Here is a 72089-nt window from a genome sequence, read left to right as displayed (position 1 = left end):
TACTCTCGTGGAAGCAGACGGGACAAACGTGTGTAAATGGTGACACGGCCCTAACCCTCTTCCTACCTGGTACTCTCGTGGAAGCAGACGGGACAAACGTGTGTAAATGGTGACACGGCCCTAACCCTCTTCCTACCTGGTACTCTCGTGGAAGCCTCCAAACAGCAGAAGCTGTCTCTTGCTGAGCACCATCCTGTGTCCACTCCTCCCTGAGGGACCCCCTGGCACCCTGGAGGACAGAACAACAACCAGTTGCTTGTATTCACTTAGAAATATGGTTCTTTCTTTCTTTCAACCCTTTTCATATCAAGGTTAAGAGAGTAAAATGTTACGCTCTCATTATGTTATACTATAATATTATTGAAAAATAGCAGATCTACAAGCTCATAGCGTGCCACCGAGTGGCTCGCTACGAGCTTGTAGGTCTGCTATTTTTGAAAAATCATGAAAATGTGGCATAAATCTTTGAATATATATTCTTTCAGAAGACTTTTTATTTATTTCAACGTCAGGCCCAAATGATCGTGACACTAAAAAAAGTTTTTTGTAAGCTCAATTGCACCCCAAAAAACCCAGCTGAACTTTTAACATTCATTAGATATTCTGTGGTCTGTGGTCTGTAATTTTTAAACAACTGAAAATGAATGCCATGAATCATTTAAAGATTTAATAATAGTCCACTTGGTTGCCAACTCTCCATCATTTAGCTGGGGACCATGCACTGGTTGAAAACCACCGATTTAGAAGTACGGTAAAATAAAAGGGTACAGTAAATGTACTAGTTACTTTACACCACTGTCGAGAAGACCATCATCCATCTGTATTACGTACTTGATGTTTTCCCATGTACTCGTAGCCAGGTGCAACACCCACAGGTCTTTGTAGTGGTAGAACTGTTCGCCGTCCGGAGACGCAAACTCTCCCCCGCACACCCACAGCTGACCTCCACCCTGGGGGACCACCACGGCCTGCAGGGCCAAACAAGGAGAGGACTTTTTACCACATTAATAATAATAAAAATAATAAGACTTTATTTGTATAGCACCTTTCATGACATGAAATGCAGCTCAAAGTGCTTTACAGAGCAATGGAGGATAAAGAAAAGAAAAGCAAGGCATAAACATTAAAAAACAAGCAGTAATGAATACAGTGAGGACATGAATAACAAAAAAATAAAAGATCAATTAAAAGCAAGGGTGTAGAAGTGGGTCTTGAGCTGTGCTTTAAAAATGTCTACAGAGGCTTGGAACGCATCTGTGTCACTGTGTCAAAAGAATCATGAAAACGTGTGGAAATCTTTGAATATATATTATTTCACAGCAAATGATTTTTAACTCATATCTTTGCTTCTGGGGGGTGTATTTTCAGATGGGGGTCGTTGGCGGCCAATTACATAAAAGTTTTGGGGTCCGTAACATGAAATTGTTTGACAACCATTGATAGAGACATAGGTTTTTCAGCAAACCATCATGATTTAGATCAAATATGTGTCAATTTAAATTGATTCAATGTGTGGCATCATCAAAATGATTACATTGTGCTTCCTGCAGTGAGCAGCCAATTGCAGCCAAATCCAGGGGTGCACTATGTGCAGCGTATTATCTGCCACATTGTGGTAAAAAAATAAGGATGAATTTTGTAGTGGTTCATATTGATATACAGTATGAATTTCCTTCCATTCATTGTGCAGTAAAGACAAATACAAATGGGCTGTTTGCTGCCAATTGATTCAGAAAATGTAAGAAGCGGTGCATCTTGTATTGTCTATAAACGGTCTGTGTCCGTGGGAGGTTTGTTCACCTGGTGAGCACAGCGTGGTGGAGGAGGGTTGGGGATGTCTGACTTTACCCAGGTGTCCTTCTTGATGTTGTAGAAAAACAGATCGTTGTACAAATACGTCTGTGAAGGATAGACACTTTGTTTTAATCAAAGATTATGTTTTGTTGCATTGTTGTTATTCACGCAGATAGTACAAGAGTGACACATAACATTAAGAAAATATATTATGTGCTGCTGCTGCATGTGTATGGCTAACAGCAGGCCCCAATGACTCACAAAAAACAACTTGTATATTTTGGCCACTATACGGTGATTAGCTAATTTCATGGCAATCCAGCCAGTAGTATTTTTAGTTATCTTATTTTTTTGGGAAGTAAAAAGTGTGCAAGTAGAAATGTTGTTTTAACCCGTTTAGATGGGTTAGTAGAACAGTAGAAGCACAAAATAAAACGCTCGCACACCGACGGCTCCATAGCGACAAATTATTTTGTTACTGCACCAAAATTATCTGTGACGTTTCGCGAGCACACGGCTCTTCTTCAGACAAGAGTTAAAAGATTGACAAACTACAGGTACATAAACATACATGCCGTGACGTAATAATCACATCTTATTAATAATAATATACATTAGTGTCAAGTGCCTACCTTCTTTCCATTGAAAAACTCTCCTCCAAACAGGATGAGTTCATCTTTCTCAGGATGGGGGGAGAGAGAGGCATTCAGCCTGTGTTAGGTACCAAAAGACAGAGACTAACTGAGTTATTTCTTTCTGAACAGAGACAATGGGCTGTATTTTGCGTGTCTTAAATACCAGGTCTTATTACCTAACTTGAGTAAACTAAAGACTCAGAATAGCCAAATGGCATTGATCACGCCTCCAGGTCTTTAGTTTACTCAAGTTAGGGAATAAGACCTGGTACTTAAGACACCCAAAATACAGCCCAATGTGTCATAAAATAAATATATGGCATTGATATGTTTTATTTGTCTGAAAACATGAGAGGGGTGTTTGTTTCACATCAAGCTAAACGGTATAGCACAGTGGTTTTCCCCAAAACTTTTTAGCTGGAGACCCAAAAGAGAAATTTGACGTTTTTCAGGGCCCAAACTAGTTCGGGCATCCTTACTAGATGACGGAACCACCTAAGCTTGCTCCTTTCCAAGCGAAGAAGCCTACTCTGAGTCTCTCGCACGTCACTGAACTTCAGTTTTCACCCTCTCTCTCTAAGGGAGATGCCAGCCACACGTCTGAGAAAACTAATTTTGCCCGCTTGTATCCCGGTCATGACCCACACTTCATGGCCATAGGTGAGAGTAGGAACAACAGTGCGCTACAGCGACTGCAATACCGGTGAACCGACAGCTCAGAATAGTTCAATATTAGCAGAATAATGGAAGCAGGGGTCAAGTCTCTATGTCCGTACAGAGACAAATGTGTCCGTGGCAATGACTTGGCATTGTCCGTGCCGTGGCAAAATCTCTTTCAAAAGATTCATTTTTACACGCCATTTAAGTGTTCTTATTTTTTTTCATAACACCCAATTATTGAATGTGAAGTCTCCAGGATGTCTTCGGAATATGTACTGTAAAGATGTACTGTAAACATGTAACATTACTGATAAACAACAACACTATGGCACATGGGTTCACTAGTACTAGTGTGGTTCTCAAATGTTTTATTTGCCAGGACCCCCTTAAATCTGAGTGTGTGTAGTAGTGTACTCAGAATTACAGACCTGGTCATTCCGGGGTATCTCTTTATGAGTTTCTTGTCATATTATTGTCCAAAGATGTCCACCACAAGCCAACATACTGTAGTGATGACGCCTGAATGGAAGCACTCACGGAAGCGTCCTTCAGGACGGTACTTACATTCAGATAACATAATGCACGGGCATGGAAGCCCAAGTGTGCTTACTGCTTACACCCTACCCTCACTGTACCTTGGGGATGGCGGTGGACAAGCGGTCTCCACCACCTGCGTCTTCTTGGCATCCAGACTCTGGAACTCGGCTATAAGGGCTTCCAAATCCTCCTGGCAAAAGAAAAGCAGGGGCAAAGGTTTGAATTCATTGAAAGGAGGGAACCCGGGAATTAAAACTGGTACAGACTGACTTGACGTTGACAGCGTATTGTATTCTCATAGTCGTTCAACTACACTACACAGTCTGGAGGTGGTTTGTGAGGGGAGGATGAGGAGGAAGATGAAGATGAATGCTATTTTAGAGAACCATTCTCGTTCCCTCTGCGATGAACAGATGAACAGCAACAGACTCGTCCCTCCTTGGCAGTGCACAACTTGGTCAGTCCTTTCTGCCAGTAGCCACTACTCATTGTAGATGGGGGTCGGCGGCCAATTACATATACCTTTTGGGGTCCTTGACATGAAAAGGTTTGAGCACAGGATTTAGAAGACATCTAGAATCTGGTCTCAGGTCAAAATTTGCACTGCCACTGTCTGTACATACTGACTACTATAGTACATTTGTATATATGCTCATTGTTGTCAAGGTATACACACATTAGTATAGTCTTGGTCTTCATTTATAAATGTATTGGGCGTAGATGTACAGTATATAAATTAATATATGCATTATGTGTGCATATTCGATACACTGTACATTTCCCATTTCCTTTCACTGTACAGTACAGTGCAGATATCTTGTGACAGTCTGACAGAATCTATGCATATCCAGTTCTTCTTCATTTTATATTTATTTTAAGTTTTATTTATCTCGGCTTGATTCTTTTTCTGTCATGCGTTTGTTTTATACTGCGATAACACCTGCCAAATGTCCCTCCGGGAATTTAGCTCAATTTCATTTTTAATTTAGTTAAAATGACATTAGCAATAGCAAACTTTATAACTCAGCTTGCTAAAGCGGTGTCCAAAAACTGTCCACGTGTGCAACAATAAAGAAAACATGAACAAGAATGAGTATCAATGGTGTTCTAAAATAAATTAATTCATCGTCAAACCTCTTCACGTTTAGACCTCTTGGAAATCTTTTTCTCCATTTTGCCAGCTGTCTTCTCGGCCCCTTTCATCTTATTCTCTTTCTTACCCTTTTTACCCATGGCTGTGTTGTACTGATAAATGTGTTTAACGAGACTAAAGATTATAAAAGTGCTCTGTTCTTTCTGAGACTAGTCTGAGTGATGCTGAACACGTGAATCTCACCTAAACAAACTCATGTGCAGTTTCCTCTGACGAACACGATTTGCTTCCGGCAACATACATGACGTAGACGACCCTGTTATGTGTGGAGATTCAACTACGCCCTCTAGTGTGTTGGAGTTGGAGGAGAAATGTGAAGGTAGTCTCTCCTCAAGACAGACTGATGGGGCGCTGCTGTGTTTGGGTCCGGTTCTCAGATTGAAGAGAAAAATAAGGTAATATGGCTCCTCTATCAGGAAGAGTATAAATATAGAAGTGTCTATTTGTACGTCTCTAAATGTTTTGTTGAATTGAACAAGGTGGAGCCTCTTGTAAACAAGTGTATAATGCTTTATTGGGTCGTCCACTCACAGTTAACAGTCTTTTGTATTGAGTTGTGCTTGAAATGTACTGTAATTCTGCAAACTGTTAATAAATATTTCAATCAATCAATCAATCAATCAATCAATCAATCAGTAGTAGGGCTAATGGGGATCCGTAATAAACAATAAACAATAAATCACATAGTTACTATGCACATAGCTGGCCTACGCCATTTTGGAAATAACTCTTCCTAAGTAGGCTACTTCCGTGCCTCTTTCACAGGTGTTTAAACTTACACTCTATTCTGTTCACCAGTCTCAAAGTGCCCTAGTATCCAAGTGTCGACGAAAATATGAAATTACCTACCTATAGGTTCCATCCTGGAGGCAAATCTTTCTGGTGATAAAAATGGCCACCAACGTAATCAAAAAAGTCAACCAAAGAACAAGATTCCTATACAGGATCTCCTCACTCGTCAACAAAAACACCTTGAACAGGAGCCCTTGTGCAAGGTTTATTCAACTATGCATGCACCACAGCACCCCAAAGGCCCTTAAAACAAGGCTCCAGACTTTCCAAAACAAACTGGTCAGGCTACTAATTGGCCTCACTCCCCGAACCCACCTCACCCCTGCCCACTTTGATAGGCTGGAATGTCTTAGGGTTGACGACAGAGTACAGTATCTTGCAATGGGTCTAGTCCACAAGATTCGATACACCACCAAGATACCCATGTACCACATAATGAAGAATTGGTGAGTTTATCGACAACACCATTACTCATCATCATCATGACCATATTGAGCATGGGTTGTCGCTAAACAGCTGCCAGTCTGCCTCCTGGTCTCTATATAGTTGAGCGAAAAGTCCTATCTGGAAAAAGTCCTATCTGAAAAAGTCCTATCTGAAAAGTCCTATCTGAAAAAGTCCTATCTGAAAAGTCCTATCTGAAAAGTCCTATCTGGAAAAAGTCCTATCTGAAAAGTCCTATCTGAAAAGTTGCAGATTGCAGTCCCAACTTTAATATTAGTAGTTGGGACTGCAATCAAATAGGTCTTTTCTCGTTTCCTGTTTGGATGTATATCCCATGAGTCAAGGCCAGAAAGTAGTTTTCCCACATGAAAGTATAGGCGTTCCTGCACAACTTCCAGGTATGATAATGATGTCACGCACCCTCTATATCGCACTTGTCCTGTATCCTGTATGAGTTAGCTCTCTCTCGACTGGACAACATTTGTTTCACAACCTTTAAATGCACCTCCTGTGTTTTAAAAAAGCCGGAGAGACAGGGAGGCCCCTTGTTGTTACTGAACACTCGATATATCGATGATATGCTATCACAATACAGAGCTATTCCTCTAGAGCGTGTAGAATGTCACAGATAACAGGACTACTTTTCTTTTAACGGCCCCAGAGACCTGCAGCTGCCATGCTTTGCCGCTAATTAATGAGCCAGTTCTGTTTACTGCCAAAGCCATTCTGACGGGCATGCCACATTCACAAGTATGAACACATGCACACACACTCACATTAATGTGAACTCCGATAATTACACTGTATGTATGCATAGCAGCATATATGCACTTGACACACGCATGCACGCGCACACACACACACACACACACACACACACACACACACACACACACACACACACACACACACACACGCGTATGTATGTATGTATGCATGCTGTCAGGCACACATCTCACACTAAGGTCTAAATGAGGCTATAAATATAATATGCTCATCATTGCTCATACAACAACACAGAAAAACAAGTCACATACTACTGTCTGTAGGCCTACTCAGACATTTGTGTGCACCCCAGACAGTTTTCTTTTTAAGTTCCTTGATTCACTTTTAGATTTTTAGATAGGCCTACTCCATGTTAGACTCATTGAAAAGATATACTGTATCCTTGCTTCTGGTGACTGATAACTACCATAAGTAGTTATTGTGTTATGTTAATATTTTTAGTTAAGATATGTATAGTGTCTTGCTCATGGACACTTTGACAAACCTCGCTCTCACACACACACACACACACACACACACACACACACACACACACACACACACACACACACACACACACACACACACACACACACACGTGTGCATGGAGAGATATGTTATATTATGTAATCCCCATAACCTGTCCCCAATCACCTCCTGTTCAAGTTAATTTGATTTGTGGGTAATTTCCCCTGCCTTATCAAACAGGAAAAGGTATAGCCATGACGAGAAGGAAAGCGGTGCGTGTGTGTGTGTGTGTGTGTGTGTGTGTGTGCGTGGGCAGCTGGGCATGCGAGATGTGAGTGTGGGTGAGGGCGGTCCAGGCATAGAGTGGCGAAGTGGGTGTAGCCTACTGTATGTATCTACTGTAGAATTGATGTGCTATCATGGAACAAGCAACGTTGATCTTGTAATACATAATGTAGCCAGTGGGGGGCAGCTGCAGGTCTTCGGACCACCATAAAGACTGGGACAGTCTAGTCATAGAATTATGGAGCACTGAAAGTTAACATTGGAGCATTGGAGCTAATGATCATTTGGTTCCAGTTTTTCACTGTCAGAGTTAAGGGGCCCCTTCCGAATAAAGCATTTGAGGACCACTACTAGTTGGACTCCTAATATGCATCGTATAGTATCGTAGTAAATACGTGTCATACATATTGTGAAGCAAACCCATGGAGACTTGGCCTCTCAAATTATGAACATTATAATGTTCTTATATATAAAATAAAATAAAAAATGTGCAACATACATTTGTCCGTGTAGCCATATGAACATATTGATGACCCCATGGTTATGAGGAATGGGTTCAGATAACCCATTCCTTTTAGATGCTACACTGCAGGGCATTAAAATTAGGCCTTTTCAATCAGTTTGAATTTCCAGCAAAGTTGCCACTGGAATTCTTTTTGAAATATATGTATGCATGGAAACAGACCAAAATGTAAAAAAAAAAAAAAAGACACTCAAAATATCAAAAGACCTTTGTTGAAGACAAAGGTGGATTGTACACAATATATCTGTTCATGTTCTGTGCCTATATTCATTTGAATGGACGTCTTATCTTTCCCATTTCATTTGCATCAGTTCTAATTCCACTTCGGTTTACACATGGATATGAAATCAAATCCATAAACCTGTAGAGATAACGCATGAAAGATGTCAAATAATATTGTCAACAGATATTCTTTTGCCTGCACCTGTGCAGATATTGTGATAGAGAGAGATAGAGATAGAGATACACATACTGTACACACTCTGAACCGTTTGAACCCTCAGGCATCTCAACAAAGCATTCTGTTTAGAGGCAAAGGTTAGCAGTCAGGAGTCAGTGGTGGGCAGAGGAGCGGAGAGTGAACAGTCATGTGGTGCATGTGTGTGTGCGTGCGTGCGTGTGCATGCATGTGCCCACACACCATGTTAACACTAACTTTGTGGGGACTGCATGGGGACCACGTGATTGTACATCTGGGAGAAAATAAATGTTTTGGTTCCCCTTAAGGAACGATCTTTAGATTTAGTCTTACACTTCTGAAAAGATTCAAGTTGTGTTCGGGAATTATAGGTGTAAGGGTTCATCTTTTGGGGGGTACAGTACAGTATAGTATATATATTTTGAGGTTAAGGTATAGGTTAAGCATTTTTTGTGAAAACGTGATTTTAAAGTAGGCTACCCACAAAGATAGTAAAACAAGTATGTGTGTGTGTGTGTGTGTGTGTGTGTGTGTGTGTGTGTGTGTGTGTGTGTGTGTGTGTGTGTGTGTGTGTGTGTGTGTGTGTGTGTGTGTGTGTGTGTGTGTGTGTGTGTGGGGGGGGGGGGGGGGGGGGGGGGCATTGTATTGAATAATGCTGTTAAATGTGTACATCAGTAAACATGCTTATCAGATGCTGTAGGACCTACAGTATATGTTCAACGTGTGGTTGTCGGAAGTAGTACATTTACTTATAAAGTACTGTACAATTTTGAGGTATTTGTACTTCACTTGAGTAGACAATTGAAAATCACAATGCTCAGCATTGTGAGCTTGTAGATCTGCTATTTTCAAAACACATTGGCTTTAATTAAGTTAATTTTGATGCCTTATACTTCCGTACTTTTATCCAAGTACATTTTGAATTCCGGACTTTTACTTGTAACAGGGTATTTCTACTCCTATACAGAATGTGAGGGAGAGAGGGTGAGGGAGGGGTGAGAGGAGGAAGCGTATGTATGTGGGAGAGGGGAGAGAGGAGAGGGAGAGGGGTGAGGGAGAGGGGAGAGGAGGAAGCGTATGTATGTGGGAGAGGGGAGAGGGAGAGGGGTGAGGGAGAGGGGAGAGGAGGAAGCGTATGTATGTGGGCACATGAGCATTTCTTTTCCTTCGCCTCGGGGGAGCTTGTAGGGCAGTCACACATTTCATCACAAGTTCTCCAATCTGGCCTATAGTATTTATTGAGCACACTTATCCATATTCACATGACAAGAAGAAGGCTCAAATTCCAATTCTATTTATACAGCATGCTTATTCCTGCTTTCCCCCCCCCCCAGCTTATTCCCCCAATCTTTTTTGGGACCCTGCAATGTCCAAGGCAGAGGGAACCCATTGTTTAAGAACCGAAGGTTGCTGGTATAAAGTGCTTCCACACTTATTTGTGCTCACTGCTCACTGCTTAGCCCTAGGGCTAGGCAGACTGGGCTAACATGAGCCCAGGCTAAGGATAGCTTGGTAACTGGCCAAACATGTTTACAGATGAGATGATAATAATGAATTGCATTTTTATATCGCTTTTCCAAGTGCTCAAAGCGCTTTTACACCAGCGTCCTCACGGTCAATGACAATTAGTCTACAGTTAAGCACTGACACACTGAAAGGTCGCTATTAACACTCTTCCAGACCAGGGCTAGCAAGCCCGGGGTTATAAGGATTGAGCTTATAGTCGCACCCTTTGTAATTGGCTTTCCCTTTAAAGCATTAAAAATGTATGAACAAGTTAATGCTCTATATTCAGATATGAAGTATGAACCATTGCTATACAAGGGGTGTTTGTTCAATAACAGGTGTCTCCTGCATATCCCCCAAAATACATTTCACCCATTCAGGAGAAAGTATACTCATTTATCAGCTTAAAGTTCATAGTGTTCCAGTTCCAAGTTAAGCTTGTTTGCAATTCTTTTATCAGTACTTCCAAACTTGTTCATCATGTATCCTGTATTAATTTCCTCTCCTGATTGGATACAAGTGGTATCCCAATGTGAGAATGCATTTCCTGTTTACTAAAGAGCCGGAGAGGCAGGGAGACGCCTCTAGAATGTAGCTAACACTTATTTTAATTTTCTTATTTATTGTCAGTTGTGTTGCATTATTGTATATAACATCACATACTGTACATACATGAACATTTAGTGACAGTAAATATTTTTGAAATCAAAACAAATTAAGTGTCAGTTGATTCCTTTAAAAAGCTGTTAAAAAAAACTCCAAGCTTTATCTTACAAATTACAATCTTTCACCTTCCATGTGGTTTTTATAGTTTTTATCTTATTTCACACTGTTACTTTGTTTAGATTGTTATGATTGTATTGTCGGTACAGCGCGCCTTCACCTTGTAACACTTGTTTTGAAAGGAGCTTTATTATTACCTCATGCGCACACACACACACACACACACACACACACACACACACACATTTGGCTTCCTTTGATTTGATGTAATCGACGTTAGCAACATATGTATTCCAACAGCGTGTCTGCAATTATCTTCACCGTTGTTTACTCTGATGAAGACATCAAAAACAGATGTATCCTGTACATACACACACAGACACACACTGTGACTCACACACACACACACACACACACACACACACTGTGACACACACATACGCAGTACGCACGCACGCTCAAACACTTGACTAGGTGGCATTTATATCAATCTCATCTCAACATCTGTGCTCTCTGCCTGTTAGCTTGAATGGATGCAGAGTCTGGTCGTGACTGAACACAGGGACAGAGAATAAGACGGTGCTTGAATGGATGCAGAGTCTGGTCGTGACTGAACACAGGGACAGAGAATGAGACGGTGACATGGAGAGAGAGCTTGAATGGATGCAGAGTCTGGTCGTGACTGAACACAGGGACAGAGAATAAGACGGTGACATGGAGAGAGATACATTGAATCACAATCAGGAAATTACACACACTCTTGATAGGTTTACGGATATGAATGTTATTAGTATTACTGCTGCACGCAAACACGAGCGCACAGATGTATGTGTACACGACCACACACACACACACACACACACACACACACACACACCAGGTCTGTTTGGAAAATGTGATATCATTCTCATGTTGCCTGGAAACAAAGCCAATGTCCCCCGACTTAACTGATTTAAGCAACACACACGCACACACACACACACACACACACACACACACACACACACACACACACACACACACACACACACACACACACACACACACACACACACACCTGGCTTAAAATACTGGACTCTGTGATAGAACCATTTTGTTGATAGAACCTGGTTGTGAGATCTGGGGACCATTAGCAAACCATGACCTCGAAAAATGGGATAAACACCAAACAAAGACCCTACACACAGAATTCTGCAAATCCATTCTCCGAACTCAGCGAAAAACACCAAATAATGCATGCAGGGCAGAATTAGGACGATATCCACTCATAATCAAAATAAAAAAGAGAGCACTTAAATTCTACAACCACCTAAAAGAAAGTGACTTAGATCCATAACAAGGCACTCACACACACAGTGAAACTCTAGAGAGATGCCCCCTCAGCCAGCTGGCCCTGGAACTCAAACACAAACAGAGCCACCAGATAGAAAGCATATTGGACTAAGCCAAATTATAAAACAGCAAAAGGAAAACTATCTGACACATTGGAAAGAAGCAAGACAAAAAGCAGAGTAAACTAGAATGCTCTCTGGCCCTAAACAGAGAATACACTGTGGCAGAATACCTGAGCACCGTAACCGACCCAAAACAAAGAAAAATCTTAACTAGGTACAGACTCAGTGAGCACAGTTTTGCGATCGAGAAAGACAGACTATGCACCCACTGCACACAAAATGATCGAAGTGGAAACCGAACTACACTTCCTAACCATCTGTCCACTGTACCAAGACATGCAGAGACACTACTTCCCACAGATTACAATCACCCACGGAGATTTTGAAAACATCAACAAACAACAGAAAACTCCCATATCTGCTGGGCGAAGTACAAAAATGTGCAAACACAGCAGCAAGATTTGTGAGCTGCTGTAATAGGAGAAGGATATCAAATGGAACACAACCACCCTAAAGACTAACCATTGTGTGTATTCCTGCATCGAGTGATCTTGGTACAATTGATTTATTGAAGACTCTGACTTTCAAATGTACAGTACATACATTTTGTTTTGACTGTATTGTTGTATTGTGCCTTTTAGCTTTGGCAATGTAAACGTATCTTATCTCATGCCAATAAAGCCCTTTGAATTGAATTGTGTGCGTGTGTGCGTGCGTGCGTGCGTGCGTGTGTGTGCGCGCGTGTGTGCCTGTGCGTGTAGGTGTGCGACTGTGCGTGCACCTGTGTGTGTGCCTGTGCGTGTGTCTGTATATTTACACAAGGAAGTGAAAAATCACAGCCAGTGAATGAAGGGAATGGCTCACACCTGTTAGTGTTCCTCGCTGTGTTGATACAAACTGTTTGTTGTCAGTATGACTGTTCCTCTACTATCTGGTTTCCCCTCACACGGCCTTCAACCCAGGCAGAGGGTGGGAAAGGTGGGGAGGTGAGACACAGAAAGAAAGAGAAAGAAAGAAAGAAAGAAAGAAAGAAGGAAAAAAAGAAAGAAAGAAATATCATGGTTTGCTGGGGGTCTTGTTATTTGCTCTTGTCATTTTGTGCAGGATTGTGGGGGCATCTGCATGTAATACTGTTTTAAGTAACCGCTCTAACCTCAGCATGATCCCTATTCCGGGGAGAACATTATTGCCAAAAATAGCAGACTTACTATGGAATTGTGAGCTTGTAGATGCTCGGCTATTTTGGGTGAAGAGATTTAGAAGTGGAAAAAAGAGCACACAAGTATAGTTGCAACTCAGGTCCGCATTTGACTAAGTATAGACGGTTTTCAGTGGTTAAAACCAGTTGCCGTCGCTAGCTATAATCCTAGTTTGATTGTGTTGACATGGCTTTGCTTTACGCTAGGACTCTCTCCAGGGAAAATGCTCTGGTCTTTAGTGTAATGAATGACATCTGTTTCACTGATGCAGTGGCCCTGCAGATCACAGGGAAAAGCCCTAGTGTTGTACAGTACTTGAGTAAATGTACTGGGAGCGTGAGCTCCCATTATTATAATTCGTTTAAAGGTATTTTTGGGTCTTTTTCTGCCTTTAATTGAACGTGTACAGTAAGCTCACGGGAAATGGGTGGCGAGAGATGGGGAGTGACACGCAGCAAAGGTCGTCGGGATCGGGAGTCGAACCCGCGAAAACACGCTGTGAGGCTGCTGGTGTCCGGACCACTAGGCCGGCCCGGGCCTCCATTAGCCAATTTTAATATAGGATAGAGAGACAACTGTAACAATTTAGTCACATTTGATTTTGTAGATCAAGCAGTTGGTTAGAACTTTCCTTGGCAATGGAGTGCTGATTTAGATTCACTGTAGTCTACAATCACATGGTTGAACTGCTTCTCTGAGCCCCAAGAGGAAAACATGTCACTACTGATCGTCACATTCATTCCAAGAATCTTTCTATAAATAAAAAAAACATTGCCATTTATGGCCCCTATAGACACTGGCTGAATTGTTCAAATGAGATTTCCTTAGGGTTCTCGTACACAAATGTCCTCGCATATGATCACAAAAAGAAAAATACTAAATCTATGGGTGATCATCGCCTTGTCATGGTGATTCATACAAAGGTCACCCAGCATTGTGTTGGCTGTGATTTGTCTGTCCAATTAGCCTGCTGAAGGTTGTTACAAGAGACATTATCCTTTCATCAGGTCATTGTTAGACCGATTTATCGATTTATTTTTAGTGGTCGTAAGATCGAGGTGTCTTGGAGATTTATAGATTCATTTTTAGTGGTCGTAAGATCTGTCACGGTGGCAGAATGACTGAACCCAAATGCAGAGGGAAGTTCAAAAATAAACGTATTTATTGAAGCACAAGGCAGTTGACAAACAAAAGACTGTAACTTCAAGCTCAGGAAAATACAAAATGCATTACAAAGTCCAAAACTAAAACAAAGCACTAGGCAAAATACAAGTCCAGAAAAGTGCAAACCTTACAGACTGAGAACGAGGATTTCCAGGTACAGAGGAACACTGAGATGAGCACCGGACACTGAATTATGTTCTGACAGTTAGTTTGTGCAAGGAGTCCAGTATTTATAGGTGGTGGGTTGATTGTAGCAGAGTTCACAGGTTTGTAAATGGCTGGGCTGATGGGAGTGGAACCAGGTGTGTAACTAGGACTGAGGGCTGCAATGGGAAGTGGGAGTGGCCGAAGTGGAAAGACAGACACAACTGGGCAGAGGGAGAGATACAGAAAGAGGGGAATAAACAGGCAGAGGGCCAAACCATGACAAGATCGAGGTGTCTTGGAGAAAAAATACAAGTTCAAGTTCATCCTGGGACAAATTACTAGCTCTTTGGTTCATTTTCCCACATTTATTTGTGGTAGGAAATGGTACGATAACAACAACAACAACAATAATAATGATATTTGTATAACATCTTTCATACAAAATAAGCTGCTATTTATTTAGCGAATGCAAAGTCCTTAAGCCAAGCGGTTGCCTCCTGGTCTGCTGTATGGAGGGTGATTAATCCTCCTTCCAGTCTTTGGAGAGGACAAACTTCTATGATGTGCTCTATAGTTTGCTCCTCACCACACGCACACAGTGGGCTTGGGCTACTGCCCCATTTGTGGAGGCTGGCCAAGCAGGGGCCATGATGTCCAGTCCTGAATCTATTGAGCGTAGACCACTGTCTCCTTGGGAGGGTGGTGCCAGGGACCTGTTGGTTGGGGTCTGACACGAAGTATGGTGTCAGACCTGATGACACCATGCTGCTAAGCTTAAAGTGCTTTACAATGTGCTGCTCACTATGACAAGAATGAAAAGCCTTTGAGTCACATCATGAGTAAAATGACAAGAAAAAGGCACAGCTTCTTCCTAACTGCTCTTCAAAAGAATTACCCTCTCCTCCCGTTTGGTGAAAACTATCCCTATAGTCTTCAGTCTTTGATTAGCCTACTCCTATTATTATTTTTTTTCAAACTTGAAACATTCTGCATAAGGAGTACTTTTACTGTTGGTACTCCGGACTTTCACTCGTAACAGAGTATTCCTATATAATGCAGTATTGACACTTTTACTTAAGTAAAACATTTGAGTACTAAGTTTTTCCACCTCAGCGGTGCAGGTTAGGAAAGCCCTGGTCAGCTAAGGCCTAACTGTGAAATGTGGCAGCAACCTCCGACCGCCTGCTGCATGTTGTAGACTGAGATTCCATGCTTCCAATTCCCTAAACACCCTTTCGTAGTAAAGCACGCTTATTAATAACACCCGAGTCATTAGTTAGAAACACTCATGTATTTGGACAAGGAGGACTTAATGAACCTTAATGAGTCTGCAGACCATCTGTTCCACCACAGGCTCTTGTGGAGAAAACTAGGACGGTTATGGCAGAATTATTATTTCATTCCATTTAGACCTGAGGGCGATTCTACAAATCTACAGTTTTCTGAAAAACCCATGTTTCTATGTCAGTGATTCTCAAGAACCCCCAAATATACATGTAATTGGCCGCCGACCCCCATCTGAATATATGTTGTTCCAGGGAACCCCCAGAAGCAAAGATTCTCTGAAAGAATATATTCAAAGATTTGCGCCACATTTTCATGATTTTAAAAAAATAGCAGATCTACAAGCTCGTAGCGCGTGCCGTGCTACGACCTTGTGGAGCTGCTATTTTTCAATAGCTAAAGTATAACATAATGCTTAAAACACCAAAAGGGGTTCCCGACCCAAAACGATTCACCTAGTTTTGTTTCGTTTGGGCCCGGACGGCTGGTGTAGCGGTCGGTCCGGCCACCAAGGCTCAATGTAGCCTGACGGCGCGTCACCGGATCGAGTCCCGAGCCTTTGCTGTATGTCACTCTCCCCATTTCTTGTCAGCCCATTTGTCTGTCCTGCTATCATAAAGGTATAGTCTACTTGCCAGCCCATAGCCCCATTGTGAACCCGGACATTTTGAGTACCCTAAAGTTTTATGCTAGAAATGTTGAGTATGGGTCATTTCCTACTGAAATGTCTTGGTGTCAGGAATGCATTCTCCAGCCTTTGTTCCCATGAGGCACTGAGGAGGTGTGTGAAAAGACCATGTGATGATGTGAATGAATGCCTCACAAACACTGCAGAGTTCAAAACGAAGAGGTTTGACATACCATCTTCCTTTTCTTTCTCCTGACCAGGGGCAGCTGAATGAACCAGGGATGGACGCCCCTGTCCATCTCTGGGCCCCCTAGCTGGAAAATGCCAGAGATTTGTATGGTGTCACTTTTAACTAATGTCATTAAGAGGCCCTGGAACCCAGGTGTCAGGGGGCGCACGATTTCTAGCTGTACCCCTGCTGCTGCTTGCTTACACACACAAAATCTAGAGAGCAAAGGGGCCAAGCAAGGCTGCACTGTAGCTGGTACAGAACATTTAAACTATTTCACTGACACTAAAGCATTTTGTGCACTTTGTGTAGTGAACTGACACTCTTTCCTGACATTCTCCTCTGCTAAGCGGTTACTGCAGCAGCATACAGGCACATTATACAGTACAGTAGGTGTGCTTATATCACAGCCATCATAGGCAGCAAAGATGTGCACCGTGTACACTTTTTGGCTTTGTACGCCAGAGCATAAATCAGGTATGTAGCGTTGTTTTTGAAGTGTGCAGCACATATTCTAACATGAATTGATGACATCAATGAATTACCAACTGCTGCCTTATATCCCATGGCTGAGAGGTCGGCTAGAGGCAAAAAGTGTGTGGTTGCCTACAGACGAGGCAGCCAATCAGGACGATAGGTTGTCAGTACAGCCAATGAGAAACATAGGTCTCAACTACAGCAAGCGGGCGTGAAAGCACCACAGAGAGAACGTTGACCAGCTGTGCTTACACACAGCAGCTGGTAACAATGTTCATTCCACACCATAAAGACAGAAAATAAATGCACTGAAATAAAACACCACAGAACATAAAATTGGAAAAAACGTAAGATTTATTTCAAAAGCACTTTTCACAAAATGCCCTGTAAAAAAGGACTAATATTAAAACAACAAGGTGTCCTAAAAAATAAATAAATAAAACTTTCTACATTCCTATTCAAATAAGATTTTCTTCCCTCCGACGATAGGAGTGTTAGCATGGCTCTACCGCTAGCTAGTACATATTCTCGACCACTCTCTCTGTGACCAACGCCGTTGCTATGGCCATCACACTAGCGTCACTATGTTACAATGCCAAATGGTCTCTATGGCAACCGCGATACACCACGTACACGGTGACATGCGGTTTTGGTCCATTTTAGAAGACAGGTCAATGTTAATTAATAAACAAACACTACATCGTTTTTTTTTGTTTTTGTTGTAACCATCCCTCCCTCGGTCTGTCTCAGCGAGGAAAACTACTTCGGAAAGGAACGAAGCGCGCGGTAATACGCTCGGTGTTCGTTCAAATGAAAACCAAGGATGTTTACCGTGAAACCCTAATGACTAAAAGTGTAGCCCTCATCTCAAGTCCTCGTCTACCTGCTCTGCCACTGTTCTCTACCTGTCCTTTGTCCCCGTTTCTCAAGACGTTTAAACTACACAGAGCCCCATAAATCTAAGTGTACAAAAATAAAAACATTTGTACACAATCCCCCCCCCCCCCTCCTCCAAACAAGCATCTATAGATGAATCCACAGAGGGATGCCCAGGGCACCGCCATAGCTGCAGTGTACCATTAAGCACAGCTTTACACCGCAACACTTATTAGCTACACCTGCATGGCCTACAGAGCACTGCTCCATGGACTCTATAGAAGTGGTTCCCAAACGTTTTAGTTCGAGACCCAAAAGAGAAATGTTGACGTTTGCCAAGGACCCAAACTAGTGAAAATAGCATTAGATCCGGAATAGCTTTTCACTACTTATTGAAACATTCTTCTTAATTTATGGATTTCCTTTGATTCTTCGATTATTTCTTCATGTCGTATAATTATATTATTTTTTTATTTACTTTTCACAATTCATTTACACAACTTCATGAAATTACTTAAAAAAAAAATCATGATCATGATTTTGTGGGGAATGTTTTGAAGAAACAATAAAAAAACAAAATGTAGGAAACACAGAATCAAGGGACCCACAAGAATGTGTCTGCAACCCACGAATGGCTCCCGACCCAGTGTTTGGGAACCAGTGATGTCTGGTTATCATCTTGTCTGTCTGTCTGTCTGTCTGTCTCCATGCTGTTCCAAGTGCTCTTCTGATAGCATCTCATACCTCAGCCCATTCCCAGTCTGTCTGACCTTTCCACTCCCTGGCCAAGAAGACCACATCAATGTCAAATCACAAGATAATGAGAAACATGAGGACACAGTGAATCTACAAAAAAATAACATAGAAAGTAACTGCAAAAACAAAACAAAAAACAAACACATAAGGTGAACAGCGATTGTCTTTTCACTGTGATTGTTAGTCCAAGACTAGACAACTAGATTCGATCTCTACGCATCCCTGGCGGACGGTCACAGAATACTCAAGAGTTCATCAGGGCAAGCTGACTGGACAGCAGCGGTGACGACAACCTAACCATGGATTAATTTATAGGTAGCGGAATCATCACCTCGCGATCGCATATATATGGTACATACATATACGTACATGAAAATACTACACCGTGAAAAGAAAAGGGAGAAAAAAAATGTAACCATAATCCACTAGTAAAACATACACTCACAAACAAACACACACGCATGTGTGTGCCACACACAGATCTTTGACCTACAGTAAAATGTTTGTTTTTTTTACCCAAAGGGTGCTGTTCTTCTGTCTTAACATAAAACTGTGTGAGAAACGATCTATTTTTCAGAACATCCTGCAATACATTTCTCTCTCACTATTCTAACGTGTAACATGGAAGGAATCTCAAATGTTCATAGCCATGGGGCAACTTGTTTAAGCTAATCTTTAATCTCACTGTTGCAGCCACACGAGAACTCTTACAACGAAGAGAACAGAGAGAACCACAGCAGAAAACCACCCGACACTCAGTGTGGGTCCCCCAAAGCATCATTTTTGGCCATACTGTATGTATCGGCACCTGCGCAAAACATCAAAGCCTATACAAGGGTATACTGTACTGTGTAGTGACTGTATTATATACTGCATGCAGCAGTTTCTCCTCTGAAATTCGATACAGCTTAAAACTGAAAAGTCAGATCCCCATCATCACCACTGCTCCTCTAAGCCATAATGAGAATGCGGGCCCTGAATTACACAACAAATGAACAGCTATAAAGAATCGCTATACTGAAAGTCTCGTGCACTGCCACACAAACATCCTCCTTGTTAACAAACACCCTCCTCGTTTGGCCAAAGCCAAAGAAGAGCTTGTTTTGAGAACTTCAGAAATTAACTATGATTGGTTCGTCGTCATGTATACGTTTCAATAAGGAGATAAGGGGCGTGACTGGGAAGAGCAATATTTGTTTTATGCTCTACGGTACGATTTCCAGTCATCAGCGTGGGATGCCTTCCAGCTGTTTCAAATGACTGGATCAGTTTACTGAGGTAAGAAGAAGTCATATAGCAAGGCTGCAGGTGATCGGGTATGTTTGAAAGGCTGTCTGACTGACAATTTGCTTATGACGAATGACAACGACGGGGCTCAATCATACGCCAGAGGGACTCGTTTGCTAAAAATACAGTACAAAGATTTCAAAGACATACTATAGTTTCCAAAAATAAAGTAACCGGAAGTCCAGCCCGAAGCAAAACATCATATAGGCAGTCCAGTGTTTGAGAATGCCTGATCAGCGCCTGATCAGGACTAATCTCACCTCCCACCAGGCCTGACTGAGTCGAAGACTCTGTAAGCTGTCAGCTTCAGTTTACGTTTTAGACCCAGTGCGTTGGGTTTACCGGTTTGCAGATATATCAGCAGGACAGAGAGACAGACACACACACTCAGTCACTTTCTCATTTCATCTCTCGCACAAACACGCACGCGCACGCACACACACACACACACACACACACACACGCACACACATACACAGTAAGGTGCTAAATGTTCTATGTTGTAAGGAACTAAAATTAAGGACTAGTGTTCCAAGGTCAAAATAGGATTGTTGGTCTTTGACCAGTTGAGCGGTTGAGTGTGTTTACATGGACACCTCAGAGCCTAAATAGTCTCGCAGTAAATATAACTGGGGATGCTTCAAATGCTGAGATCCCAGATAAATATATTTAAGTTTGTTATTGTTGCCTGGCAACATTAACAGCAGTTGGTAAACAGAATTTGGCATCCAATGAAAGATAAAATAGACACACGCTACGGTATATTGATGAGGTGCTAATCACAGTGTACAACTAAGATGTAAAAAACAATTATTTTTATTTGTGAACATTTAAAATAAATTATGCAATGATGATTGCACAACCAGGGTCAGCTCGGAATCAAATACATTTAAACAAAAAGGAAACGTATGTCATATCAACAACAAAACGCTTAGAAATGATCCACCCTGTCTGATCGTGCAATCATCATCAAGTCCGTTATGAGATGGCACTTTATAAACCATCTGATGGCTTATAAAGTCCGTATACTGTATTGTTTTAATTCAATCCTCCGATCTTGAAAAAGGCTCGACAGCCGAAACGTTGTCAAGTAAAGAGAAATACATACTGTATGCGCCCGGAATATTAAACATATTTTTTTACCCCTTCAAATAGAATTTGGAAATCATTGTTTAGGAGTAATAATGTAGAAGGTCCATGCGGTAAAAAAGTAGATCCTCTGACACTAAAAAAAGGTACTTCGGACAGAAGGCTCGACATATACAGCCGTTTGCTGGTAAAAAACCAAGGTTATCAGACCTTAGACACTACTAAAACAAACTGGAAAGGCTGATAGAAACAACGCTAAGTCCATTGGCCATTGAGCAAATTCCCACAGCAGTCAATTTCCTCTTATATCATAAGAGTATAATGGTCACCATGTAAATATGGTCAATTTAAGGCACACATAACTAAATATGACATGGGAGCCGCGCACACGCACACGCATACGCACACACACACACACACACACACACACACACACACACACACACGCACACGCATACGCACACACACACACACACACACACACACACACACACACACACACACGTCAGTGAACAATCAAAACAACATTCATTATCAACTGGATGCCAAGGCTAGCGACAGTAAAAGTAGTAAACTCGCAACAAGATAAACATCAAAAAAGGAAAATACCAATAAAGATCCAAATCGTTGATGACACTGTAGCTTGTAGCGTCAGATCATGTTGCGCTCTTAAGTGTGTGCGTGCGTGTGTGTGTGTGTGTGTGTGTAAAACAGTCTAGCAGCATGACTCTTGTTCAGGCAATCCCATATATGGTATCAGACTGAGTGTGTTTGTGTCTGTCTGTCTGTCTGTGTGTGTGTGTGTGTGTGTGTGTGTGTGTGAGTGTGCGCGCACTCTCTATGTGCACATGTTTTGAGAATGGGGGGGGGGGGGAGGTCATCAGGCAGCAGTGACTCCAAGGGTACAGTAACTGATGGTGCAATCTGATTGGTCACTGGCAGTGATAAGGGCGTGGCCTTTTTATGACTCCTGAGGCACCACTTCCATCACCTTCTGGAACATCGCCGTGGTTGAAACTATAGAAAGAGAAGGACACACACACACACACACACACACACACACACACACACACACACACACACACACATCAGTTGAAGCCTCTTTACTTAGTAAACTGCACATGAGTTATTCTTTTGGCAGCCCAGAATACGGATGCTGGGGTTCAAGTTGTTACCGGTTAAACGAATAACATTTCAAGTTAAACAGCACAGCACAGCACAGCACAACGCGCACACACACGCACACGCGTATAAGTTTAGTTGTAGGTTTCCCAGAGGTGGCATACTCGCTTCCCGTTCAGTTTTAAATTAGCTTGGCTGGACCTGTGTGCCAGCATTGCAACATAGTTGTTTCTGGCATGGCCATGGGAAAGCAAGGTGGAAAAGGATGTCTGCACACCGTAGGCCAGTGATCCCCAAACCTTTTAGCTTTTTAGCTCAAGAAGAGAAACAAAAAAGGAGTGAAAATGTCAGATCTACAAGCTCACAACAACTGTACGATTGGCAGCGGGTATAAAACTCACATATAAGCTTCAGGAGCCACTTGGGTTTGCTCTTCCACCAGACGCCAAAGAAATAGACTGGAACTCCCGTGGCGATGATCAGGAAGCCGATGGCACACTCCACCGGAGTCTTCCAGATGGACACCACGATGAGGAACATACAGGCCAGCACGAAACTGATCGGCAACAAGATGTTCACCTGGACAGAGGAAATGGCAGGATGATCATGACGCTACGGCGTGCATGCAACCGTCAATCAGACTAATACCCGTTTTGGGCATTAAAAAAAGGTCTTTCATAATGACAAAGTGTTTTTTTTCTTTTGCTTCTAGCCTTCTACCACCCGTTATTAGATATAACAACATCAGATTACGGTAAGAAACCGGTAAATCCGGAATTTACCTTTATTAAGTGTTATATGGAAATGTCACACTGTAGCCTACTGGCATGAACAGTACCCAATGGCTTGCTTGAAACTACTGTAAGCTTTGGATAATGGCCAACAGTAATGTCAAATGTGCCGTGAGTCATATCCAGATGGGATATAAACATGCAAGACCACTGGTAGTGGTCCAGGGCCTCTTTGGGCCCTTGAAACCTGGTCAAGGGCAGAGACGAGTGACTGAGAAAGAGTAACAACGTAAAAGACAGAATCTTACAGTGCTTCCACTGTACACAGACACACAGACACAGACACAGACACACAGACACACACACACACACACACAATTGTAGACTGTCTGGCCAGTAACTGGCCTCTTTCACTTCACTGCCTGGCCATCCCTAATCAACACTCATCGCCATGCCAACAGGAAGAGTGGTCACTGGGTTCTCCTTTGAGTTGGAAGGGGAGGTACGCACAAACCAGTGAACGTAGGATGACACGTTACTGTAGGGCGCACACACATACACGCACGCACGTACACACAAACACAGTTCAAAGTGTCACAAATGCACAATAGCTCTCTGTGTTGTTAGGCAGGCCTGCGGAAACTGGTCTGCCTTTCTACTTGCACGCACGCACACACACACACACACACACACACCCCCCCCGGTACCCTCCAGTCCTCATCACTGCCTGACGACCATCCAGCTTTTCTCCTGTACTTTTATCTCTCCATTCATCTCCACTGAATGGTGCTTTGTTGGTCGTCGCACAAGTTCACAACCTAGCTTCCATTTGACTAGAGCCAGATTCATGCTTCGGTAAGTTCTGTGTGCCATGCTGCACTGCATACCGGTAGTTGACAAGAATAGTCCCATTTTCAAATTAAACTATTGCGTAAGCGACGCACTGATTAACATTCTAATTGCCCAGGGTTATTTAATCCATTAAATTATAGCGCCCAATCGATTTATAGCAACGGAGCACCTTTATGTTTTATCAGGATGTGGCTGTAGCAGCTAAATGTAGCCAAAACACTCTCCATGAGGGAGGTAATATATCACGACTAGCGACTGATTATTAGTTTTAAGATTTTCGTTCTCGTCGGCTAAACAGGGGGGGGGGACATTGATCGATGACATCTCCCTGTTGCACAACATCGAGGATAGCGCAACAGGCGCTTTTAGGCTGTGGAGCGATGCGATCCGTTTTCATATCAATAAACTTCGTAATAGTAATCTACGAGGACGATAGATATTTGGAGCCAATATTAATTTGCGGAAATATTAACTTTTGTTCATTAAATTCACACGACACACAAAATCCACCCCAAAACGTCCTCTGAAAAAAATAAAATAATCTATGCAACCTTTTCTGTCAGGGATTAAGATGACAAAATAAACTTCAAAACATATTACTGACAGACATACTCTCATGATAAGAGACAGTAGTTTCCACCATGTTCCTCTGAAGCACAGACATTTTTTTAAGCTATGGGTTATCCAGAGGAGTGTCTTCTCCCAAAGGCTCCCAAACACCGTTCCACGGACTGGCACCACCAGCGGGTTGGGAACTAGAAGTCTATGGATTGTACAAATCAGCGCAGGCTACGTTGAGTCTTTAACCTTGCATCACCGCCAGGGTTTTACACACAGCGGAGAAGAGGTGAGTCGGTCACATGACAGTGACATCACTGACAAACTCTTGGCATCTTTATCGTAGCACACAAAATTCCCATGCTCATGCTAATAAAACACTAAGCAGGATTATTATGTCATGTCAACATTCAAGTACAACTATCAGAAGTTGTAACGCAGGTAAGGTAAGGTACTCAGGACTGAGTCACTGAGTGCAAGGTTTTCTGAGCAAACAAAGAGGTAGGAGCGCACACCAAGAATAGGGAGGTGCTGCTGACCACAGGAGAAGGTTTTCTACCTGTTCATCTCTGATACAGACGTAACCATTCATAGTCATCCTAACTCCTCACCATCCGTCACGCAAAACGGCGGACTCTCGGCGACAGAGCCTTCTACGTGGCAGCCCCTGCCCTCTGGAACTCTCTCTAGTGTAGATCTATAGATCCTCTCTAGTGTAGATCCATAGATCCTCTCTAGTGTAGATCTATAGAGCCTTCTACGTGGCAGCCCCTGCCCTCTGGAACTCTCTCTCTAGTGTAGATCCATAGATCCTCTCTAGTGTAGATCCATAGATCCTTCTATGTGGCAGCCCCTGCCCTCTGGAACTCTCTCCCCTTGGAGATCCGTCAGACTCCTACATTGAACTCTTTCAAGTCTGCACTGAAGAGACATTTGTTCACTTTGGCTTTTTGGCAACTAGTTTTGTTTTTTGTCTTGTAAAGCGTCCTTGGGTTTTCTTGAAAGGCGCTATATAAATCCCAAGTTATTATAGCACCATATAGGTCAATGATATAACATTATGTAGTGATATATATACAGTAAATATAGCAGTCCTGATGCGCGACTATACCTGCCCCCCCCAATTTAACGAGAGCGCCCGGTGACCTAGTGGTCCAGGGCACCGGTCTGCATGCCACATATAGGCTCTGGCCTGGCAGCGCGCCACGTGTTCGAGTCCCATTCGCGACGGCCTTTGCTGCATGTCTCTCTACCCTTCTCTCTCTCTCTCTCCCTCTTTCCTGTCGGTCTTCACTTGAGGCTATCAATAAGGTAGAAAAGTTAAAAAAAAAGTTAAAGAATTAACAAACTGTCCCCGGTAACAGAAAGGTTGGAAAACCCCCAGGGCCGTTCTATACGATACGATACGATATGGTGAGCATTTAAACACCTGCCTCTTTTCCACACTTTCACGTTATTCAGACAGAATTCATGTTAACCGTCAAATAAACAATACTAGTATACCAGCTTTGAGGGTTTGTGTAAACACAAACATTGAAGACGAAGGTGAGAACGCAAATTCTGATTTGCCCCATTGAGAGGATCCCTGACGACGTACGATGATAAGAGCGCCCCTCACTTCACACGGGTGTGATTTTGTCATGACTAGGAACAGGACCTCAATCATTTTCAATATTTCCACTTTTCCATTATCTCCTCCGATTGGTTGATCTGTGGAGTCCTGTGGCTCACCTTGATTGGCCGCTCCAGCTCAGGCTTCTTGTAGCGCAGCCACATCATACCGACAATGGCCATGGCGATACAGAGCCAGTTGAAGAAGCTGAAGAAGTTGATGACCGAGAAGATGTCATTGGAGAAGGCATAGAGCAGTGTCATAAGGCACTGGAGAGACGGAGAGGGAGAGAGAGATAGGGATAGTAGGGGGAGAGAGAGACAGAGAGGGAGAGAGAGATAGGCATAGTAGGGGGAGAGAGAGCGAGAGATGATGGACATGGTGGATAGAGACAGAAACAGGAGAGGTGGATGGAAGAGATGAAGAGAAAGACATTAGTGATCTAATCGATCTGTGTATCAAATCAATGGCATTCTATTCTATTCCATACACTCAGATACTCTTACAATTCGAATTTAAATATACACCAGCAGTAGTTGACTGTTGTTGTGGCTAGTTGCCACTAGCGCCTCCTACGTCTGGCTTTCAGACATGACGTCATGTGCCAGCCAAGTCTATGGACTTTATATGTTTTCTTTAAAGGGCCACTTCACCCATTATATATATATATATATATTATTATTATTTTTAGTCATGATGCCATGTTCATGACCAAAAAAAACAAAAAGTGGTCTCACTTCCTTCCTGGTCTACAAAGTCACACCTCCACGTGCACTAAAGCATTATGGGCATTGTAGGAATTCAGCAATGCAGTCCAACCCTAACACCAGACTCCATCATTTTTTCAAATTGTGCTACTGTTATCTACTACAAATACTATTAACATTGAGTGACTGCAGTTTCTTCCAGCGGAGAAATGCCCCTTTAAGCTACCTGGAGCCCCTAGACTGTGTGGTGGTGCAGGACAGGTCGTTTTAGTTTACCGGAGCACCCTCAGCAGTCTCCTCCAGCACATACAGATTTGCATAACTTGCTTCCTTTTAACTCACTCATGCACCAGCAAACTGTTGGTGGGAATGTGCTAAAATACAATACTTAAGTTACAACAATGTAATAATAATAATAATCATACTTGTAATAATGGATGCAATGAATAAAAAAATAAGTCAAGACGACAAGACACCAGGAAACAAGAACACATACTGTGAATATGAGTGATGGGAGGGGTGTGCACAGGGTGGGGTGGATCATCGACAGCAGACTGGGCAGGTGACCCTCTCTGGAGCCAACGAAAAACAACCTGACAGAGACAGAGGGATTAAGGCCAGAGAGCATGTACTTGAAGACATGCATGAAGTGTTGTCACAATTATTACATAGTAATAATCGTCTAATTACAATTACTAGAAAATGTACTTGCGTAAAAACAATGAAATCGTTCAATAGCAATTATTTGTGTGACAATTAATCGTTAACTTATTTGTAGTCGTGACAGCCCTACATGCATGCTGCAATGACATTGCAGTGGTGTGTATGTATGTGTGTGTGTGTGTGTGTGTGTGTGTGTGTGTGTGTGTGTGTGTGTGTGTGTGTGTGTGTGTGTGTGTGTGTGTGTGTGTGTGTGTGTGTGTATGCGTGCGTGCGTGCGCTACCTGGAGGAGGTGAACAGAGAACCATTGACAGATCCAAAACAGGACAGCCCTACAAACACTGGGATGATCCATGCCATGGGACCCAGGTGGTAATCCCCAAAGTCCTGCAGGACGGACACACCAAATGTTTCATCATTGACATTAAGGGTTGGGTGATAATGATAAAAGTTAGGGCAAAGTTCTCCTTAAGTGCTGAAAAAGCAGGGTATGAATAATGACGATAATTGGCCTATAAAAGTATACAGGAACGAGCACTTTAAACCAGGTATATTTCCAATGGTCTGGAAGACCCTGGAATGTTCACAGTGAAATTAAATGTATATTGATGAATGTCCCTATATGTTTATTCATGAGGAGCTTGGTTGTGCTAGCCAGGATGGACTTCCTCCACTCCCGACATCACAGCCTCGACAAAACAACATAATTTTCTGGAGCATGGCAAATGTTGGGGCGGGTGGATATATTAGTTCAAACACCAATTTCCAAAATGTATACATATAAATGATTATCTTAGATAATTCCAAATGATAGAGTCATTGCATGGTTGGAATAATCCCTTTTCACCAACACTTGTGCGCTCCCTTTTCCTGTTTGTTTACTAGACTAATCCCTTCAGGGGAGCACTTAGCCTCTCTAGAGGCCATAGTTTGCTACTATCAAGGGAACTGGTGCACTGTGTTTACTTTGTAGTGTGTACTCACCACAGCAACAGCTTTAGAGTTCAGCAATTCCTCCGGTGTGAGGGTGGTGAAATACGCCAGGTTGGTAAGGACATACACTACTGTTACAATGGGGAGGGAGATGATGATGGCACGAGGAAGGTTCCTGAGAGAGGAGGCACACACACACACACACACACACACACACACACACACACACACACACTTTATTTAAGCGTAGTAACCTACACAATGATTATGTTACTGTTCACTTTTACAGCGCTTCAATTACGGGAAACGAATTAATCAAAGCTCTGCTGGAAATGACAGACATTAAAAGGGTCAAATCATGACTTACTTGTAAGGCTCAATCATTTCCTCCGTGACAAAGTTCAGATAGTTCCTGCAATCACAATTTAGATTCAAGATTTAGCACTCGGTACATTAAGAAAAGTAACGAACCTGTATAAACAAACTTTAAAATGTGTATTTTCCCATTATGAATAAATTCACCCCTTTCCTTGACAATAAATTATATGCTAAGAGGCTGTAATTATGCATGTAGAATGGTTCAGTAATTGATGCTGAAAAGGTATAAGACATTATTAGAAACCTCTTCCAACATCAAGAGCATCTTATCTTATCTCTCCCTCAGTGCATTCCCGACATTTATACGGTTCATTGATTGATCAAAAGGTTGATCAATCAACCAATCAGTGTCTGCTGAAGTGTCAGAATTAAGGGACAGGGTTAATCTAAATGCCCTGATGCATGTATATTGTATAAATAATCGGAATCCTGATCAGCTCATCTCAGCAGATCGAAAAGGCCAGACATTTAAGGCTTCCTTTGATGAATGTGAACTACACTGAAGTGTAGCATGCTGTATGTATGGTGGGCTGATGCCATCAGAACATGAACTACATGCTGTATGTATGGTGGGCTGATGCCATCAGAACATGAACTACATGCTGTATGTATGGTGGGCTGATGCCATCAGAACATGCGTTTATTGAGTGTCCCTCACCAGCCACCGTAGGCAAAGAGACCGCTGTAGAGGGCCAGACCAATGTTGCCAAAATCATAGTTGGAACCCTTGAAGGAGTTCTCTGGAAGGAGATCCGGTGTATCACCTATTAGGAGAGAGAGAGAGAGAGAGAGAGAGAGAGAGAGAGAGAGAGAGAGAGAGAGAGAGAGAGAGATGACACAAAGGAGTGAGTCAAGTCTCCATCGGCTTGTCAGCATGCATTGAACAAAGTGTAAAATCAGCCATCAAGGTCAGCCAAATTACAGTTTTGAAATCTTATGTTTAGTTAAAATATGACAGAAACTAAATTATTAGTAAAACTACATTTCCCGGCAAAATCAACACTGGTCTCAACCTGTTCAGGATCAATGTAGAAAATTGAACAATCACACAATGGTGTGTACGACTACGCTCACACACAAACACATTGGGGGGGTAAACAAACAGATTAAATCCGTCCCAGGACGTGCCCCTGTAAGAAGCTGTTATATTAAAAATGAGCTAGACAGAGAGGGCCAGTCAATAACTAACCCAGACGGTAGAAATACCATGGAAATGTGCCTGAGCCCTGGATCAACCAGTCCAGTACACAGACAGCCCTGGATCAACCAGTCAGTCCAGCACACAGACGCACAGATAAAGGCTGGACTGTGGAGGAGCAGAGTGACATGGAAATAACAATTTAAAAGAACCAACAATGTTTCCGACTTTACGCTTTATGCCCGACCGACTTTAAAACATCGTCAAGGAGTCCGAGGACCCAAGCAGGGCATCATGTATGTGCCAAGGGGGGAGTCGGTCTGATCAGCGGATCCGCAAATCTCCATTATATCAAGTGCGAGGATGTCATCAATAGGACGTCCCTGAACTACTCCATATTGTTGACAGGCTGAGAGTACCAGAAAAACCTGTCCCCCTTTTGCAGGTTCAAGTTCGGTCGGCCACTCCTTCTGTCCGTTAGTACGGTGAAGTTGAGTTGAGTTGAATTGTCGAGGTCCCCCTCCACCATTACAGTGGAAGTTCCAGGTATATTTTATGGTGAAGTCAGATCCCAGGGCAATACTGCGGCTCGCATGTAAGGCCTGGGAAAAGTACTGTACTGCTGGGTCAGAGAGCATAACAGACAGAAGGAGTGACCGACCGAACTTGAACCTGCAAAAGGGGGACAGGTTTTTTCTGGTACACTCAGCCTGTCGACACATAATACAGCATGGGCCACGTTGCGTTGGTCATGTGGAAGCCACGTCTATGGAGTTTTTGATAGTGGAACAGTGGACTGACAGGAAACGGGGAGAGAGAGAGATGCGGCGTTACACGCAGCAAAGGTCGTCTGGATCGGGAGTCGAACCCGTGGCACGCTGTCGCATTAGCGGACGATGTGCCCGGGCCGGCACACCGTTGCACTAGCCGCCCGGTCCGGGCCTACAAACCCGTTCTGAGCTTAAAGCCTGCAGCTTGGCTATTCTAACTATCTTTGATACAGGGCTTTATAGTGTATTTATGTATGTTTGGATCCCGGGGGTGACCCCACATTTATTTGAGTCTCAAGTTGAAAGGTTTTTGGGAAACGCTGTTGGAGATGGCTGACCCCTCTCTGAGAGTTGACCCCTGCTGTGTCCATCTGCCTGATCTGAGGTTCTGCTCAGGCAACAGGAAGGGGAAGGTCCTTAGATATGGACCTGTGATTGAGTGGGGGGGGAGGGGGGGTTAGGGGGGTCCACTGGGGATGTGTGCTACATTCCTGACGTAGCTGCTCCCACACAACACACACACACACACATATACACACGCGTACGCACACACCCTTGCATTCTCAGACACAGCGACGGTTGCTAAATCAACAGTTCTGGGATGTGTACTTGGTACTGCATGGGAGGGTCACCGTTGAGCCACAAGGCACCCCTACCCTGAAGCGTGGGAAATGCCCGGATCAACACCGCCACTTCTCTGACCCGTCTGTCTCTCACACCACGCAGTGACCCGTCTGTCTCTCACACCACGCAGTGACCCGTCTGTCTCTCACAGAGGGTGTGCGAGGACATTTTGGGCGGGAATTAACCCCTTTTGGTACTGTTAGCATTATGCTATGCTTTAGCTATTGAAAAATCGAAGAACCACTGACATAGAAACATAGCTTTTTCAGAAAACTGTCAGGATGTAGAAGACATTTTTAGAATCTGATCTCAGGTCAGAATGTGCTAGGCTAGCTCCTCCACAACACACCACTTAGTTGATCCTCTGTGTTACTGAACGTCTCTGTGAAAATGCTCTCCTAACCTAAACAGAGACGGGCGAGGCAGAAGACCAACCAACCACATTACCTCCTCAGTACATCTTTCATTTACCGACTACTCTGGCCTACATACCAGCGTACTAGGGGAGCTGCACTAGGGGAGCTGCACTGGGGGTCTGTAGTATGTCTCCTTTACCGTGGCTCCAGAACAAGGTGGGACCAAGGCCCAGACAACAAATTTCCTTTGACATTCCTTACTTTTTAGGGGCTTTAGTTTTAGAGCTAGAAAACTGTTGAGAACCCTTGCACGCACCGGCACTCATGTGACCGGCACCCCTCCACACACACACACACACACACACACCCAGCCGAAATGACTCCTCTCCACGCATAAATACATCCCTACCTCCCACATCTCTTCTTCTTCCCCTCCCCAGCACCATATTTGGCCCCCTAGTGCCTCTCGGTGCAGTCCTTCTCAGACAGTAGTTGTACTCAGCAGGTGGATTGCTTCCACCAGTGGCTACCATATCCACACAGTGAGGCGTCAGGGGCACAAGCCGCACAACAGCAGACATACCGTTGGATCATTTGGAAATTGCTTAGTGCTTTGTAAGCCAAATGATATAATAAGATCAATGGAATCAGTGGCCGACTGTGACTAATCTTCACAGATGACAAAACAAAGATAAAGTGAACACATGGGAGATTAAAGGCCTTGAATATTTTCAGTTGGAAACCTCCAGCCTCCAGAACTACAGCCCCACCGGTGTTGTGTATATTTCTCTTTTTCTTTTAGTCGACTTGTAGATCTCATTGATGAAACTGTGTGAGTTTAAGCGTTAGACTCATATGACTTCTGCTTAAACTTCAACTAATGCACTCTGAAACTATATCTGTGGCCCCCAGCGGTACGGACCACCCATGAGAATAGTTGCTTAGTTTTGCTTAGGCAAAAGAAACCCTGTTTCCAACGACAGAGGCGGACTTGAGCAACGAGAGCCACCGCCGAGTGAGCGAGGTGCCGTGCCAAACGTTGTGAAAAGTCTTTAATATTCATAACACATTAAAATAAATAAAAACAAGTTAAGGGGGGACCACAGGGAATCATATAATATTGCACTTGCCCAATAGTCCATATTGCAAATGTCATCATAGGGACAAATTTGTAATTGACCCCCCCCCCTCCCGGCAATGCCAGCGCTGATCCATGGAGGAAAAGCTGTACAGGGTGCAGTGCTGTCCTCCTGGAGGAAAGCTGTACAGGGTACAGTGCTGTCCTCCTGGAGGAAAGCTGTACAGGGTACAGTGCTGTCCTCCTGGAGGAAAGCTGTACAGGGTACAGTGCTGTCCTCCTGGAGGAAAGCTGTACAGGGTGCAGTGCTGTCCTCCTGTGAATGTGAAGCATGACTATAGCCGTGAATCAGTTCCGCGTGTGTCACAGAAGGGGGGCGTAACACAGAAGTTACTGAGGTCAGGTGAGAAAAAAGCCTGATCGTGTCGGAAAGTCGAGGGTGGCGATTGAACGACAGGAGGCTTTGGACTGGAATCTTGTATATCCTGTTCTGTCAACGGAATGTGTTTATCTTTTGTCCCCCCTCACATTGGTTAATTTGGCAATTCTTAAGTGCTTTGTAGGCCAACTTATATCGTGATGAGTACAAAAGTACCAATGGCTGAATACAGTATGTAAATCAAATCTTAAACTTGTACTATTTGCACTCCGGTTCCATTAGTATGTAAATAAAGATTAAACTAGTATGTAAATAAAGATTAAACAAGTACAGCTGACTGGTGTCAAAGTCTTGTTAGGTGACGAGGAGGAGATATATTTAGCTTTTATTTCCACCCTCGCAATTCAGAATCAGATTCAGAAGACTTTATTGCCATGACATGTAAACATGTTAGGAATTTGGTTTGGTGGACAGCAGAGTGCAGTTACAACATTGGGAGTGCAAAACAGGACAAGACAGTGCAAAAACAACATAGTGCAGTGAATAGTGAATACCAGTAAATATAAAGTGCAGAGAGTTCAAGTGTTCAGGTCAGACAGCACAAGTCAGTCCATATTCACTCTGAGTGGGGATGGAGGGATGATAGGAGGGGGTCAGGCCAGGCCAGGGGACACACACCAGCAGCATTGAGGAGCCGGATAGCCGTGGGGAAAAAGCGGTTTGAATGCCGGGCCTTCATAGTCTTTAGGGAACACAACCTCCTGCCTGAGGGAAGCGGGGCAAAAAGACTGTGGCCTTTACCTTTACCTCCCACCCAAAGTTATATGCCTTTCTTTTCTACGCATTAAACTGCCCTAGGCAAGTCTAGTCTATACTTAGATCAACTGATCGTGACAACAGTGCCAGGTAGGTGAAAGCACTACACAAATACCTCTGGGGTACATTTTGTTCACACCCTCGGGTGATTACATATTTTGAATGTTGATACACTCACAGTATAAGTTCCTTCTACTACCCACTCTCACTGTATATCGTTTGTTTTCATGCGAACAGAGATGGCTGCCACAGCCAATGAGATGAGATCAAATGCCACCTAGACGAGTTAGATGACAGACTGTGTGTGCCGCGTGGCGGTGGTGTTCTACTAAGCCACAGTAATCTGGAGTATCACATATAAACAACCATTAGACTCACCCAACTTCCACTCCAAGAGGACTGCTTTTAAGGACTTAAGCACAACCCCAAACTAAACACGAAGAACACAGGGTCTCCCCTGTTGTCGTTATCACTCGCCGTTGCGCTGCTCGAGAGCTAAACAAACACCAGATTCACTGTGCATTGTATTCACCTAAGACTCTGGCTTTGTGTGCATTACAGCAGAGTACATGAAAGGCAGATGGGAGATTTGCTCTAGTAGTTGACAACATTTACGCTTCGCTAACGGAAATTAGGCAAACTGACAGAAGTGAGATGAGGGGGTTTAAAGACTACAGATCATACGAGTAAGCTAAAAAAATAAACTAGAGAAGTTATCAAGTAATTACTGATCCAATTTGTTCCAACCGATTCCAAGGCCATTTTAGACATGCGCATTTAACCTGTTTTTGTTTAGAGACAGCAATTAGATAGTGGCTGTGTGAAAGGATAAGCACTTGTTTGTGTGTTAGTTGGTTGCACCTTGCCTTTAAATAAATCATTGGGATATTCTGTTACAACCAAAGAGGTGGGTGGCACGTTTGCATGAATGACAGAGCACCTCATGGAGAGAGAGAGAGAGAGAGAGAGAGAGAGAGAGAGAGAGAGAGAGAGAGAGAGAGAGAGACTCAAAGATGATTGGATCTACATAGGGTTCAGGGCGATGGAGGCCGAGGGCCTATTGTGATCAGTCCCTGTCAGCTTCTCAGCCTCCAGACGGCATCGGCAGCCAGGGCTTCAGATTGAGAAAGCAGGATTATTGTTGGTGCTAATCCGATTACACTGGCCTCTAATCCCAGCTAGCCGCTAACACAGCCAACAGCTCACCCAATTGTACTGGATGTCAACAGACCTAATGTATAGTACAACACACACAGTCAGTGGTTCACAAGCCATTTCTTTATCAGGTCCCACTTGAGTTGAGAATAGGGCTGAGTTAGCTCTGGTCCATAGCTCTAAATGAAACGCATTAGAACTATGGACCAGAGCTATAGGGCTGGGTATAGACTGGGTATGCGCGTGACATCATCATCATCAAACCAGGAAGTTATGCGGGAATGCCTACTACTGAGTGGCAAAAAACTACTTTCTGGCCTTGACAGCACAGACATCCAAACAGAAAAGTATTTTCTGATTGCATTAAACAACATTAAACAATGTTAAACTCACTTTGCATGTTGCTTTGCCACTCGATGTGCCATTCACTTTAAGCAAGCTCTATTGACTACAAACTCACCATCGATACGTATCACCATACAGAGGCCACGATACGATATGCATCGCGATATAATTGAATAATAATCGAATAATGCCAATGTTTTCACAAATATATAAATATAAATTTCAATTTATAAAAAGCAAGTAAATAAACAAAAAATAAAATAAATATGTTTTGATGGATAAATGCAAAAGCTTGAACCATATAACTGTTGGGTAGAAACTGATGCTTGTAGTTTTTAAAAGGCACAAAGTCACACACAGCATTTCCTGCCGTATCGTTATGGTAGCCACTGTATAGATCTACAATTATCGGTAAGGAATACGATACGATTATTGCCGTATCGATTAATTGAACCCATCCCTAGTTGAGAATACTGAAAGTGTTTACAACCCACCCATATGATATTTAATTTTATATCGATAAAATCTTAAGTGTTTTGCCAATCATTTGGGTTTTGCCAATCATTTGGGGCCCGCTTGCATGGCCCACAGGTTGAGAAACCGTGTGTTAAGTGAACCACTCGCTTTAGGACACGGAACAGCTGAGAGATGCAGAGGGTGTGAGCACATGGCCATTATCTCTGTAGGCCACATGAAGCTAGGAGGGACGTTTGGCCCAGAGCTACAGGACTCACTGCCAGGACTCACTGTTCTGCATAGCGATTTACATGAACACTTAAAATAGCACACAGCAATCTTTTTAAGTGGTGTAGTGTTAGCTGGGTGGCGTCGGACAGTGGTTCTCTACCCCAGGGGGGTCCCTATTGTATATGTATATATTGTTTTTTATGTATTTATTTATTTAGTCACAGATGACAGTGAAGGGAGAATTTAAGGCATTTTTGAGTGGTTCAACCACTCCAAGGAACAGCAATGTCCGTGTTCACCTATGTGTCCGCCAATGTGACGTTAATGAGCACCAGTATGACTATTAGTACCAGTAGGGGCGCTGTTGTGCCAGAAACAGAGAGAGAGAGAGAGAGAGAGAGAGAGAGAGAGAGAGAGAGAGAGAGAGATATGAGGGAGGGGGGAGATGGGAGTTGCACCACTCGGTTCACACGGAAAGAAAGACAGACCATTGCTGCATCAACAAACTATACTGGAGCGATGTAGATCTGCTATTTTCACGATATTTATCTGTGGAGCCGAGTCAAACTAAACGTAGTGCCTCAACTCCTACATTCCAAGAATACCGGACTACTCGCCTTTGGTGCTTGCCCGTTTTTCCTCCCGGAATTGTCACCAGTGAGGGGGATGACTTTGTAATATGCTATTGGCTGTTTGTATTCTTTTTGGAAAAATATAAAAAGATACTCCTGTAGAAAGGCTAAATTATTTTACTTATATTGCACACTCAAATGGTACCTCGTCAGATAATCCCCACATAGCCTACAACAACTTCTGTGAACAGACTTCAATGTAGTAGCTTTTCATAAATTATATTTGTACTTAGGCTGTTCTGCTGTCATGAAAGTTTATAGTTAGAGAAATTCAAAGTCCAGCCATCTGCTGTCCAGCCTCTCCCAAATTCTGGGAGGAAAACAGAAACGGGGCGAGTGGTCTTGCTACCCATTCCAAGAGCTTATCAGGGTGGGGAGTCCCCAGTTCAACTATGTTTTATTTATTTATTTTCTCTTTTTCTAAAGGTTGAGAAAAAGGTTGAAAACCACTAGCTTGAGGAGCTGGAACCAAAGCCACCATAGCATACACTACAAACCTGGCTATACCACTGTAGAGTCTGTACCAAACCACACCAGACCAGTTACAGTAAAACTACACAGTTGTGTCAAATTACAGGCAAACAGGAAGCAGTCTGCTAGGACGGACCACACTTTAAGTCACGTGCTCACAGGATAATTGGTCTGCCACCCACCACCACACACAAGTTCACAACCTCCCAGAACTTAACAATCGCACACATTGCAACCTCAGTGGAACAGGACATCAACCTAGGGATGCAACATTTAATCAAACTGATACATTTATTTGAATATTAAAAAAATATTTTATATATATATATATATATATATATACACACACACACACACACACACACACACACACACACACACACACACACAGGTATATATACCATATATATATATTTCTTTTTTATTTTATTTTATTTTTCTAATATTTTAAAACCAAAAGCTAGAATAGCTTAATTATATCTGGCATGACAGCATTGTACAACCAAGCATAAAATATGGCTTCAGCCGTTAATCAGACTAATTGTTCTAGTGACGAATCGACGCAAAACAAATCCTCCCATCAATTTTCTTTTTACTCTCCAGTCTTAGCCTTGGAAGGCTTGGAGATCGTAATCAGTCTCTGGTTGAGCTAACCCTTTGGAGACTGACATGAGAGTCCATTCATTGATTTCATTCCTCTACCTCTCCTACTGGAGTCCTCCTCCAGCTCCAAACAATCCCAGTCAGTGTTGTGGTGACTGGTGGGTCTCGTCACCCACCGGTAAGACCCTGACCTTTGACCTTGACACAAACACTGAGTCGGTGCTTACTGCCTACACAACTTTGCACCACTCGGGGTGGTCACATGATTATTGGTAATCTCTTTGGTCTTTTGTGACTTACAGTTATAACTTTGGTCAAACATAAATGCAGAAAAGAAGAAATAGAAAATCATTTCACATTTCTACCTTATATTTGAACCGAAACGTTCAGGCAGGGACATGCACAATGGGAAGGGATACTTTGTCAACTGTCCATTTTTACCTATCATAGCACTTTGCCGAGCACCAGCACCATTATGAGTTGTTAAAAAGAAATTGCAGATGTTCAAGCATCAGGCTAGAAAGAAATATATATAATTCAAAGAAATTATAATAATAATATTTAAAAAAAACAGCTTCCCATCATGTACCTGTAACCCAAGATGCATTGTACTGCGTCACGTGATCGGCTGACCGTGTTGCCCTCCGGAGCGGTCGTGTGTGACTGTGTTGGCTGCACACGCTAAATGGGTCAAAGACGTGACTGATGGCCAGAATGTTGATGTTGACCATCAAAGCAATGGGTCGAAGGTCAAGAGTTAAAGGGCCAAAGATAGGGTCAGAGCTCCAGACAGAGACGACACATAGACGTGAGTGTCAGACAGGTTGCTAGTCTGGTCACCAGCCTGACCTAGTTTGGCGCATCATGTACGGCACCAAAAAATAGCAGACCTACAAGCTCGCAATGCATCTCCATGCGGCCGGGGACTGCCCTTATAAGTCAGACCTCCCGTTAGTCCGACCTGTGCTGCAGGTTACAAATCACCCGTGCTGCAGGTCAGACATTTTCTTGACAACATAAAACAATTATTCACTAATAATACCCTAACTAGAGCTAGAGTAAGGCTACAAAGGGAATTTGGTGATATTTTATCCAGCCATCCATATTCATTATTCAACCACTCATCCGTAGTCAGGTCGCGGGACTAACAGCTCCATTAGAGAGCCCCAGACTTCCCTCTCCAGACTAATATTAGTAACTTCATTCTGGGGGATCCTGAGGCGTTCCCAGGTAAATTTGGAGATATGATCCCTCCATTGCATCCTTCGTCTGCCCCCGGGTCTCCTTCTAGTGGGACGTGCATCGAGGACCTCCCTAGGGAGACGCTAGACATTCGAGAGGCATCCTTACCAGATGCCCGGACCACCTAAGCTGGCTCCTTTCCAAGTGAAGAAGCAGCGGTTCTACTCCAAGTCTGCGTGACTGAACTTCTCACCCCATCTCTAAGAGAGATGCCAGCCACCCGTCTGAGAAAACTCATTCCGGGCCCCTTGTATCGGCGACATGAAGTGTGGGGCCATGAGATTTCTATATAAAGTATAAATACAGCTTTAGCCTTTTAGCCTGCATGTTTCTCACAGGTCCATGCAATTCAGTACACACACCTTATTGTTTTTCTCTGAAACCACATCATAGAGTAAAAATGTTTTTATCTCTCCTCTACCTCTCATATACCTTCTTATTATTACCTCTCTCAAGCGTTCTCTACCACTTTCTTCTTCCTCTCTCACTCTGAAAAATATGTCAACTGACAACCTCTGTGCAGACAGGAAGGAACAGCCATAGGAACGCAGCAGGTCTTGGCACACAGACAGGCGCACACGCGCACGTGCACACAACACAACGCACGCAGGCACGCACGCGCACATCAGGGGGGGAATATAAGCCTTTGAGGACCCAGTGTTATCTGGTTTGTTAACAGAGTTTTGTTTCCTGTAGTTTTCTTTCTCTCTCTCTACGGAGCAGAAGGTCACTGTGTCACCTAACTGCAGATCCCAGCTGTTACAAGCATCCGTTTAATTTCTGTGACATAAACCCGTTCAACCCATGCAGCGTTCCGGGCCGAGACAACCTTGGCAGAAGTGGACGAGTGAACCAACGTGCTGCCGACACAGACAGGACTTCCTTTCCCTCAATCCGGAAGAACAACAATAAAAGCGCAACTTGTTTTCTCGTAGCCTGCGGCTTTTTTGGGGAAAGAAATCGGTTTGAGGGAAAGGAAGTTCCAGATTGAGGGTTCAGGCCTGATGACTACAAAACAATGACTACAACATGACATAACGTTATCATCCGCTCCGAACTGGATCATAAACCCGAAAAGGAATGCTGCCCAGGCTAGTACCCAACTACCAGGCCACGGACCCCTAAAGGTCTGGTCCGCACAGAAAGGATTTGTTGCGTTTGTGGGGAAGTTGCGCATGTGGACATTCAAGTTACACGAGGTCAAGTTCAAGTGAGGTCAGGCAAGTGCCACGCAGCGGTTTTCCCAGTACCACTGGAACTAACACCAAGGATTGTATATCATTTTGGCATTACTTTTCAAATGACTGAAATCATTACTTTAGAATCTAAAATAATGATTTCAGTCATTTCAGTCACTTTGTTCATCTAAAGTTTAGATGAACAAAGTGTTGAAAACACCAACGTACTACTGTAGCTGTAATCTGAATGCTTGAGAATGAGAATGATAATGATGCAAGGATGTTAAATTGTTGGACTGTATGGAAAAGCAAAGCACTGAAATGTAAACACATGTAATTCAAAATCCCAGATAAAAATGTGAATTACAAAACAAACAAACAAAATCTGAATGGGAATGAAAAGCAAAAATTAAAATAATAAGAAGAGGATCTCTGTATTAGTAACTGGTGTTTTCCTTTTTGGCCATTGGCGTTTATCTCTCTCTATTTGACTGTCCGTCGGACGAAAATGGACCAACACTGTCCAACATTGTCCAATATTACATACAGAGTTTATCTTTGCTCTTCCTTCTGCTTCCCAGTAACCTTTTAAGGCATGAGCCAAAAGAGAACTTAGACGTTTGCTCGGGACCAAAACTAGTGAAAACAGCGTTGTGAGCTTGTAGATCAGCTATTTTCAAATGTATAGAATTTACTTTGAAAATTTTGTTTTTAAAGAATATTCATTCAAATAAATGGAGGAAACGAAAAATAAAGAGACCCATAAAAGATGTATCCACGACCGACAAATGGGTCCCAACCCACCCTTTGGGAACCAGTGGGGTACAGTACCTTTGTTGATTCTTTGCACATGTACCATTTCATTCACCATCTCTTGGAGCTAATGAATGGATTTACCAAAGAATAGAACCTTTCATTTGGGTCCTTGTTGTTGTCTAATTTCACTGTCCCGCCTTCCCGTCTCTGGCTAAACTTTAATGATGGCTAGGCTGGATTCCATGCGCTGCTAACCAAGGTAATCCACCTCAATTCGATTCTCTGAATCAATAAAGAAAAGAGACTTGGTTGTGATAAGGTTGAGCCAGGGTGAGCTTACAGTGCAAGAATTTGATTGGATTTGTTCCACTTAGGCCGTGAACCCTAATTTAAGGTGACTCAGGTTAGGCTCCTTTTCATTATTTGTCTGAGAAACGAAACCTTCTTTCAATGCCAGGAATTAGAAATGATTTAGAATGTTTCAAAGAAAATGTCCCAGATAAAAATGTTTGGTTTGTGTTTTGCTACCGTTTTGCATAATTATGTAAATGGATATTATATAAGAATGTTCTCATTCTCAGTCAATCACTTCATCAGATGTGTCACTCAATGAAAAAACAAACAAACAAAAATAAAATATCCAGCCCCCATGCCAGCTGTACGCGTGTGTGTGTGTGTGTGTGTGTGCGCGTGTGTGTGTGCGCGTGTGTACGATCAACTGTTAGTAGCAGTGTGTTTACATGTGCCCAGGAAGTGATTTTGTGCATTTTTACGGCAGGCTTAACTTTCAGGGCTTTAAATGAATATATCCAATTCTGCTACTGTAGGATTGTTTAAATACCTTTGGAGCATACGCCAAAGTATTTGTGGCTTTGACCCATGAAAGTCCGCTTGAAAACACTCCGATGATTTGTTATTGAGCCGACAAAAAAGCCACTTCCTTGATCCGGGTCTTACTCGAAGAGCAAAGCTAGGTAAGATTGTCCCCTAAGATTGTCCCCGTTCACTTTGCATTGGACTCAGTTTCCCAGAAGCCCTTGCAAGCCGGCGGTTGGTTGATTTCCGCTTACGTCATCATAACGCGCCCACCTCATCACCAGGTCCGCGACAAATACGCTATTTCTATTAAATTATTACAGAATGGCGAACACGTACAACAAATAGCGGGTTTAGCGTATTATTAAGCAGCAGCAAAACATGGATTAAATAGCATGGAAAACGGGTTATGCATTTAGAACTGTTAAAGCAAAACACAAATCCTTCTAAATAAACCGTATACATTTTGAGGCGTTGACCGATTGACTGAGTTTGTGTACACAATGTATGTGTGTGTGTGTGTGTGTGTGTGTGTGTGTGTGTGTGTGTGTGTGTGTGTGTATTACCTTTGCCAATCTGGACAAAACCAATGATGATGATGAGTCCAAGAGCCAGGAGCTTGCCAGCAGCAAAAAGGTCCTGAACTCGTGTGGCCGCCTTCACACTGTAGCAGTTTATGAAGGTCAACACCACTGCAGACAGATGGAGAAGGAGAGAGAACACAGATCAGAGAAAAAACACGGCAAGTCGGCAAACAGAAAACACTGCAGCAACAGGCCCGGGCCGGCCTAGCGGTCTGAGCACCTATAGGCTCCTAATGCAGCTCGACAGCGCATCACGGGTTACCGTCCCGTTCCTATGTCCAACGTTGCTGTATGTGACTGTCGGGGGTCCCCTGTGCTCTTGTTTCCTGTCTGTCTCTGTCCTCTTCTTTCCTGTCTGTCTCCACTTTCCACTCCCCCCAAAATAACCTATATCCCATTTTGACCTGAGTCAGATTCAAAAAATGGCTTCTACATCCTGACAGTTTTCTGAAAAAGCTAAGTTTCTATGTCAGTCGTTCTTTGATTTTTCAAAGAAACCTTTGCAGGTGTACGTACGGTTGGTAACTCTGCTGGGGGGGGGTTACCACACACACACACACACACACCACACATTATGCAATAGCCTTTTCACAAATATCTCTTTAGACTCATTTGGTTACACCTTGATTGTACTGCAACTACCCTTTCATGATTGGCCTCGAGTTTACACAGGAAATATGAGGAGAGAGACGCCCTTAAACACATCCTACTCTACTGTATACTGTGCCAGTAATTGTTTTGGTTTTTCCAAAATATTATTTCTGCTAGGTATCACGGGGGTCCACATTTCTCCGAGTACCCTTTGCCCCCATGATTTCAACGAAGTGTTCCGTTGCCCAGAGGAGGAGTTGTTCTTTTTTGTGTGTGTGCATGTTGTTTTGGAACCGATAGGTGGTTCTCAGGACACAGGGACAGGAGGAGAGCTCACCGAAACATAAACCCATTCTTGAGGGAATAATAGGTCTCCCTGCCACCCTACATTTCTTTCTCTCTCAAGCACACACACACATGCATGCACGCACGCACACAATCTGTCAAGCTGGCTCCTATCCCAGGCCCCCATTAAAAGTGATTAACTAAAGCAGCAGGTCCCTTTAAAGCTCCTAAATCAGGCTGGGGCCACAATAGAGAGACGAAACACAACACAATGAGACTCTGTGTAAAGCGACAGAGAGAGAGAGACGGTACAGTAGAGGCCTCATCTGGGCTGAGAAGTTGAGAACACACACAGGCATGCCAACAACACAAGACCACGGGTACACTCAAGTTCACATGCACACATTTCACGCACAAACATGTTAACTCAAGAACATGCACGTGCTGAGAACACAGTACACACACTTACACGCATGCATGCACGCTCGCTCAGACGCACGCACGCACACCTAATTAAAACAAGTTCACAGAAGTGGGTCAATGTGGAACAATAAGGTGGACTGAACTGAATATTTTAAAAATCACAGAAATAGATAAATAGAAATAGATGCTAAAAGCCAGCCATGTGCACACATACGTTGACACATAATAACCCTTTTAGCTGTGTAACTACATTCAGACAGTCGGGCTGACCTCGATGGCTGACCTCAATGGCCCTGATAAAAGATGAATGGACTGGGGAAGAGTGTGTGTGTGTGTGTGTGTGTGTGTGTGTGTGTGTGTGTGTGTGTGTGTGTGTGTGTGTGTGTGTGTGTGTGTGTGTGTGTGTGTGTGTGCGTGTGTGTGTGTGTGTAGAACTGACTCTTTGCCATCTTAGCCCTATTGACCCCGATCAACAGGCTACACCACAATACACTTTATCATGCGATCATGCATGGAGGCACACGGAAGCATACAAAAAAACCCACACAGGGCTGGAAACCTTCATTACAATGCATAGACATACATACAGTACTGTAACTGTACACACGACACGACAGCACACACAGAGATCTGGGTGGTCATGTCATGTGTTCTCAGTCCTTCTGAGGATTAGGGAGTAATAGTGAGCTGCTATTTTCAAAGGATTTTTAGACATTTTGGAAAGTAAACGGGACATTCTACATGAGTACTTTCTAATTTTGATATTTCAAGTGCATGTTGAATAAAATACTTTTGTACTTTTACTCAAGTACATTTAGAATGTAGGACTTCTACTTGTTAACAGTAGTTCTAAATGATAGCAGTATTGATACTTTTACTTAAGTAGAAAATGTGAGTACTTTTTCCACTACTACACTGAGCATGCACCACCACAACACACACATTCTGGCTCTGTCCCTGAAAAGCATTTCTGCAGTAGTGGGACTGGGCCATATAGGCCTACGCCACTGTTGTACAACTAAGCATAATGCAGGTTAAGTGGTTGGTCAGTCAGTCAGTCAATTACTTTTTCAATTAACCAAATAATCAAAAAGGAGATTTTTGTATAAAGAATATAGCCTATTTCTTTATTCTGAATTTATTTGATGATATTATATTGTCTATATCAACTATCTGAAGATAATCCGCTTAGAATGAATTAATGATAAAACTGTACAGAAATCCTCCGATTGTTTATGGAATTCCGGTCCCACAATGCTTAAAGATGCATTGCAGTAAGTGGTATTTGTTTGTTACAACTTACAATAACTAGCTCTATTATTCTAATAGAAATCATTGCGTGTTGGTTTACTAACAGTGGTCCCCCTGTTTTGTTTAGTTTTAGTTTTTTTCCCGGGTCGGTGGTGGTAGCACCATTATATTCAACCAGGAGGAGAGAGAACGCAGGAATCAGGATACAGGATATCGGGGATAAAGAGGTTAAATTGGAACTAAGTGATGACACAAAGAAGTGAGCAGACAAATTTCACATTGAAGCTTATAAATGGGTTCTCTCTCATCCTGATTGGATGAAATTGGCAACCCCTCAATGGATGGATGCAGGACAGTTAATTAATGACTCAACAATTAACTAAACAATGGTTGTGTTTATATGAGAAGCTTACACTTCATATCACACACATTCACACACCAGCAAAATACAATTAAAATTAAAAAAAAGAATCCCAAACATTGCAGTTGCAGACCTTCAACTAAGCAGGCAAATTCTAAGGACACTAAATAATTATACTGCCGTATGATATAATAATCTATAATAGTATTCATTGGCTCAATCAATGTTTTTGTTCACTGTATGACTGTTCTCAATCTCTCCAGTCTAGTAGTGGATAGTCAGTTTCATCATGGCACGTGGGTGTGATCAGATCTACTGTAGCCTCACTGAGAGGAGGGAGGTGGTGATGAAATAATACTGCATCTTTTCACCACTGCTTAGCCTATGCCATGTGTGAGTCAGAGTGAGTCACAAAACCATTCCTCTTTCTTTGAGAGAGCACATGTGCTCATTGTGTTATTTTACTGCAGTAGTAAAGAGTATAATAGTAGTATAGTTGGTTTGTGTATGTTTGTGGGCCCCCCTCTCATTATCAAATATCTATTACTAACCTTAACTCGGGCAATTTGTGTGCTCGTTTCCCAGAACAAGAGTATGTGAAGTGAGGATGACTGGTGGCTAGTAGTGGCTATAGTAGCCTGGCCCTACTGTTCTGTAGTGTAGTGTCTGTCTGTCTACAACTGTACCGGTTCAGCCACTCACTCAAACATTGCATCAGCTTTAAAGTTAAAATAAACTCGGCCCCTTATTTCGGGATTCGGGACCCCTTGGTTTCCTTGTCTGGATTTGGGACGTCCCAAATACAGAAAAGGTAACCACGGGTGCCAAAAGGGGCTATAGGAGGCATGCATGATGATGCATCATGCATGCATGCATCTGCACGGTCTATTATGAGTAACTGTTGGTGACCCGAACTCAACTTACGGATGCAGAGGCAGGCGACCAGCTTGACGGCGCTCTCCGGCGTCGTGCACTCGCCGAAGATGGGCTTGAGGAGGTATGTGGCGAACACGTAGGCCACGATGTACTGCGACGACGGCCGGATGATCAGCAGCTCGATCCACAGCTTGAGGAACGCCGGCAGCTGGCCGTACACCTCCAGGATGTAGGCGTAGTCGCCGCCCGACTTGGTGATGGTGGTGCCCAGCTCCGCGTAGCACAGCGCGCCCACCGTGGAGAACACGCCGCACACGGCCCACACGATCAGCGACAGGCCCACGGAGCCGGCTTCCTTCACCACGCCGGTCGGCGTCACGAAGATGCCCGAGCCGATGATGGTGCCCACGATGAGGGCGATGCCGTTGGTCAGCGTGATGGTCCTCTTGAGCGTCACCCCGTCTCCCGCCCCGTCTCCCGCCCCGGGTTCGCCGGGGGGTCCCCCCGCCGACGCCGCACTGTCCGGGCTCTTCTGCCCGTTCTCCCCTAGCATCCTCTCGGTGACCTGCCTGTCTTCCTCCCGCTGGTCCACAGACGTGTTGGAGCCGGAGCTCCGTTTCTTTAAATTCGACATGGTTTCTTTCCCCTAATATGTCTCTCTCGCCCTTTCCTGTCCTGTCCCCTCTCCTGTCCTGTCCCCTCGGCGGATGACAAACAAAGCTTTCCGCCCTTATTGCTACGATTTCGGTCACTTGGGTTTCTTTCTTTCTGTTCTGTCCGCCTGAGTGATGATGAATGATGCCGCCGGTTAGGCTGACTCACTAAAAGACGCGTGGCCGTGGCGTGTTCTCTTCTGGTTCTACTCTGCTGTAGTGTGTGTACAAAGGAATTGAGGAAAAGGCGTGCTGATGAAACCTCCTCTCCTGCTTCGGCGTCACAACATTATAATCCGCCCCACATGGCGATGCTTCTCTCTCTTCCATCACTGGGTGGAGTCTAGAGCTTAGAGTCTAGACTAGAGGAGACCCCTACTCCAGTGTCTGGAGGACGCAATGCACCGTGACCGGCTGGTTTGGTGGTTAACGTTGAACTTGAAATTATATTAGTGGTTTTCAACCCTTTTTCATATTATCAAGGCCCATTATTTATTCAGCATTGAGCCACCACGGACCACCGTTTGAGATTTATTTAGCCTCTCTCTCAGACCCAAAATGAAAGAATATTTTGTTGTCGTTTCACTCGTTTGATAATATTTTATCCACAATTCCATGTATTGATGTTGGTAGGCTAGGAGAGATAACAGGCAAACGTTGATCAAAATATCAATTCTTTGTAGACTAGTAATGTAATGTCACTCTTGAGAGAGTGTAAAATGGACCCGTAATGGACCATTTCGATTCATTAATTTTACACACTCTCAAGAGTACAAAAAATGTATAAGGGTCCATTAATTGACAGTCGCTATTCAATGGGGGACCCTAGCTGGTCCACCTTTTCACAGCTGTTGGTCCTACCCCGCCCTCTAGCGGTCCACTGCGCCGGTCGAGGGTACATGAGGGCGAGGGCTGATTTCGGGTACATTGACTTGTAACTTGGCCGAGCTGTCAAACAAGCCTTACAAGTTTGATGGCATTCTACTGTACCAATTCACTCTCCACACATCCATTGTGAGAAATAGTGAAGATGAAGACCGGTACGGTCAATTTACAGTAGGCTATACGATAGAGCATGGTAATGATTAATTACATCATGATCTTTTTTGCTGAATACATATACTATTTATTTAATGTAACCCCCCCCCCCCCCCCCATATCTTTTAACCATATCTGTGGCAAGATGGCCCCCATATATTCCGTTTTGTTAATGGAATAGGCATAGTTCTTTGATGAACAGCACAGGAATTATCATGCTGCTTTGAGACAAGTGTTAATTGGCGTCCCCTCCCTCAGCAACACACACACACAGTTACACACACACACACACACACACACACACACTGACTGACTGACTGACTGACTGACTGACTGACTAGCGTATGCAATTTCCTGTGCCCTGCTACATAGTCAAAGTGTTTAATTGCTAAAGCCTACAGAAGCATTCACATATTGGCTCTGCCTGTCTGCCTTAAGCCATGATAATGGGCAGGGTCGTGTCCCAGGAAGAGACAGAGATAAAGAAATACATAATCCTCGTCCTTCGACGACCCTGTCTGTCTGTCTGGTCCCCTCAGGGGGGGGGGGCTCTCAGACCCCTAGGACTCCAGGAGTCAAGGGAATAAGTTCCATATCCCTGCAGTCCTTGAGTCCAGCCAACCTTTTGTATTGGGTAAACAATATTTTGTTTTGGGTTGGGTTTTTTTTTTCGGTCTTTCAGAATTATGTTTTAGTGAATCTTTGTACAAATTTAAGGTATGGTTGGGTGCCTACAGTATTATGACTTAGAAACACCACCATTAGACAAGGCATACTATATTGTCCTAAAACCCAAAACTCAACACAAGTAAACTTTATGTCTATTGCCTTTAATAACCACTTAAACCCTATATAGTTACTGTAGTTGACCAGGGCCCTCCAGAGGTCTGTACTTGGCCCTGTGGTGGCGAAAATGCATATAAACACTATGGTATTGATTAATTTAATGTAGCCTACTAGTAGATGATACTTAACATACCACCTGTTCTTCACTGACAAACTCATTAGAGACTGCCGACTCATGGAAACCTATTTCAAACTGTGTGAGTTAACTATAGAATAGCCTATAGTCCATTTAAGGAAGGGCCATCTCTTGTTACTCCTGAAACTCTGCACACTGCTGAAAGTATAAAATATGTGTGGGATGTGTGTGGGGAGTGCTGGGGGAAGCTCTGGAGGGAGACACTATAGTCTCTCTCCGGTGTGATGACATCATGACATATAACAATAAAATAAGTTAGAATCCTGATGGTTGACTCCTGCTTCTTCCTGATGTTGTTTACTTACTAATAGTAATATCAAAAGCTGCCAGAACAGTCCCTTGCATTTTGTTCCTCAGTCTACAGTTTACTTGCACTTTTAAGTGTTTTTAAACACTTTTCCGCAATTTCCGCAATTCCACAATTTCCAATTTCCGCAATTTCAAAATTTCCGCAATTTCGAATTTCCGTAATTTCGCATTTCCGCAATTTCCGCAATTTCCACAATTTTCCACAATGGTAAACACTTAAAAGTGCAAGTAAAAGTACATTTCTTATTTTTCATATCAATGAATTGCTGTTATTTTCTCACAATTAATTTATAGGACCTTGTAACTCTTGTTTCAGACATAACTCTGAAACCACCTGCTGCGCTGCATGCACTGATGTGCTTGCTTATAGAACCACTACAACGTTATACAAAGCCTGCAGTGCAGAAATGACTGAGGAACCCAAACTAAATATTTTTTGTATTGTTACATACAAGATGTAACAATACAGAAACCTTGAACTATTATGATAGCTGTATTAATAACATCATGCATATTTATTTTGCATAATAAGAAGTGTAAAGGAAACCTTAACAAGGGGGTGGTTGAGTGCTTCACCTCTCGTCATCGAAAATAGTCGATCTACAAGCTCACAACACATCACTTCTGCTACAGATTGTGAGCCTGTATTATGTCAGACATTTCCAGCATGCGTGGATACGTCCAGCTTAACCACCCCAGAGCTGCATTTCCCCTCGGATCTGGTCCTACTGTATTTTAACAGCATTTCTCAGCCTACATACACATTGTATACTTCAAAATGTATGTACATTTGCATGTTGCTGAAGCACAAGGTGACAACTAAGCCCAACTCTCAACTTTCATCTCTTGTAGCTCACTATAAGAGACGTCATCTCTATGTGGCAGACTTGTGCCAGCAGGGAAGCTGGGTGGAGACCCGACCCCATCAGCAGGGATCTACACAGAAACACATGCCTGAGTTTGTGTTAGTAAAGGTTACATATCTGGTGCCATATAATAATACACAAAGACTATATTGACAGGGATAGCAGTTAGATTGCTATGATAATAGATAATCTGGAATATAATACACTGTAGATGATGTTTTGATTATGACTTTTGTCAAGAAACAATTGTGACATATTTCAATTGCCTGAGGTATACACAGTTATATTGCGGTATGTGCCAAAGGCCTACTATTAATGAATTATGGTTAACTTTAGCACAAGCATAATGTTAAGAGTCTGGGCACCTAGGCTGCCGAGCCAGCCAGCCGGACGGCGTGCCGCAGGTTCGACTCTCGAGCCCGACGGCCTTTGCCGCGTGTCACTCCCCATCTCTCTCCCCCTTTCCTGTCTGTCTACTGTTTCCTATCAAAGGCAAAACTCCAAAAACTAATCTTAAAAAAAAGATTTTTTATCTGACTATAGAATAAAAACAAAGCCTACATTTGTGGAAAAATATAGACTTTGCATTTCCCCTGGTTGCATTCTTGTCTATGTTTGATGTACCAGATCCTATTACAATACTAAAACAAAGCCAGATGATGGACTATAAATCAATGAAAACGTCAGATATTTCAGATACTTTCCATAGTTTCATAATATCAAAAATTCAAAATCATAGCCAAAATGAAATAGATTTCTAAAGCTCGTACAGATGACTATTTGACCCGCTCTGGTGTGTGGTGAAGGATTTGTGCTGTTGAAGAAGGTTATAACTTGCAGATCTGAGACAGAATGCTGTGTTAATCATGAAGTAACCAGCAACAATCTAACGTGGGTGTGGGGGAGACATCAGCCCTTTGAAACTCTGGGGAGCATCCGTTCTGTTGTCAGCCTCGATCTCTCCCATCTGGATACAACAAACACATATTCACACACATGCGCACGCACACGCACACTTACCGTGTTTTATGTGTTAACTTTTCATGTCACATCCAATTTATCCAAACCCTCAATGCTACACCGCCATGTTAAAAAAAGAATTTGGGTCATACATAACATGTGGGAAAGACCACCTGTGTTTGCACACACTGGAATTATTCCTCGGGCCCTTTCACCAGAGACCCAGCAATTATACACATGGGAAAACACTAAACAAAAACGAAGGGGAAAACATGGAGAGGGGAAAGAAGAGAGGGATGGAAGGAGACAAAATGACTCATGGAAGTTCAGATGAGAATGGCCTCTGTGTTCCTGTTTGTATCTTTGCCTGTATGGAGGGGGTTCTTTATTACTTCTTGTCTTTTCATCATCCCTGTCCTCATTTGAAGGTCAGAGAATGAATTCAGGTCAGTGTGGTGCTAAGACAGATAAAAAAGAACCAATTTTTTCCGTTGTTTAGATTTCGCTGACAGATAGCTGTCTATAAGCACCAGAAAGCTCTCTTATAATGTTAATGTGAATGGGCTCCTCATAATATGGGTATAATAAATTGATTTCATTGCATTGTAGTGACTCATAACTCGAATGGACTTGGTGAAGGAAGAGTCCCGAGTCCCTTGGTCCGAGACAGAGTCAAGTCCAAGTCAAATTAAGGGCGAGAAGGGGACGAGACAGAGTAATGAAAATGTGGATTCAAGACCGTACTCGAGACGAGTCAAGGAATCGAGTAATACAACACTAGTCTTAATAGAAGAGCAGGGAGACCATCTCCAACCCGCCTGGAGAACAAGAATGTCACTACACGTTGCTACCAGACCAGCTTGAGACGGACATGCATGCACAAACGCACGCACACACACATATCTCAAAGCAGATGGTCTTCATTCAGATTGTCCAGACCTGACACAATCAGGGGAAACGCTAGACTGAATGGTTTGTCCATCCCAGGCCCAGACGTTTCTCCCCTACAGCCAAGGACAACAAACAGCATCTAGAAATCTGTTTGAAACTACCGTCCTTTGGTTTGAATCAATTGGAGATCCAACTCAAACCAGGCCTGAGCAACAGTGAGTAAAATAGTGTAAACACTCCACCCACGGGCCCCCAGGAACTTTGGTGGGGCCCCCAAACATCCCCTCAAGAGGCTTCAAAGGTCTCAGTGCATGGGGGGAGGGAGGGATGCACAGAGATCAGTGAGCAAGGGGGCTTTATTCTCAACTCTGTTCCGTCCTGGATTTGGGTCTGGTGGGTCAACTCAACAATGGGGACCTATGTATTCCCAAGATCTGGGACATTTTGTACAACTCCACCTTTTTTAACCACTTCCCTAGCGCTGCTATTCTGGGGGCGAACATTCCGCCAAGATAGCCAACCTACAGGTTCGCTACGGGTCACGTTGCAACTCATTGTGAGCTTGAGATTTGGTGGAGGGAAAAAGGAGGGGGGCTCGAGTCGTATATAGAGCCCTGACACTATAAAGGGTATAACTGGCTACGAAGATATTTTAGTGTTACATGCAGTGTAACTCACTTTGATTTTAATTTCCATTTACCCATAACCCTAACAAATACTGTACCTAACTCAGTCTAACCCTAAACTTATGAAACTGCAGTAAAATGTAATTGGGGATGGTAATTCTGTCTTCAATTTGCATAATGTTCATAGCGTTCATCCCCAAATGTGGCCTGTCAGGAACACACACAGTCACACACTCACGTACGCAAGACAGACAGACAGACAGACAGACAGCACAAGCATAATGATAAGAGTCTGGGCACCTAGGCTGCCGAGCCAGCCGGACGGCCCGACGTCCTTTGCCGTGTGTCACTCCCCATCTCTCTCCCCCTTTCGTGTCTGTCTACACACACACACACACACACACACACACACACACACACACACACACACACACACACACACACACACACACACACACACACACACCTCTTTGTGTGCTGAAAATCTTATCTTGGTAGCTTTGTATTACATACTGTATCCACCACTCACAACACAGCTAGTTTTCCAAACAGTTGCTTCTGACTTTGCCTATCATGGTTGCAAAGAAACTATAGCATCATGAGCTAAGCTTCATGCTCTCCTAATGATCGCCTTGTACACAACAAGAATTGTATTGTATTTCTGACAGCCTGATTGGACCTTTAATCATTCTCATGTCCACAATGTTTAATGAAAATTGAATTATTGTCACCAGCACCATGTCCTTATCTCATGCTAGCTTCCTTTTGTATCACTTGAACTAAGTACAATTCCTTTGTCCATATGGGAAACATAACTCGTTAAGCAAAAGCATTCAGATCACAAATCATGTTACTTTTTATTATACAATATTTTAATATATCTCATAAAGAATTTGTTAAAATATACCGTATCTACTATTTTTTCTGTACATCCACGTTGCCTGGTCAATGTGCACATTGGTTGTAGTTTATAGAGTTCCCCCAGAGAGCTAGGATCTGAGGGAGCAAAACACTTCCTAGACACACAGCTGGACTGGTCCAATGAGAAGTCACCCGGGTGGAGCAATGAAGGCATGTTGGGATGAGAACGGGCCTCAATAAGCCCCATAGGGCAGGAATGTTAGCTGCCCGTTGAGCAAATAAACAGTAAGAGTATGCTCTACATACAACAATAGTGTACAGCAGAATACACAGCTACACATTTCACAAGTGTGGAGCACACCTGCTAAAACATAACTGAGAATGAGAGTAAGGGGAGGAGAAGGTTTCGAAAATGGGTGTTTGACTGTGAGTGAGATTACAAAGGAACACTTATGGTATGCAACACAACATCACATACTCCAAAATAGGCTCCCACCAAAGATGCAACACGACAGGGGGATTTTAAGCCAGCACCAGGGGGGGTGCTGGTGCATAGAGATTATGTTCTATAACAAGAGATTTTTCAGTGTCAGCATTTCATTCTTGTGTATACATCTCTGGAGGAAGTCAATTGAATGTCACCTGTAATGTCATTATCCGTTGCTCTAAGTGCTCATGGCAGAGAAAAATGAAAATATATCACAGCGGCATCGATAGCCTTGATGGACTGCATTATATGATAAAACAATACAATGTATTGAATGAAAGGAAACATAATTATAATAAGCTGTAATACATGATAAAAAGATAATAGTGCATACATGTGTAATAAATCAATGAAATACTCCTGTACAATGGGAAGGCAATATTGGGTCCCTTGCCACCAAGTTTCTACGACACACAAAACACCAAAATCCAGCAAAAACAGCAAACTACCAACATCCCCACTGAGGTTACTGGTGAACCGTATCAAAATGTATATGATGAACATTCCCCAAATCAAAGGCTTAAAATGCACAAAGTGAAGAAAATGCAAATATTAAATGTTTCATACATCATGAACAACTGTTCTCAAACTTCCCGCACTTTTCCCTCTGGCCCCCTCATTGTTTATCTAGTGTGTCTAAGTAAGGCTTCAGATCGAATCATCGTCACGCCAGCAAAACCAACGTTAGCATCTACAGCAACCTTTCATATACATGTTCAGTTAGCATAGTGTTTTCAATGCATGGCCTCACACACTAGCCCTCGGCTAAAGGCTTGAATGCCTGCTAGGGGAGGAACCCTAGTATAGGCATTTCTAGGAACCACTGAAGAGAGCTGCACGGGGGTTGGCAGAGGGTGCGAGTATGTGTGTGCGTGTGTGACAGGGGCCGCAGGGCTTCTGTGTGTATAAAGTCTTTGTTTCATGTTTTCTGTAAGGTTTATGAGCAACTAGAGAAGGTTTACATAAAGGAGACACCAGTGAGGGGCTACTATGTGCATGTGTACAATCATGTGAGTATAGGGGTAATAGTGAACTAAAAGATAAGTGGCTCTTTTCATTTGGAGTTCAAATTGAGATTTGAACAGAGCCAGTGTCACGGACAACGACGACAACACTGACAGACGACAACCGTAACCTTCCTTCCTCTTTTGACTCCGCAGATCACAAACCTAACTGACCGCCACATTTTTACGGAAGTGATTCGTCTGTCTTTCCCGCCGTATACTCAAACTCAGCCAACCCCTGTTAACATCAAAGGCTCCTCTCTAGTAGTTCACTCCACCTCTCTTCTACCCGTCACTCTCTCTCTCTCTCTCTCTCTCTCTCTCTCTGTGTGTGTCTACTTCATGAGCTCTCTCTGCGCGTTTCTCTTTCTCTGCAAGGTTGTTGTGTTGAATAAGGCACACCCAGGTAACAACTTGTGGTTGTTGTGGTTGTGATATACAGTAGGTCAAATAGGTTACATTACAAGGTTTCAGAGTATTGCATGATGCAAGGTAGCATATTATTGCATTAGATCATCTAGTGAAATACCACAGCTACGTTGAGAAAACTATTCCATTTACAGTATATACAATACATCTATGACAAAGAAATTAAACATGATTGATTTTTCATAATTTATGAGGTCCAGTTTTTAATTTGAAGGCTATGGAAGCATAGCTAAAGTAGCTGAAAAAGTGGAAACCAATATTACCATTTCACTTGTACAGGTGTGCTTTGAGTTGACAGATAACAAGCGAGTTGTTGATTGGTCCCAGTACTGTATACAGCCCGTTTTATCTAGTTCCATCCCTCATATGGATCGCAATTTGGACAGAAATCTGTTGTGCGTTTTGACATTATTAAAAAAAAAAAAAAAATGCAGGAAACAGCAGTTCATGACAATACACGGTATCTAAAAAATATTGCTTTTTTAAAATCAATTCACACAGTACCAGTAGAGATTTTGATTTGTCCTGTGATTTCTGGCCAGCTCACTCTTTTTCTACCAAAATAATAATACAAATTCCAGTACATAAACCCCACGACTAATGCCCAGAGTGACTTCTTCTAGTAGTAGCACCGCCAGATTCTAGTCATCCAAGTGGAATTGTACTGGAAATTCAATAGGGACAAACATGGCAATGCTTACCAATATCATGGTAGCATCGTTCTAGTGGTCGAGACTCACATCATAGTGGAACACGGATGCTTTCCATGTTAATTTACATTTTGGAAACTTGGCCCAGGGCAGTGAGTCATGAAACAGAAAGAACATTAAAGGCACTGTGGTTATGGTTCCTAATTATACTCTGCTGTAAGACCATTGCGTTAACATTAAATGACCTCTATGAAATCCTCAGGACTGAAATCCGTCCCCAGGACTGAGAGCTTTAAGCCCTGCGTTCACACGAGGCATATGCAAAGATGCAAACACCACAGCATATTTGTTGTTTTGCATCTGGAAACTGAACCCAGCTCAGCTTCAATTTGTAGCTTTGTAGGTTTGTAGCTTTTGCAGCAGCTACAAACTTCGGATGCATCTTTGCATCTTCACGTCGCTGGCTTCCATTGACAATGAATGGTAGACTGTATCTTTGCATCTGCCCATGTGAACGCATGGAAGAAGAGAACTGATTAATTAATTAAACATTGCTAAAAAAATAAAGGTGCAGGGCTACTGTAACCTTGCAAAGAAACCAGGGTTTAGACAGTTATATACTGTACATTAGTCTGCTATTAGTCTGCTACTTGTATAATAGCAAACAACTACACTGAAGTACCTTTAAATCTTCAGAGTAGCCCAAGCATGCGGATGTTTAAATCCTGTAAAAACTGTAAAGTAGCCTACCAGGCTACGTGGTGTGGTCAATATCTGATTATCTCCACAGTGGCAGACAAGGTATTAAACCACTCAACTGCACAGTACGTTCTATTCCCCTTAGTAAACTATGAAAACAAGTTATCGGTAACACGTACACGTACAATCTATTTACCTCGTAGATTATTGATAAAAGCAATGATAAAAAGTACGCCTATATATTATATATTCACTCTATCAGAGATGCACACGGCTAAATCAGTCCACTTAAAATCTCATGGGCGATGATTAGGAGTAAACGTGTGAGAGTTCTCTAACCCCCACCTCCTTATGTATATCACAGCCACAGTTGTAATAGTGACTATGGCCAGTAGAAGGCGCTTTTTATCCTGAAACAAGAGGATAAAGAGTTGGTGATGTTTGGAACACCTGTACATCATACATTACAGTAGCCGTGTACTGTAACTATATGAGCATAATAAATATTGTCAGATTGACAAAATGCATAAAAGATATTACTGTCCCATCTCCCTCCCACAGCAGCAGCAACCACCACCACCACAATCGTCATCATGCCTTGTTGGTTAAATGATCTTAGTACCGATGTTTAAAGCTCAAGCTACTGTACACAAATGGGTCGCCATGCAACTCCTTGCAACCAAACGGTTGCAAGTAGATGCATGGCGATTGGTGTGGTTTGAATAGAACCAGGTGAATCACGAGGGTCGACGTGCAACAGGACATACGGTATCACACACACCGAAACGCTAAAACCGTCTCATCCCGTCTTGTAATGTTCCTAATGCCACAAACACATAGTTCCCACAGCAACAGTGACCAAAGCCAGCCGGCCGGGCAGATGGACAAAGTGTCAAAAAATTAAATAAAAATTAAGACTTTGTTCACCCCCGAGTGCTGGGATCTCTCCAGGGGTGTGTACAGTATATTCTTAAGGAGTGTGTGTGTGTGTGTGTGTGTGTGTGTGTGTGTGTGTGTGTGTGTGTGTGTGTGTGTGTGTGTGTGTGTGTGTGTGTGTGCATGTGTTTGTTTGTGTCTGGGTACACCCAGACATACGCGCCAGGAGGCGGCAAGATAGCGTCTAGAGCAGGCGTCTTTTCCTGGTTTTTAAACAGCTGGTGGATGGACATGACGTTTGCACGCGGCTGCAAACTTTATTTTTGCCGACGCGTCAAGTTTCAGCTGTGCGCGAGCGTCATTTCCATCCACCAGCTGTTGGAAAACCAGGAAGAGACGCCTGCTCTAGGCGCTTTCTTGGCGCCTCTTGGCTGCGTATGTCTGGGTACACTATCAGTCTGTCCACCCGCCTCAGTGGGTGTGAGGGTCCTCCCCCCCCTGAAGGAAGGGGGTGAAGGAGGAGCGGACGGGGCGTCCACACAGGGGCTGCTGCACGCGGAAGTTGTTGACCATGCTCCTCTGCACCTCCTCCTCCGCCGAGGTGAACAGGAGGCTCCGGAACACCGCCAGCTTAATGAGGACAACAGAACGGACATGTTGGCAAAGTTTGTGGTGTTAGAATTTAAAAAATATATTCAGACATTTTTCAAAGAATGTCAAGATGTTTTGAAAATAACTATAGGGCCCTGCATTAGACCACGGATCACAATAACTCTGAGTGTACAAAATTACTTGTGGAACCAAATTTGGTTCCATTTGTACACTCTCAGAGTTACAACCACATATAAGGGTCCATGTGGTTTCCGACTATCCAACATTGATCTGGGGACCATCTGGATACCCTCCAGGTGAGAACCAATGAGCCAAGTTATATTCAAATTTAAAAATGAGTCAAACAGTACAAGTCCCTTTACTCTGTCAATCTAGGCATCTAGCACAGTGGTTCTAAACCTTCGGGTCTGGACCCCCAGGGGGGTCCGCAGACGATTTTGAAGGGAGGTCCCCAGATGACAGAGAAGTGACAATTTAAGGACTTAAAAAAAACAACCTGAAAACATTGAGCCACCGATCTAGCAGCAGATGCTCGTCTTACGCAGAGAGACTTACAAAGTGACACAAGCTCTAGTCAACCAACAACAGGGTCAGAGGTCAAGTAAATAAAAAAATGAAATGCTGCGAAGTAACAGTTAGCACACCTGGTCATGGCTGACTTCTATGTGCTGCTTCATAACGATCCAGGTGACAGCCTCCGTCAGAGGGGGCGTGGTCAGAGAGCCGTGATACGTCCAGTAGTCATCGATGTTGGCGGGCAACAGGCAGGCAGGGTCAAACGTCTCGAATTCCACAACACTGTCCTATTGGTGGATACAAACAAAACAAATGTTTTCCAGTGATCATCAACGTTGGTACAGGCAACAGGGGAACAGGTACAACGCTTTTGATAACAGGCAAGGCTCTTCGGGAGCATGCCTTGCTCAAGAATGCTTTTGACATGAAGGCACTTTTAACACTGAGCAGGGGAATCGAACCGGGACCCTTAACCCATTTTGGGAGGGAACCCCTTTTGGTGTTTTAACTAAGCATTATGTTATACTTTAGCTACTGAAAAATAGCAGATCTACAAGCTACGAGCTTGTAGATCTGCTATTTTTTTTTTAATTGTGAAAATGTGGCACAAATCTTTGAATATAATATTCTTTCAGAAGACTTTTTATTTATTTCGACGTCAGGCCTAAATGGGTTAAAGTTCCCATACGGCCATTCTACCCCCTGAGCCACTGCTGCCAGCCAGGGTGTACGTGGTGAGGTGGCATAGGGAAAAACAACATCACCACACTTCAAGTCTTTACTAGGAAAACACTCCTTGCCAACATAAATACTTATCTTGGTTAGTAATTAATATACAGAAGACAAACGTTATCAGGTGTGCTTAGAGATAAGCTTATGAGGACAGAAAGATAAGATTTCGGTTTCCAGGAATTAAGGGCAGCCAGACTCTTTAACTTGAACTCAATGAACTCAATCTTAATGGTATTTCACAATAAATGTTTTGCTCTTCATCCCCCTATTTTTTCTCTTTTAGGGTTTTACTAAGATCATTTGCTAGCTTAGCACAGTTCAGAGTGTTCGTCAGTGTGTGTGCATGGTGTTCTGACCTTGTGTCTAACTGCAGGCAGGGCATCCACTAACTTTTGAAGTCCCTCGTGTCTCTTTCCCACCTAAAAAAAGGAATACAAAACAGATATTAGCGTAATGTAAGTTGTGCATAGTACATATTCATTCATCATACAAACTATAATGTGCCACAGTTAAGGTCCCTGTAAACTACTTCGTTTTTAATCTTATTCAAGATGACATCCAGACAGTGTATTACTCGTTTTAACTTCATCAGCATGCTAAAATATGTATCTGAAAACATTATAGCTTAGAAATAAGCCACGTAGTAGCAAAACAAGCTTTGCTGGTTGTCTGCCTGTCTTGTAAACAGACAAATAAACTGCACCTTAACCCATTTAGGCATAAAGCCGATTCTAAAAACGCCTCTAAATCCTGACCTAAGGTTTCTGAAAAACTTCAAATATTTATATAGCAGCATCAAAAAAATTACATTTTTGAATACTGTACATACTGTACAGAACCCAAATATGGGTGCCCGGCCTGAGGGGGTAAGATAGTCTCAGCATCTGCTTCCCTGTGTATGTAAAGTGTGCACCTGTGTGTATGTGTGTATGTGATTGTGTGCACCTGTGCTTACCTTGAGGAAAACCCCTAGAACAGCCAGACCGTTGTGCTCCATCACTGCTTCCTCAAACAGACTGTACTTGTCTGAGTTCCAATGGACCAGATGGAGCTGGGAACACAGTCAATCAATACAAACAATCCATGAATATAAGATGAGAGACTAAACAGGTTAATGTGTGTGCATGTCTTATGGATTGTTTCCCGTGAATGTGGTAGACAAATCCAATCGTGTCGATCTCGGTATCCGCATGGGAACCGATGTGGATCTTGGACTTAATTTGGCCAGCATGTGACTCCAATTTGGTAAATGATTCAGCCTTATAAACTTTATCCCACGATTTTGCAACCCAGTTTTTTTCACCCAGTGCCAATTATTTAATGTAATCCTGGGCGCTACACTTCCTCTGCCAACCTGGGGGGGGGGCAGCGGACTGACCTCATGCCTCCTTCTATGCATGAGGAGTCCAAGCTGCTTCTTTTCCCCTGACAGGGGGGAATTTCCCTGGCCGGACGTAGCGCGTGGAAGGAACACATTATTCCGACCAGTTCCTTTCCCCTCCATCAGGCGCCCCGGCTGAAAAAAATGATTCAGCCTGATCAGTGCCCATTTACTGTGAAAATAGTTACTGGAGCTAAGCTTACTGGCAGTGTACACATGCAATTTGGCAATGACCGATGCAATGGTTTGCCAGATTAGCTTCGAACAAACAGACACACTGTTCTAGATGGCACGCCTCTGTGGAGCCATGCCGTAAAAACAACAGCCAACAAACTACTACAGACAATAATGTCTCGAGTCAAACATCAAGTGTTTATGTATTATGGATCTACTGCCAAACAAATTAATAAATAAAAAAAAATCCCTATTCCCTTCCTTTCTTCATTACAGTCTGAAAACATCCAACGTTCCAATCCAGACTCCCACCAACAACAGACCCTAAACAAAACGCATGCATGCCTATTAGCACTCACACCAACAGACAGACAGACAGACAGACAGACAGACAGACAGACAGACAGACAGACAGACAGACAGACAGACAGACAGACAGACAGACAGACAGACAGACAGACAGACAGATCTATAGGTCCACCCAAGGAGGAGATAGGGACTCACATAACCCTGGAAATGGAGACGAGCTGATTGCATGCTTGCTGACTGCTATCATTTTACAGTCAGAGGCCTACTTAGAAGACAGCTACACAAACCAAGAGAAGTATAAGCTCTTAAACACAAAGGAATTGCTAAACTGTCGTGTTCGTTGTTAGGAGATCGCTCGATTTGTACCATAGCAACATCGAAGCATCCCATTCTGCCTTTCCAAAGTTCACGGGTTTCCAGCATTCACTGTAACTCGCACGCACGCACACTCTACCTAACTCTTAAATTTGAAATCATCATGGCATCAGGCGCAATTTGAACACAAGTTTTAAGTTAAAAAAAATCATCTCCTGGGTGGTCCGCGATCGTCCCGCGATCCCAGATTGCTTATCCGTGAGCTACCTTCTAGTTATGGCCCGGGGTCATTTTTGCCCCTTGAATAAAGCACCTCACTTTAACATTCCCGTGGCACATGAATGGACAGAGACCCAGCCATAAATGTACTGTACTATCTATCCCAGAACTAGGTCAGGCACAGTCAGTCTGGCTATGATGACTGTGACTCCTCTAAGGGCAATGAGTTCTACATCATATCATTGTTATATCATTGATGACTGCGGATCAGTGCTCACCACTACACAAAAGGACACGTACACACACACGTACACACACACACACACACACACACACACACACACACGTACACACACACGGAACAATGTCACCAGCCAGTTGGACTGTAATGTGATCCTCTTTCCACAATACTCGACACCCGAGTTGTGTTGAGGGATGTGAACCATGACATGGGTACATTCCCATCACCTGAACCAATATAGGCCTGTGTCAGGAACTCACACATGGCCACACACTGTAACAAGTGGCTGTTATGCAATGGAGTGAATGGAAACAACACGTGAAAATAGTGTTTCCTTCTTCCAAGAACGAGGAAGGTAGGTGGGACCTACGGCACAGAAGAGACGGTGACGTTTGTGTAAACTCACCGGACGGGTAGAGGAGAAAAGGCAATGTCACGTTATGTCATATTTAGGGGTTTGATTCATACTTGGTGTAAAAAACTCCAGCCCCCTGTCTGTGGACGTATGAAACTATATAATAGAACACAAAAAGAAGAAAATAATATAGATGTGGAGTTGAGACTGATATGTATTAAAACAAATGGCCTTTGGTAGAGTGTGGTTTACTCACAAGCAAGCACATTCTGTCTCTGCCTATCTGTCTGTCTGTCTATATTGCCTATCTGTCTGTCTGTCTATATTGCCTGTCTGTCTGTCTGTCTGTCTGTCTGTCTGTCTGTCTGTCTGTCTGTCTGTCTGCATTGCCTGTCCTCTGATGTGCTGAACTTTCCATTAACATGCCTGACAGAGACGAGTGCATATCTTTGGTCCGACGTCCTAATAGTCCGACACACTACCCCGGCCCAAACCCTAACATAACTCTAACTGCACGCGGAAGCCATGGGTGAGTCTTTACCTACCATGTATGTCGGAGCCACGGGCGAGTCTATGTCGGACTAACGTATGCCCCCCGACAGGGACACGTGTAACAAACCACCATGTGCACTTATCCATGTGTCTACCACATCACTGCATAGCGTGCTACAGTGGTCCAATGATCCATGCCACCTCTACGTATGTAGCTCATATTGTGTAATGCCTTGCTTATATGCCTTATGCAAGGTTCAGCAGAGTGGAGACTCCTCTGTATGCTGTTGTTGCAAACTAAGCATCATGTCTTTTGGTTATTAGTTATTACACATGAGACATGTCCATCGTAATCAAGCTGTGTTCTGACAGAAATCTGTCCGTTTCTTAGATGCAAGAACTCTGTTGCTAATAAAACACAAATAGCCCAACCCATCCCATGTAAGGACAACCTAAGCGTTTGCTCTGCTACTTAAAATAGGAAAAAAAAGGAAAACCAACCTCTGCAGGGAAGAGCTTCCTGTCCACAGTGTGCTCTGACCCCCAGGCATTACTTTCACCCCAGTGGAAGTGGAACTGACACAGCCTGTATTTGTCCTCCAGGGGGCCCCCTCTCAGTGCTGCACCAGGAAGGAGGAAGAAAACAGAATGGAAAAACTGTCATGAATCATATGAAAGGAGTGACTGTTTCACATTCTGTTAAATGGAAAGATTAATGCCACAATTCCTGTAAGCATATATTTATATAAGTAGGTTAGAGAGATGGCTGCATTGGATCTTGTGTTGTGTATTATTTTACTAATTAACCAAAAGGCAGAACAAATTCAGTAAAACGGTTCTGCTGTGTAAAACAATTCATATGACCTGATGAACCCTGATGTTCTTAATGGCACCGGTAAAATGCTCAGATAGTTATCAGTGCTCAATAAAACTAACAAAATAAAGAGATGTTTCAGGGTAGGGTGTTGTCTGTTCTGTAAAGTTTTAAACCTTAATCTGAATGTCCAGCAGACCTATGTCGAGTCAAAATCCCCTCACTGCTGAACAATATAAATTCATTAAAGAAAACTATAATTTGATTCATGACAAGTCATGTCAAGTGAGGAAACTCCAGTCCAATGACTATGCCTTCCCTGCATAGCCTACTCTAGACATTGACTGACTGTTACTGTTCAGATAAAGCAGGCAAGTCACATGACAGTCACCACTTCCATGTGGCACGAGGCAGCTGGTTTTTTTTCCAACCTTAGAGCCCGACCGATGCCAGTTTTGGGTCTGATGCCAATCTCAATATTGTCCAAGACCACTGATTACCATGCTTTGACCTATATTTACCACTTGAGCGCTATCCAAACATTTTCAAAAATAGCTGGTCTACAAGCTTGTGAGCTGCTATTGTTGAAAACTTTTCAAGAATTTCCTCTACCAAAAATTAGGACACCAGGTTGAAAATGGATAAAACTTGTGACACAGTGGCAATATAATTTACCAATAGCGGTGTAGTCAAAAAAGTTAAATAATGGCAAATATATCAGACACTTGCCAAAATGTGTGTCTGACAGTGTGCGGGACCTTTTCTTTGTTTTTCAAAGATACCCTTTTTAATGTATGCTCTATTGCCCTACGCACCTGTCACTAGCCTTCTGAGGTGTGCATCGGCCTTTTGCTAAAAAAGGGCTTGGTAATGCAACATATGAAATGAATTATGTCAGTACTTAGGGTTAGGCTATTCATGTGAAAATCATTTAAACTTTTAAGCTTCAGCTCAAAGTGTAAGGGAATTAAATACTTTATTGTTCAGCCCTTCCCTTGTTAACTCAGTCCAAGTTGCCGCAGCTACATATCTACAATTTCTTATTTTCTAAAGAGGCATTTAGAAAGTAATGTTGCTTCACTAGGCTATAGGTCAAGCTACAGAGAAAGCTGGCTTACACTTTTCAGTGCTCCAATGATGCAGTGAAGCACCATGCAATCATATGTTTTTGTTTCACAATTTCCACGACCCATCTCTCTTCCTGCTCTGCTCTGTAAAAGGAACTCACTCTTCTTGGTAACCAGTTCCTTGTGTTATTTGAGTCTACTCTTTTCGTTTTACACAGTGTGGCGACTTGAACAACACTTCGACAGCAACTCGGCAGCAGTGTAGCAGAAATGCGACACTTGAGCTGTCATAGGGTGAGGTATGGCATTCATTTACAAAATAATTTACAGTGACGATAATATAAACATCCTTACAAATTTGCTTTAAAAATGAGCTTGCTCAACAATATCCTCTTGCTTAATATCCCTTTGAAAAAGCTGACCCACCAGGCCACCACCCCAGGGGGAGTTTAATTCAACATGGAAACTCACAGTGCCACAGCACAGCACAGTACCACAACACACAACTTACTGGATTTGTCCGTGGTGTCATGGTACTCCACCAGGAACGAATAGCCGTTGTTCCAGATCTGCTGGCAGGTCTTCGGGTCATAGTCGGCAACGAGAGGTTTCAGTGCCGGGTCGAAGACGCTCTTCCGCACCACGATGTCAATGGGAGACTGACGCTCACCTCCCGGCACTTCCAAAGGCTCCTGCCACATCGGATGCACTGGAAGAGAGATGAAAAGAGAGAATAAAGAAGATGAAAAGAGAGAGGGCAAAGCGATAAGACACAGAGCAGAACAGATGAAGAGAAGATTAAAACCAGCAGCTGAGTCAGTGTTGTCTATTTTTCAACACAACACAAGAAAAATGCTGACAGTGATACCTACTCTTCATGCTGTTCTCAGCTGCCTCCTGCATTTGTAAACAACAGTCCATTTTTGAAAATAAAACAAAGCAAAACGAGAAAGTGACCCTCTGTAGATGACGTCTAAGTCTCAAAAACCTTGACTGCTAACAGAAGCCCAGAGACACACACACTCCTTCCCTGAGCCCGATTGAAAGGAAATGAAAGAAAAGCTGAAAAGCTGAGTAATAACATTTCCTCCTGTCCTTTTTTTCCTTTCCAAAAGGAAATGGCAAAATAAGAAATATGTGGGCTGGCTTTACAGAAAGTGACACGTGGAATGTCCTGGCACAAACAAAAGGGGGTCAGAAATCGTTCCTGGTCATCAACTGACACAGGCCAAGTTGTCTTTAGGCCTGGCCTGCTTTCTAATTACTTTGTCTCGTTCTTTCTTATTTGGATCTTGTAAAATGCACCCACAATCTAAAAAAACAGAGTCTTCATGGGGAAGTCTCTACCCATGATTTTCTTTAAAGTGCAGTGACGCATTATAATGCATTGTTTTTCCACTCTATCCATCAAGTAGACTAGACTATAGTGAACAGGTCTGACTGGGGTCTGATCTTCATCAGATTTCACACTGACTCCTCCACAGGGAGTTGTCTGACTGGCTCTCTGTTCCTAGGGGCCAGCACACAATAAGTGCTTAGAAACCTATACACAATAACTCACTGGATAAATGTCATCACCAAGACCACAAGATTGGTGTTTACCTTCTCCTTCTTTTCTACCTTTTGAAATTCACAAGAAATTCACAACAGTGTAATCACAACTACGGGGCTCTGTTCCTTGTGGACTTTTTTTCTTCCCAGATGTTTATTATTATTTTTAGACAGGACAGTTACTTTGGAGAGACAGGAAATTGAGAAAGGCCAACACTTGTCCCCAGGCAGAATTGAACGGGCCGCAGGGACAATACGGTTATATGGCCAACAACAGATTATGGGTGTGACCCGGAAAAATAAATGTACGACTGAAAAAGATTTACGAAAATAAAATTCATAAAACATCTGCAGCCAAAAAATGAACGCTGTGTGTTGTGACGGACGATCATCTTGTGGCCGTTTAATAAAACGTATTTAGACCAAAAACGCAATCTGGGAAAAGAATCTGAGATAAATGCATTTTTGTAAATCTAATCTGATAACGTGGAGGCGAATGGCAGGCGAAATGTTCACTTCTGGTTCATTTACGGTTGAATCCGTTGCTTAAGCAACTTAGAACCATTCATACGTTGGCCAAGAGCGCAACCTATCAAAAGACCTGATGACGGAGATCATGACGGAGATCTCCATCATCATCATCAGTGAAGCGTTGGATTAGACTTGACGGAGATCTCCGTCAACGGCAGGGAATGTAGTGAATGAACGGCAGGGAAGGTAGGCTCCTCCTAATCTGCTGAACATATACTGTATGTAATAGTGTGTGCGAAAGAGCTTTACAATGTGCATTATATTCAGATTCACACACCGGTGGAGGAGGAAACCAAGGCATACCAAACGCTCGCCCCAAAACACAGTCCTTAGACGTAACCTCAGTAAAACGGTGCCAAAACCTAACCTTATTCCTAAACTTAACCTCAATAAAACTTTGCCAAAACCTAACCTTATCCTCAGTAAAACAAAAACAAGAGTTTTCTGCGGAAAAAAATGGGGGCGAGCATGTTTTGGGGAGAGCCTTCCAGTTACCCATCATCAACCTGCTCATTGGGAGCAGTTATAGGGGTTCATTATCTTGAGATAAATTTGCAAACTAAATTGGAAGTGGAAAATTAAGATGGTGGTTGATTAATCTAATGGGTACCATGGCATAGCCTACTGGCTGAAATGTTGTCACCTACCTGACAATGTATTTTCTGTTCATTAAAGAGCTGGAGAGCTGGTAACCTCTGTTACTAAACCAACACTCTAGCAATGATTACTATCAGAATATAGTTTTAACCTTTTAATAAAAACTGTTTTAACCAAAAAATATCATTTACCCTACCTTTATTGTAAAAGATTCACTGAAAAAAACTAAAGATGGGCCTGCGACTCCAAAATGGTTCTGACAAACACTGGTGTGTACAGTAGATTGTAGACAGATCATAAACCAGGCATGTGGACAGACAGGTCTATTCAAGAGTCAAGACATAGGTTTGTATCATCTGTCTTGTCTGTCCATGAATACGTACTCTGATGTTGTTGTTTGTGTTTGTATTTTAAGTTCTCTGTTTTATGTGTTTGTAAAAAATCTAAAATAAAGTACTGATCATAAAAATAAAAAATAAAGACATAGGTTTGTATGAGCAAAAAAACAAAACAAAAAAAGCCCTTCTTAAATAGCACTTTAAAAGTCTTGTTAAAGTTAAATATGAACTCAAGTTAGTTTGTCTTGGTTGAACTTGAAAGTGCTGTGGTCCTTAACTGTTTCTCCACTTAAAAATAGCCCCCGTGTGTGCCTTGAGCTGGCAGAAGATGAGGAACAAGACAAAATCTTTATGCGGTGTGTGTTAACTTTGTACATAATGTGTTGGGGTGCGGCATAAAAGTCGTGCCGTGCCAGACAATCTAGTATTGGATGTATCCAACATTCTGTGGGCGCTCCGATCGGAATGTTCGGTCAAAACAATGTACGGTCAAGGACAAAGAGTGTGGGAGTGTGTGTGTGCGTGCATCTTAAATGTTCAGGCCTAGGACCCCATAGCTGAGAGAGAGATGAAGCAGCACATGTGATGCAGGCTCACATGGAGACAAACTATATAGGTTGTCTCCATGTGAGCCTGCCTCTAGGCTCTGGAATGACCTTCCCCTTCACATTCATTAACTCTGCCCAGTCCATCAAGGTGTTTACTGAATTAAGGCCCACTTTTTCGACTTTCGACTCACAGAAACAATACAATTATGCAGTATGCATGGCATTATTATATTGTTTTGTTGTATTGTTTGACCTGTGCAGTGTGCACCACTTTGGTCGACTGCGGTAGTAAAGATTTACAAGCTTTAGAAGTTTTTCATGTTTATGAGGCGACAGTACTTCATTAGACCCCTTGGTGTGGTGTTATGTGCAATGATGTCTTCCCTTTGTATTTATGGTTTCTTCCTGGATGAAAAAAACATCATCTCCTCCCCTAACCCCTCCCCCTTTATCATACAACTGTAGCACCCTGTCCTGTAGTACCCCTGAGGACCCTCTAGGAGTCTCAGAGTCTAGACTAGTATAATAATCATGATGTAGATATCCAACAACCATCTTGGAAATGTGTAGCAATTTAGCAAATCATATGTATGTAGCTACAAGCCTACAAACTACATAGGATGTTGCTTTCTCCATGCAGCGCTGATTAATCAAACAGGATCATCTCGACTCAATCTGTTAACTATGTCTCGGGGATCAGATTAGGGACCCAAAAGAACAACATTTTCAGAGAATAGAAACTGTCCAATTGCATTTTCTGTGCAACATCGAAGGATCTATTGATCACGCACGTCATCTTGTCTATACGTCTAGAATAGATTAAGCTATTCGATGATTGTTTTATATTTATAACATCGTCGTGGTTATAAATATAAACACGACTCGTGGCCGACAATCCCGACAGGAGGTGGGCGATAAAGACAAAGTTAAAAACGCATGACCTGACAGCCAAGCAGTGATATGCAAAAAGTAAATAAAACAAATCCAGTCCTGGGCTTTCCTGGAAGCGCTCTTCAGGCATGCTTTGATATGATAAAAAGTAGAAGGAAAAAAGACTGTACCGAGCAATTAAACGAAACCAATGACATACATTTAACATTTATATATAATAGACATAGACAGGTATGTGACATCGAATGTGATGTATGTGAAGCAGCCAGGGTGGTGGAAAGATGAGCATACTATCATCATTCAGCACATGATCCATGGCTGTCAGTGTCACAATAACAGCATAATAATGGCTATCACCAGCTATATTTAAACAACCCATGTGTCTGTTTGTGGCTCCAATAATAGCTACCGGGTATACTTACTCTGTGACAGCACATATTTGCTGGAACACGCCGTGAGGTTGCAGTATTGTCTAACGGGGATGAAGCGCTGCTGAACTCTCCTGCATGCTTCATGTTTGACGAGCCGCCGGTGAAGCTGGCGAGCTAGAGGTCTGGCGAGAGATGACACTAATGTCACCATGTTGTTGTTGATCCAGCTGTAGCTACTGTAGGATGGGGAATGCAACCAGAAGACAAAGAAAGAAATGGGTAAAGATCAAGCAGTCGTGGCAGATCGATCGGCGGTGGGTGGGTTTTCTCTGTCTTTTCCTTTTTTTACGAGCAGCAACACGTCGATTTCACAACAACAACTCGCTTCCAGGCCAGTTGTTTGTTGTCGAAGGAGGTGGAGAAAATATTCGACTCTTTTCTTCTCTTCTTGGCAGTTGGCGATGATGCGTTAAGGTAGCGGTTAAACATTCAAAGGCATTATCTTGGCACGACCCGTTCAACCGGTTCCGCGTTTGGCTAAAGTTATTATTAAGACGTGCCCTTCAAAAGGCAAGGCATCAATTCAAATATATACGGTAGTAGACAGATCAGACGGGCCGCCATACGGCAGTAACGGCATGATGGCCGGAGAGGAGTGGGACGAAGGGGGTGGTCGCCACATGGAAAACCGACCAATAGGCGTAGGGGCGTTTGTGATGATGCACGCACAACGCACATGCTCTCATCCTTATCTACTTTATAGTAGCCTTCAGTGTAGTCACTACAGTACACCATAACAACAATTCACTGAATTCAGTCATGAAATCAAATGACGTGATCACTGATGACACACTAACACTAATAGCTAACCGTTGTTAGTGAAAAGTGTTGTTATGTGTGTATTATTATTAACTAATGTTCCACTTGACCACTTCCGTCTGGGAGTCTGGGACATATAACCACGAATGTATGGAACCTGAAGTCCTGAACTGATTTCATTTATGGGCCAGTGGTTTTCCATGATTTATTCTACATTTGAGCTATGGAGCACAATTTAATTAGATTTAGCCTTGCAGACCCAAAACTAAATTATATGTCCAGATTTCCATGCTGTCTGTATTAATAACAATTCTTCTACATTCTCTAATTGTGTAGACGTCTTGTAAATTAAAATGTTTTAAAAATAATTAACTCTTGAGTGTAAAATTAAGTTTGGTTTCATTTTACACTAGTTAAAGGTCTATAAGGGTCCAGGACCATTTGGTGACCATGCAATTACCAACTCTCCATCATTTAGCTGGGGACCACATGGAAACCCCCCCTCAAGGACCACTCACCACTGAGTCAGGGCATGAACACATGTTAAAAACAATGTACGGTCAAGGACAACGAGTGTGGGAGTGTGTGTGTGTGCATGCATCTAATCTCTCTTTACCTCATAAACATGAGGACAATGTGTGCAGTGTGCATGCAGTGTGCATGTTAGTTAATTACCCAGACCCAGTACAGGAATGTCTCAACAACATGCATGGTGCAAACTTTAATCCCTAACACAAACGAACAGAGAAAAATATTTGCATGCGTCATAAGCAAACAAACATGTACTAACATGATCTGAACCTGATTTGCCGGTGGAAACCTCTTAAAATGAGAATAAATAAAAGGTTATTCAGATGTGTGTGTATATGTGACATCCTGTACATTTAGATAAACTAAACTACACATTTCTCAAGGGCTAAAACTGTTATAATACTCTGTCCGGATTTAACTAATAGTAAGTAGGCTATCATAAACAAAATGGCGATAATGGAAGAATGGCAACAAAATCAGAGTTCTTTTAAATACGTAATGCTGATGATTGTCCTAATCTGGTGATATTGGGTAAAAAAAACCCATCCAAATAGACTGCATGTCTATATCTGTAGTTTTTTAACCCTTAAAGATATCTATTGGGGCCTGGCCATAGGGGCCTGGCATGCCAAATTGCTGATGCATCCTGTTAATTAAATCTCACATTCCATGCATGTATCACAAACGGTGCATGGTGTTCCAAAGTTAAGAGACAAATAATTTATAAACAAGATAAAAAATAAATTAGAAGCTTTCACGTATTTATTCTGCCTTCACTGTATTGGTCCAAAGGGATGTTAAGGCCTTTCAATGATACGTCAGATTACAATGAAACATGACATTTACAAACACCGGCAGTTATTAAACTGGCGTCTGGGAGGAAGCCAGCACTCAAACCAATAACAAAAATAAATGTCAAAACTTCCTTACAAATCAAGTGCAGATCTCACCATTACATTTTCAAGTTCAACTACTAGTCAGAACTAGAAGGATAATCGGTTCAGGTCATAACCCTACCACCAACCAGCAACAGTTTTAAATTCCCTATATCAAACGCATTGATGGAAAACGCTAAGCTACTGCAATTTCAGTGTTCCTTTGCATCTCACTGCAAAGGAATTTGTGACAAAGAACCCATCGAACTGTTATT

At 42.9% G+C, this 72089-nt stretch overlaps 3 protein-coding genes across 5 annotated transcripts in view; all 3 read right to left on the bottom strand.

Annotated features, from left to right (window-relative positions):
• Window positions 1–4949, bottom strand: part of klhdc4 (kelch domain containing 4) — an 11032-nt gene extending 6083 nt beyond the window's left edge. For both annotated transcript variants that reach the window (XM_080761428.1, XM_080761429.1), the window contains exons 1-6: window positions 4761–4949; window positions 3725–3816; window positions 2427–2505; window positions 1801–1899; window positions 832–968; window positions 137–229 (exon numbers count right to left, since the gene is read on the bottom strand). In XM_080761428.1, the coding sequence (XP_080617554.1) occupies window positions 137–229; window positions 832–968; window positions 1801–1899; window positions 2427–2505; window positions 3725–3816; window positions 4761–4859 (599 nt within the window). In that variant the 5' untranslated portion in view covers window positions 4860–4949. The remainder of the gene's footprint in view (window positions 1–136; window positions 230–831; window positions 969–1800; window positions 1900–2426; window positions 2506–3724; window positions 3817–4760) is intronic.
• A 12620-nt stretch (window positions 4950–17569) lies between these two features.
• slc7a5 (solute carrier family 7 member 5) lies at window positions 17570–47071 on the bottom strand. Its single transcript, XM_080761471.1, has 10 exons — window positions 46253–47071; window positions 42400–42525; window positions 29446–29551; window positions 28777–28821; window positions 28461–28584; window positions 27760–27863; window positions 27312–27408; window positions 26228–26377; window positions 22757–22934; window positions 17570–22250 (listed from the first exon to the last, which is right to left on the bottom strand). Exons 1-10 carry the CDS (start codon window positions 46836–46838, stop codon window positions 22195–22197), a joined length of 1572 nt encoding a protein of 523 aa, XP_080617597.1. The 5' UTR covers window positions 46839–47071; the 3' UTR covers window positions 17570–22194.
• A 7270-nt stretch (window positions 47072–54341) lies between these two features.
• Window positions 54342–70221, bottom strand: ca5a (carbonic anhydrase Va). 2 transcript variants are annotated; one of them, XM_080762408.1, is made up of 7 exons: window positions 69641–70221; window positions 65274–65471; window positions 63383–63501; window positions 60351–60446; window positions 59752–59814; window positions 58792–58950; window positions 54342–58165 (listed from the first exon to the last, which is right to left on the bottom strand). In XM_080762408.1, exons 1-7 carry the CDS (start codon window positions 69798–69800, stop codon window positions 58007–58009), a joined length of 954 nt encoding a protein of 317 aa, XP_080618534.1. In that variant the 5' UTR covers window positions 69801–70221; the 3' UTR covers window positions 54342–58006. The 2 variants fall into 2 exon arrangements, with proteins under 2 accessions (XP_080618534.1, XP_080618535.1); XM_080762409.1 differs by lacking the exon at window positions 69641–70221 and adding an exon at window positions 65635–65820.
• Between the last annotated feature and the right edge of the window lie 1868 nt (window positions 70222–72089).

The sequence above is a fragment of the Protomyctophum bolini genome (assembly GCF_963924005.1).
Source record: "Protomyctophum bolini genome assembly, chromosome: 4".
Classification (NCBI taxonomy): Eukaryota; Metazoa; Chordata; class Actinopteri; order Myctophiformes; family Myctophidae; genus Protomyctophum; species Protomyctophum bolini.
Note: the sequence above shows the minus strand (reverse complement) of the source record. Positions and strands in the feature narration are given on the sequence as shown.

Excerpts from the sequence above, each read along its gene's own strand:
- slc7a5 (XM_080761471.1), bottom strand. The coding sequence starts at position 46,838 with ATGTCGAATTTAAAGAAACGGAGCTCCGGCTCCAACACGTCTGTGGAC. Across the intron at positions 28,822-29,445 it reads CTCTTTGCCTACGGTGGCTG|GAACTATCTGAACTTTGTCA; the intron begins GTGAGGGACACT and ends TTGTGATTGCAG. Across the intron at positions 27,864-28,460 it reads ACTCTAAAGCTGTTGCTGTG|GACTTTGGGGATTACCACCT; the intron begins GTGAGTACACAC and ends TCCGTCCTGCAG.
- ca5a (XM_080762408.1), bottom strand. The coding sequence starts at position 69,800 with ATGGTGACATTAGTGTCATCTCTCGCCAGACCTCTAGCTCGCCAGCTT. Across the intron at positions 59,815-60,350 it reads TTCTAGGGGTTTTCCTCAAG|GTGGGAAAGAGACACGAGGG; the intron begins GTAAGCACAGGT and ends TCCTTTTTTTAG. Across the intron at positions 58,166-58,791 it reads TAGAAGTCAGCCATGACCAG|CTGGCGGTGTTCCGGAGCCT; the intron begins GTGTGCTAACTG and ends GTCCTCATTAAG.